This window comes from Rhamphochromis longiceps, linkage group LG12 (assembly GCF_057381845.1).
Source record: "Rhamphochromis longiceps isolate RC_006_pf linkage group LG12, R_longiceps_female_GT1.1, whole genome shotgun sequence".
NCBI lineage: Eukaryota > Metazoa > Chordata > Actinopteri > Cichliformes > Cichlidae > Rhamphochromis > Rhamphochromis longiceps.
In genome coordinates, this window is record NC_140568.1 from 45,561,638 (window position 1) to 45,632,863 (window position 71,226).

The 71,226-nt window shown below is 45.6% G+C and overlaps 3 protein-coding genes across 7 annotated transcripts in view; 1 reads left to right on the forward strand and 2 right to left on the reverse strand.

Annotated features, from left to right (window-relative positions):
• Positions 1-6,878, forward strand: part of LOC146658261 (uncharacterized) — a 50,449-nt gene extending 43,571 nt beyond the window's left edge. For both annotated transcript variants that reach the window (XR_014914151.1, XR_014914153.1), the window contains exon 17: positions 6,100-6,878. The gene's annotated coding sequence lies outside the window, so the exon portion shown is untranslated. The remainder of the gene's footprint in view (positions 1-6,099) is intronic.
• Positions 6,879-36,153: 29,275 nt separating this feature from the next.
• On the reverse strand, positions 36,154-44,819 carry tti2 (TELO2 interacting protein 2). Of its 4 annotated transcripts, none has more exons than XM_085426627.1 (10): positions 44,242-44,761; positions 42,269-42,761; positions 41,988-42,175; positions 41,561-41,618; positions 40,923-41,051; positions 40,743-40,835; positions 40,481-40,668; positions 38,052-38,195; positions 37,757-37,916; positions 36,154-37,232 (listed from the first exon to the last, which is right to left on the reverse strand). In XM_085426627.1, the coding sequence occupies exons 1-10, from the start codon at positions 44,262-44,264 to the stop codon at positions 37,146-37,148; spliced, it is 1,563 nt and encodes a 520-aa protein (XP_085282753.1). In that variant the 5' UTR covers positions 44,265-44,761; the 3' UTR covers positions 36,154-37,145. The 4 variants fall into 4 exon arrangements, with proteins under 4 accessions (XP_085282753.1, XP_085282754.1, XP_085282750.1 ...); XM_085426628.1 differs by having other exon boundaries at positions 41,988-42,157; positions 44,242-44,713; XM_085426624.1 differs by lacking the exons at positions 36,154-37,232; positions 37,757-37,916; positions 38,052-38,195 and adding an exon at positions 39,504-40,024 and having other exon boundaries at positions 44,242-44,819.
• A 1,606-nt stretch (positions 44,820-46,425) lies between these two features.
• c5 (complement component 5) overlaps positions 46,426-71,226 on the reverse strand; it is a 39,705-nt gene continuing 14,904 nt past the window's right edge. The window contains exons 14-42 of the mRNA XM_085426617.1: positions 69,979-70,128; positions 69,687-69,813; positions 69,536-69,601; positions 68,250-68,465; positions 67,914-67,998; positions 66,104-66,186; positions 65,857-65,996; positions 65,496-65,729; positions 65,262-65,322; positions 65,086-65,175; positions 64,802-65,014; positions 64,634-64,709; positions 64,140-64,299; positions 63,933-64,037; positions 63,663-63,834; positions 62,914-63,038; positions 61,136-61,216; positions 60,895-61,047; positions 60,759-60,821; positions 60,600-60,687; positions 59,633-59,672; positions 56,628-56,730; positions 56,477-56,551; positions 56,222-56,327; positions 55,556-55,639; positions 55,384-55,473; positions 47,330-47,422; positions 46,983-47,121; positions 46,426-46,904 (exon numbers count right to left, since the gene is read on the reverse strand). Coding sequence (XP_085282743.1) covers positions 46,772-46,904; positions 46,983-47,121; positions 47,330-47,422; positions 55,384-55,473; positions 55,556-55,639; positions 56,222-56,327; positions 56,477-56,551; positions 56,628-56,730; positions 59,633-59,672; positions 60,600-60,687; positions 60,759-60,821; positions 60,895-61,047; positions 61,136-61,216; positions 62,914-63,038; positions 63,663-63,834; positions 63,933-64,037; positions 64,140-64,299; positions 64,634-64,709; positions 64,802-65,014; positions 65,086-65,175; positions 65,262-65,322; positions 65,496-65,729; positions 65,857-65,996; positions 66,104-66,186; positions 67,914-67,998; positions 68,250-68,465; positions 69,536-69,601; positions 69,687-69,813; positions 69,979-70,128 — 3,351 coding nt within the window. The 3' untranslated portion in view covers positions 46,426-46,771. The remainder of the gene's footprint in view (positions 46,905-46,982; positions 47,122-47,329; positions 47,423-55,383; positions 55,474-55,555; positions 55,640-56,221; positions 56,328-56,476; positions 56,552-56,627; positions 56,731-59,632; positions 59,673-60,599; positions 60,688-60,758; positions 60,822-60,894; positions 61,048-61,135; positions 61,217-62,913; positions 63,039-63,662; positions 63,835-63,932; positions 64,038-64,139; positions 64,300-64,633; positions 64,710-64,801; positions 65,015-65,085; positions 65,176-65,261; positions 65,323-65,495; positions 65,730-65,856; positions 65,997-66,103; positions 66,187-67,913; positions 67,999-68,249; positions 68,466-69,535; positions 69,602-69,686; positions 69,814-69,978; positions 70,129-71,226) is intronic.

Sequence of the window (71,226 nt, forward strand, 5' to 3'; positions counted from 1 at the left end):
TAAAAGATTATACTGACTACTAAGTACAATTTTCCATTGACACTAATTCACTTATATCTGCAGACACTGTGAAGCCATACGGGGTCTCTGGCATTTCACCGTGACATATGCAGCTCATGTAAAGAAGATCCCCTATAAGTGAAATTTAGCAAGTCCCCGAAATAAGCATGCCCTCTAGCTAAATAAAAATGAAATTACTACACCTCATGCAGTATCATTATCAAAATTACTTCAACACAGTAAACCTTGATTTCCTTCAAACTCAATTTACTGTTACACTCAAACTCACGGCTGGCTTGAGTGTCTTAAATAATATGTCAACCCCTCGGACCTCTGCGTCTGGTATTACTCTTTTTCTCACAAATAAGTTTTTCTCAAAATGACCTTCTTCTTCCGGTCCCCCATCTTTAAGAAGGGGGACCGGAGGGTGTGTTCCAACTACAGGGGGATCACACTCCTCAGCCTCCCGGGGAAAGTCTATGCCAGGGTGCTGGAAAGGAGAGTTCGTCCGTTAGTCGAACCTCGGATACAGGAGGAACAATGCGGTTTTCGTCCTGGTCGCGGAACACTGGACCAGCTCTTTATCCTCTCCAGGATACTTGAGGGTGCATGGGAGTTTGCTCAACCAGTCTACATGTGTTTTGTGGACTTGGAGAAGGCATTCGACCGTGTCCCTCGGGGTGTCCTGTGGGAGGTGTTGCGGGAATACGGGGTGTCTGGCCCATTGCTACGGGCCATTCGATCCCTATACAACCGTTGCAAGAGCTTGGTTCGCATTGCCGGCAATAAGTCGGACTCGTTCCCGGTGGGTGATGGGCTCCGCCAGGGCTGCCCTTTGTCTCCGGTTCTGTTCATAATTTTTATGGACAGGATTTCTAGGCGCAGCCAAGTGGCGGAGGGCTTTCACTTAGGTGGCCTCAGAATCTCATCTCTGCTTTTCACGGATGATGTGGTTCTGTTGGCTTCATCGGGTGAGGGCCTCCAGCTCGCACTGGAACGGTTCACAGCCGAGTGTGAAGCAGCGGGAATGAGGATCAGCACCTCCAAATCTGAGGCCATGGTTCTCAGCCGGAAAAGGGTGGAGTGCCCACTCCGGGTCGGGATGAGTTCCTGCCCCAAGTGGAGGAGTTCAAGTATCTCGGGGTCTTGTTCGCGAGTGATGGGAGAAGGGAGCCGGAGATCGACAGACGGATTGGGGCTGCAGTAATGCGGACGCTGCACTGGTCCGTCGTGGTGAAGAGGGAGCTGAGTGTAAAAGCGAAGCTCTCAATTTACCGGTCGATCTACGTCCCTACCCTCACCTATGGCCACGAGCTGTGGGTAGTGACCGAAAGAACGAGATCGCGGATACAAGCGGCAGAAATGAGCTTCCTCCGAAGGGTGGCTGGCCTCTCCCTTAGAGATAGGGTGAGAAGTTCGGCCATCCGGGAGGGGCTCAGAGTAGAGCAGCTGCTGCTCCACATCGAAAGGAGCCAGCTGAGGTGGTTCGGGCATCTGACAAGGATGCCCCCTGGGCGCCTCCTGGGTGAGGTGTTCCAGGCATGTCCCACCGGGAGGAGGCCCCGGGGCAGACCCAGGACACGCTGGAGAGATTATATCTCTCGGCTGGCCTGGGAACGCCTTGGTATTCCCCCGGATAAGCTGGAGGAGGTGGCTGGGGAGAGGGAGGTCTGGGCCTCTTTGCTTAGGCTGCTGCCCCCGCGACCCGGCCCCGGACAAAGCGGATGAAGATGTATTAACTGTATCTCCACATCCTCCATGGTGGAGCTCAGCGTTCACTCTGATAGAGCCCACTGTGTTCTCTGTGAGTGGGAAAGTTTCCAGCTGACACACCTGCTGTGAGCACCTGTGTGTGGGCAGAAAGTCAAGTTTCTGAGAACAGATTAGTTAAAGCAGAAAGGTGAGTTAGGTTAATGAGTGACAGCCTAATATTTGTTTGATAAGCTTGTCCCAGAGAAGCTTATCAAACAAATATTAGGCTGTCACTCATTAACCTAACCTGGCCAAGGTAAAGGCATACCTTCCGGCTAACGTCTTTGAGCGTGTTATTCACCTTTTCCTTACTTGCAGATTGGACTACTGCAATTCATTGTTTTATGGTCTAGATCAGGCCAACATCCATTATCTTCAGATGGTTCAAAATGCAGCTGCTCGCCTGCTAACTGGTACCAATAAGTAAGATCAAGTAAGTCAATAAGATAGCAACGTTAAATCTCGTGAAACCACGCGGGATTTCATCTCGCGGGCTTTGGATCGTGGTTTAAAAAAGGCATCCATCTCAGTCAAGTTGAGCAGCCAACTGTATGTTTTTGGTATGTCTTGATTTTTTGAATTAATATTTACCATATTTCAGCCAAATGTAGTTAAACGTCTAGAGTGTCGCCATGTAACATGCTAAAAAAGAGCCGTTAGCTTATTTGCTGTTTTATCTGCTGACAAAGAATTGGCGCTTTTTCATTTGAATTTGTCTTTGGCACAAGAGCCGTAATATCACATTAAACCTAATTACGAGGCACTCATAACATAATTTGGTTTTCTGTGTGAATAGATTTGCCAGCTGACTCTTCAGTTACATTGTGTATTTACTGCACCGTGGTGTTAGTGAGATTTTGGACACTGAACAGCTTTAGCTAATATCATCAGCGGTATTATGCTAGCTTACATCCCTACCCCTCCTGCCCTCATCTGCTGTCCTTTTGGGTTTTTTTGCTGCACATTGAGAGACGACCTCTATTCTATGTTTTTCACTCTCTCTTAGAAACTCTGTTAGACCATGAATGGCAGCATGGCAGGCCACTCTTTAGCTATTTACTATGTTGCTTGCACAAACCTTTGATTACATCTTTAATCAACACCGTGTCTTTCGCCCCCGAGCAGAGCAAATCTGGGACCAGGGCCCTGTTTCAGGAAGCCGGTTTAGTGGAAAAACTGAGTAAGTATACCCTGAGTTAACGAAAACTCTGGTTTTTCGGTTTCACAAAGCGAGTTCAGCTGCAGCCTGAGTGAGTCACTATGACGACACACTCCGTGAAGCTAACCTGCCCCCTAGCAGGTTTACTACAACTAACCGTGACTGTCTCCGCCCCTTTGTCGGAAACCTGACAGTAGGAAGTGTCAGACATGGCGTGCTCCTTCCTTGAAGAGCCAGTAGATGTTGAAGCCCAAATTCTCTGCAGAGCTCTCCGCTGGGAGAGAGTGATCAGAGCGCGTTTGGACATTTTATCATTTCCTGATGATTTTCTGTGCGAACGTTACCGTTTCTCAGCACAATCTATAAGTTATTTGAATAACATCCTCAGGCCTAATATTACGCATGTGACACATCACGGACATGCTCTCAGTTCTGTGCATATTATTTGTATCGCACTCCGTTTCTTTGCAAACGGGAGCTTTCTGTATAATATTGGTGACGCTGAGCACGTTTCCAAGGCTACCGTCTGTCGGGCAGTCAGGAATGTTACAGTTGCACTGAAACGTCTCCTGCACTCGTCTGTGGTGTTCCCCGGTCATAGACCCACAAGATTCATCAAAGAGGGATGCCACAAAATTGCAGGTATCAGGATGACCAAAACTTAATGTATGATGTGGTGATACTTGGACTACTACTTAAATTTTACATTTATTTTCAGGGTTCCCAGGCGTGATTGGCTGTACAGATGGCACTCACATTCCAATCATTGAATCAGTAAATGAAGGAGACTATGTGAACAGGAAGTCTTTCCACAGCATTAATGTACAGGTACATAGTTCCCTGTAGCATTTCACACCAACAAATTATTTCATTATAGTAATGGATGCTAATTTGTGTTCTCTGCACTGTGAAGATCATATGTGATGCTGCCAACATTATCACAAATGTGGAAGCCAAGTGGCCAGGCTCTGTCCATGACTCACAAATATTCCGTGAATGTACACTGAGCACAAAATTTGGACATGGTGAGTTGAGAATACTTTAAAATATATAAAGACCAATTGCTACAGGGACATTTGAACTGAAGTGTATCCTTCTGTCTTAGGAGAGTTCACTGGCTACTTGCTTGGTGATAGGGGGTATCCATGTTTACCCTATTTGCTTACCCCTTACCCTGACCCTGAACCGGGCCCACAGCAGCGATATAATCTGGCTCATTGCAGGACAAGAGCCAGAATTGAAATGACTATCGGAATGCTTAAGGCCCGGTTCCAGTGCCTGCAAAGACTCAGGGTCACCCCAGAAAGGGCATGTGACATTATTGTGGCATGTGTGATTCTTCACAACATTGCCACAATTAGAGGAGAACACTGTCCTTCTGAACCAAACATCAGCAGTGATCCAAACCATGAACATCCTGACCCTCCCACGGACATACAAGATGGAAGTGCAGTCAGAGACACCATATGTCACAATCATTTCTTTTGACCCATCACCTCAACATGTTGAAAGAACAATAAACAGATGTTTTGTTCAACTGGCTTTATGGGTCACCTGTGTTTCCTGTACACAAAGTATTAAAAGATGTAAACCTCATAAAGTGTCTCTGTTGCTTCCTCCTCTGTAACAGCTGTCAATGTTTCTTCATTATTTTCCTGTAGTAAAGAAATAGACAACATTGCTGTTCTACTGTAAACTCATATAATCTGTGGAGTATTACTCACAACTGCATGTTGGTCTGGCTCAACAGGAGGCTGCACCAGATGCAGTACACCACCACCATCAACTGATAGAATATGAGGTTTATACAGGTCACTTATAAATTACAAGGGACCAAATGGCAATTAACAAACATACCAATCACCTTACACTTCATTGTCATTATGCTCTCAAAGACAACCAAGACTGAGGGAAGGCAAAATCAGTAGGAAAATAACTTCACTACAAAATAATTCATTATGGTAAAGAGTTTATCAAATGAATGTGTCGCACTGCAAAGGTGACTGTGAAGAAAGGATGTATGCACATCATGTATTATTTTGAATTTACCCCTTATGTAGGCACTTGTGTCTTGCGGGGTTATTGACTCAGAGGATGTCCCCGCAGAGATGCCTTCGGCCACAGGGCGCCCACTGTTTTGGCTGAGGGCCAACTGCTCAGCCTCTGTGAGTGGTGGTGGTGGAGGACCCCCACCTGTTTTTCGGGCCTCTGCTTTTTTTTCTGTTGGCTATAACGGGTCACATTTGAGCATACAGAGTAAGCAAACATGTACTTGTAATGTGCTCAGATAATTTCAATAAGTGCTTACAGAAAGAAAATTAATGTAGCCTCTAACTGCAATTGATTTACATGGGACAAACAGACCAAGCACTATGACTCATAATACAATTACACCTTACCTGTTTGGACTATATTTTTATATTTCATTTTTACTTGCTGCCAGGAACGTTTGGGGCCTGTTGGGTTGCACCTGCGCTCACATCACATCACAAAATAAAATGTATAAAATAACAAATAAAATAACATATGATAAAATAACGTGTTAAATGGGTGGAAATCCCTCGATCAATGTTTAAATTAACACTCACGCATTGACTCTGTCGGCTATGTTTTGCCATGCATGCTCCCTTTCTTTTGCAGCTGTGGCTGTGTTACTTTTTTTCCGCGGAATTTGCATGTTATCAGCATATGCTGCCATCAGAATTTCGGCCTCAAGCGCTGTAAAATACATTGACCGCGCCTTCTTTCCCTCCGTCTCCATGGTGACTCGCTTAATCTGTGCTCCGCTTATCAGGGCTTTATGTATCCTCGTCCGCGCGCTTCACTTGGGGTTAAAGCAACTCCGCGTTGACTGAACTAATTGTTATCAGCCTTTCTGAAACGGAATATTCCGAGTTGGACAGTTCGGGGTTACTCAACCGTGAGTGTCGTTTTTCACTCTGAGTTTTCTAAACCGGCTTCCTGAAACAGGGCCCAGGTGTTTGGGTTTAATGGTTCATTTTGCTTCTCTTGCTGTTGATCCTCCATTAATACTTACCTCAAATTGTTTAGTTATAATTGTTGTTTAACTGAATCTTGACGTCAGAGGCCTTAAATAGAATGTTTAAATTACTCTAACATTAGAACTGGTAGATTCAAAAGAGATGAGTTTAAAAAGGAATCTTAAAGAAATGTTTGTGTTTAACCAGGACTTGACTGAGGCCACTGCACAGATTGAGAAAACCACAATGAACATCTGTCTCCAGAGGATGCGCCAGGCAATGACTTTTCTGATGTTGGCATCATCATCGAGGGTATAGTAGTTCTTCAAGATCTGGATAACGTGACCTTTGCAGTAGCCATGCTGTTTGGACCTTTTTTATTCCTTCAACATGAGTTACCCATCACAGCTCTGCTACACTTTTGAGGTGATTCAAAGGGTGGTAATGGAGTTGGATGCAAGTCAGCTCTCAAGAAAAGCTCACAACTAAGACAAAACTGCTCCTGCAAGGAAAGCTCACTGTTATGCATGCAAGCTGATCAGCTCTAGGTGAGAGGACATTTAAATCTCACACTTGTTCTGCTGCATTTTTGAAGCTCAATTCCAGGAACAGATCGCAGGGTTCATTTTTATATACTCTGCAACTGCCATGAGGATGAGCCGTTTTTTGTTGTTGTTTGTTTTTCCTTTTGCTCTGTACAAGTTCTCTGTTTGTCTGTTTGGCAGCATTTTTAAATTTCTCTTTGTATTTTTTCTTTCTTTTACTAGTGAAGAGATGTAGCGTGAACAGTTATACAGTCTAAATATCCCATATGGGTCGTGTGAAATGGTATTTTCAGTTTCATTCAGTTGAAGTAAAGAACGTTGAATATTTCTAAGTGTGCTGTTTTGAACCAAGATGTCACAGTATGATCAGTGCTGTAATTTTTGACAGTCACTGTATCAATGTTATTTTTGCGTCTCTTGAATAAAGGTTTTGACCTGCAAGTGCTAATTTCTTTAGTTATTGGGGTAAAATGGGTAATGTTAATAGGAAGGTGTTTGCCAATTCAGTAACCTAATTTAATGTTAATGGAAACTAACATTTCCTCAAATTGTTTAGTTATAATTGTTGTTTAACTGAATCTTGACGTCAGAGGCCTTAAATAGAATGTTTTGATTTGTTCTTTCCCAACATTTTTCAAAAGAAACAGTCTAATTTCTTTGCTGTGATTGATTCCAGAGAACACGGAAGAACTGACATTATTTAACTGTTGATTTATGTAGATTCAGTGGAGGAGTAATGTCAGTTTAATTCTTTACCTACTGTCAATGCAGTGAAATTAGACATGTTGTTTTGAAAGGTTACTGGTGGATGCCAGCAACCATCTTGGAAGAGAACAATACAATCTGTTATAAGGCCTCCATTTGAAAATTGTGTATTTGATACTAGAATATAATAGCAAAATGTAATTTGAAGATAACATGTAGCATTTAAGTGACCAAGTAGTATTGGGTAAAAGTTATTGAATGGTGTTGGGATAAAGTGAGAAAATTGTGAAGGATTAAAATATTCCAAGAGCTCAAATTACTTCATCAAAACATGTTTAAGTCACATTTTATCAACACAAATTGCACAGGTTTATTGAACATGAATAAATTGTGTTAATTTAACTCAATTGTTTAAGTTGCTGCCAAAGCAAAACATCTGTGTGCAACAAATGTCCACCATTGAATTAAGTAAATCCAACAACATATTTTTTGCAGTGTAGAGCAGGAGATATCGGTGTGATAAAGTTCCTAACTGTGCCAAACAAACTGGTACAGATTAAACGTGACACACAGTCTTCCCTCATCTTTGACCATATTATTGAAAGGATGCAAGAGCTCTCTGAGACGACTATGTGGATTTGCACAAACGTTCCACTTTCAGACTGAATGCTGTCATTGATCCGGGGTGAGGGATTAGCAGATCGCTGCTTAAAAGGAGCCACTCAGACCACTAAATGAATGCAGTTTACATCTTTGTTCAGGAAAAAGTACCATCAGGGGTAAAGACAGCAGAAAATCTGCTCAGTGATCAAAGAGGTTGTTAAAGTGACTTGTTAAATGTTGTCATTGTTTCAAACTCTGTGTTCAAAGACATTCCTTTGTCCCCCTCCCCAGCCTCTCGGGGTTCTGGGGGGAGGCTGTAGTGTTTTATCACAAGCACATCCCTTGTGACGGTCTGTTTGATGTTGCTTCCTGCTTTTATGATCCTTTTGGTGAGCAGGAGGTCACACACACACATTCTCACATGCATACAGGTGCTTACACATACACACACATAGTGCCTTGTCTTTGTAACCAAGGGGGTTTTACGGTGGGAGGTGCTTTTGCTGTGATGTGTACTGTAATTGTCATGTCAATAAAAAGGTTACGAGGAAGCTGCTCTTTGAAGGATTTGGGCTAGAGACAGATGATGAGCATTATGCTCCACCGCCTGGTTCTGACCAAACCTCTCCCTCGTTAGCGAGTAAAAAAACAGTTGGAGATGTTCTGTTATGTCTTGTGTTCTTCATGAGGAATAAGTCTCTAAACTATCGGGGCTTGTGGAAACACAGACCCAACAGAGGTAATTCCACAGGATTCACATCAGGAGGTGAATGAATCTGCATGTGGTCAGAAATAAACCGTCCTGAGAATAAAGATAGTCGATATTCAGACCCAGAGGAAAGATGTGAAACATCCCTGTAGTGAGTGGATCCTGAAACATGCCGGCTAAAACAAACAGATCCCATCAGACGGATGACTCTGGCTGCAGGTTCATCTGTAGCATCATCTGAGAATGAAAACCAGCCACGAGAAGAGCTTTGAGCCATGCTGCAGGTCAGGTGAATCAGCACAGATGGAAACATGAAGCTGCCACTCAGTAACATGATCCATTTATCTGCCTGATTCTTCTCTTACTGACCAACTTCTGCTAATGCACCATCGACATTATTCTGTCTGACTGTATCACGACCTGGTACGGCAGCTATAACGCTCTATGGAGGGTGGTCAGATCAGCACAGCGTATCACCAGGTCAGCCATCCCGGACCTCTACAGGCAGCGCTGCAGGAGGACGGCCCAGAGGATCCTCTCTGGTCCCAGCAACACAGCCTCACACTCTTCATGTGGTACAGGAGCGTCCACACCCACAGCAGCAGATTCAGGGACAGTTTCTACTTATAATATAATATAATATAATATAATATAATATAATATAATATAATATAATTCTACTTATAATGTTCTTCCTCTACACCCCCCCAATTTTTGCACATGTCGAGGAGCGTGTCAGGCTACATTTCACTGTGTGTTATACTTGTATAACTATGCATGTGACAAATAAAGAACCTTGAACCTACTTAGAAGCCATCAGGATACTCACCTGCTGAAATATTGGACAGTTTATATTACACACTGTATATATCACTGACTCTGCACTACAGCGGCTAAAGTATTTTTAAGATAAGATAAGATTAGATAAGATAACTCTTTATTGTCATTGCACAGTCATACATAGTACAGTAGTACAATGAAATTGGAAAAACTGTCCTACGTCGGCACTACATATAACAACACGACACGACACGATATGACACATCACAACGTAACAAACAACACAACACAGTATATTAACTTAGTATAAAAAAGAAGAATAAGTGTATGTGTATTGCACACTGTTATTATTGCACATTAATTATTATTGCACCTTGTTAAGTGCGCATGCGCCAACCAGCGTGCAGCCTGTTACAGTCGCTCCTGCTTTTCTCTTAGTTTAGCTCTTTTTTCTTACGTATTCTTTTTTTTTTCTGACTTGTATTTTCCTCCGTTTTCTATCTCTTACTCAATCATGTGGATTGAGAGAGTTTTTGTTCTTCTGGTGGCCGTGGAACTGTTACTTTTATCATGGAATGGGACCGCGGCACATCTCCTACACGCACGGACTGTTTACTCCAGAGATCAGCTGATCGCCCTGATGCCGGCCGGCTCGCTGGCCAGGCCCGCAGAAGTGCCCGCAGAAGTACCAGCTGAAATTTGGAGGAAAACACATCAGGGATGCAGAGGTCAAGGACAGAAGAGAAGAAAAAAGGTGACGGTGAGACAGCGGAGGCTCGAAGCGAGGAGGAGGTTTAAACCGTGTCTGCCGTCTATCGTGATGGGAAATGTGCGATCGTTGGCAAGTAAAATCGACGAGCTCTCAGCACTGGTACGGAGTCAGAGGGAATACCGAGAGTGTAGCCTGATGTGTTTCACCGAATCATGGCTGCACCAGGTCATTCCCGATGAGAATGCTTCCGTGGAAGGCTTCCACACTGTTCGGGCGGACAGGGACAGCATCGCTAGCGGTAAGCGTAAAGGAGGTGGGCTTGCTGTTTTAGTTAACAACCGGTGGTGTAACCCTGCCAACATAACAATCAAAGAAAGGATTTGTTGCCCGGACACTGAACTGTGTGCTGTTGGACTCAGGCCGTATTATTTACCCAGGGAATTCTCTCACGTCATCTTGGTGGCTGTTTATGTTCCTCCCTCTGCTAACCCCACAGCTGCATGTGACACTATCCACTCTGCCATAGCTCGGCTACAGACTCAGCACCCGAGTGCCTTTATTGTGATCTCGGGTGACTTCAACCATGTATCACTGGACAATACACCAACATTCAAACAATATGTGGACTGTCCCACCAGGGGAGAGAAAACTTTAGACTTACTGTATGCTAACGTCAAGGATGCATACAGCTCCTCCTCCCTCCCCCCACTTGGTAGGTCAGATCATAACCTGATTCACCTCACCCCCCGCTATGTGCCAATTGTGAGGAGGGAACCTGTGACCACCAGGACTGTTAGGAGGTGGTCAGAGGAGGCAATAGCGGAACTACAGGGCTGTTTCGAGGTGACCGACTGGGAAACACTCTGTGAGCCTCACGCCGAGGACATCAATGGGCTTACTGAGTGTATCACAGACTACATAACTTTCTGCACCGACTCCATTGTTCCAGCTCAGACTGTTCATTGTTACCCAAATAACAAGCCGTGGGTGACTAAGGACATCAAAGCCCTCCTCAACAACAAGAAGAGGGCTTTCAGAGGGGGCAACAAAGAGGAGGTGAGGAAGGTCCAGGTGTTACTAAAGGACAAGATCAGAGAGGCTAAGGACAATTACAGGAGGAAGCTGGAGTGGAAACTCCAGCAGAACAGCATGAGAGAGGTGTGGAGGGGCATGAAGACCATCACTGGATTCAGGCCAACCAACAGCAGGGGAGCTGAGGGAGGTGAGAATAGAGCCGACGAGTTGAATCTGTTTTTCAATAGATTCGACACCACAGTGTCTGCTCCCACCCCCACAACCTCACCTGCAGTCAGCCTGGAATCCAGAGCCACACCACTGTGCCAGCCTCTCTCTTCACATGTTGCCTCCTGTGAGATTCCTGACACCCCTCCCCCACCCATCACCTTCACTCAATACCAGGTTGAGATGCAAATGAGGAGACTTCACTCAGGCAAGTCTGCTGGACCAGACGGAGTGAGTCCCCTTGTCCTCAAGGCCTGTGCCCCCCAGCTGTGTGGAGTCTTTCATAAACTGTTTATGCTGAGTCTGAGTCTGCAGAGGGTCCCGGTGATGTGGAAGACATCATGCCTCGTCCCTGTACCAAAGACGCCTCGTCCCAGTGGCCCCCAGGATTACAGGCCCGTGGCACTGACCTCCCACATCATGAAGACCCTGGAAAGGCTCATCCTGGACCAGCTGCGACCCATAGTAAGACCACATCTGGATCCCCTTCAGTTCGCTTATCAGCCTCGTCTCGGAACAGAGGACGCCATCATCTACCTGCTCAATCGTGTCTACACCCATCTGGACCAGCCGGCGAGCACTGTGAGGGTCATGTTTTTTGACTTTTCCAGTGCTTTCAACACCATCAGGCCGACCCTCCTGGGTGATAAGTTAGCAGCGATGCAGGTGGATGCTTCTCTGGTGTCCTGGATTGTTGATTACCTGACAGGAAGACCACAATATGTACGTCTCCCACAGTGTGTGTCTGACAAGGTGATCAGCAACACAGGGGCACCACAGGGGACTGTCCTCTCCCCCTTCCTCTTCACCCTCTACACCACAGACTTCAGCCACTGCACAGAGACCTGCCATCTTCAGAAGTTTTCTGATGACTCTGCGGTGGTTGGATGCATCAGCAGGGATGATGAGACAGAGTACCGGGCTGTGGTCGACTCCTTTGTCACGTGGTGTGAGCAGAATCATCTGCAGCTCAACGTGGCAAAGACCAAGGAACTGATCGTGGACTTCAGGAAGACCAGGAAACACTTGACCCCTGTTTCAATCCAGGGGGTCAGTGTTGACATTGTGGAGGACTATAAATACCTTGGAGTACACATTGACAATAAACTGGACTGGGCTAAAAACACCACAGCACTTTACAGGAAGGGCCAGAGTCGTCTCTATTTTTTGAGGCGACTGAGGTCCTTCAACATCTGCCAGAAAATGCTGAGGATTTTCTATGAGTCTGTGGTGGCCAGTGCGATCCTCTATGCTGTTGCATGCTGGGGGAGCAGGCTGAGGGTCGCAGATGCCAACAGACTTAATAAACTGATCCGTAAGGCCAGCAATGTTGTGGGGATGGAGCTGGACTCCCTCAAGGTGGTGTCGGAGAGGCGGATGCTGTCCAAGATAAAGACAATGTTGGATAACACCTCCCACCCACTCCATGACATGTTGGTCAGTCACAGGAGCTCGTTCAGTGAGAGACTGAGATTACCCATGATGCACCACTGAACGACACAGGAAATCATTCCTGCCTGTGGCCATCTCCCTGTACAACGCATCCACTTAACACACTGTTTGCTGCTACAGCTACACATGTTTCTTTTCCAAATATTTATTTATAAGTGACTTATGTATGTATGTATGTATATATATGTATATATTGTACTATTCTTAGTTAGCGTATTGTCTGTCTTGTCTTAATGTTGGTTTAAAATGGAGCACTGTAACAAAAAATAATTTCCCCCAGGGATCAATAAAGTATTCTGATTCTGATTCTGATTCTGATTATAAATATAAATATTATTGTTATCGTTTTAAACATTGTTACCTCCCCCTAAAAAGTCCAGGGAGGTATCCAGTCAGGTCAGCTATTTGCATTGATCAGGGCTGTTGCCCTGTTGTAAAAGCTGTCCTTGAGTCTATTTGTTCGGGACCTCAGCAGCCTGAATCTCCTGCCAGACGGCAGCAGCTTAAACACCCGGTGTCCTGGGTGTGTGCAGTCCCGTAGGATGCTGCGTGCCCTCTTGAGACAGCGAGTGCTGTACAGGTCCTTCAGGGAGGGAAGAGGATGTCCAATGATTTTTTGGGCCATGTTGATGACCCTCTGGAGTGCCTTTCTGTGTGCTGTGGTGCAGCTGGAGAACCACACACCGATGCAATATGTCAGCACACTTTCAATGGAGCAGCGGTAGAAGACGGTCAGCAGCTCCTTCTTCAGGTCCATTTTTCTGAGGATTCTCAGAAAGTGGAGACGCTGTTGGGCCTTCTTTAAGACCGCAGAGGTGTTAGAGCTCCATTGGAGGTCTGTGTCTATGTGCACACCCAGAAACTTGAAACTGGAGACCCTTTCCACGCACTCCCCGTTGATGCTGACAGGCTGCAGCTCGGACTTCCTCCTTCTGAAGTCAACTACCAGTTCTTTTGTTTTGGTGGTATTGAGGTCCAGGTTGTTGTCTGCACACCAGTCTGACAGCCTCTGAACTTCAGCTCTGTATGCAGTCTCATCTCCCCCTGAGATGAGCCCCACCACAGTGGTATCATCTGCAAACTTGATGACTGTGTTGTCTGGGTGGGAACTAACACAGTCATGTGTGTACAGAGTGTACAGTAGGGGACTCAGTACACAGCCTTGTGGAGAGCCGGTGTTGAGGCTGAGGGCTGAGGAAAGATGAGGCCCCGCTCTAACTCTCTGCACACGGTCTGAGAGTTAGAGTGGGGCCTCATCTTTCCTCAGTAAACTGTATTTATTTATTTTACTCTTTTTTTATATTTTTTTATTTATATTTGTCTGATTTTTATCTAGATGTTACTGTAGTTTTGTGCGATTTAGTTGTTTTTTCTTTAACGTTGAGGATGCTGTGAGCCTAAGAATTTAATTGCCAAATAAAAACTGAAACGTCTTTAATGACTGTGTGTAGTGATGTTTTTAAAGATGTTATATAAACGATCTTCTCTTGTATCGTGACCCAAAATGGCCTGACTCAAGAAGTCACAGTGGATTCTGTGGAACAGAGAAACTGGGTGGGTCAGTTTGTTGTGTAATTCAGTTGAGTTAATAATTTTGCACATGTAATTCCAACTAAAAACACACCAGTGATTTCATAATCCTGCTGCTCCTGTCGTGAATATAAAGGCAGGAGTTTCTGTCAGAGATCAGCAGCGTTCAGCCGTCCAGAAGACTTCATCCAGCCACACAGCATCTCTGCACACTCGTAAGTCTACAACCACTCGCTCTGCATCTGTTTTATTTCATTCTGCTGTAAAATGCCGCCCTGCAGCTGAGCCTCTTATTACCATTTTCTCATTGAAACAGTCATCCTCGTGTTTTCCAGAATAGCATTTAATTCACAATACTTTTGTTTGACAGAGGTGCTGCAGGTATTATTAATGATGCCATTACAAATGTACTGCAGAATTATTGTTATTAGTTGGTCTTTTAAGCCCATTGCTGATTTCTCTCCATTTTTGTCTCTGTGTGTTTCCTTTAACTTTGTTAATGCAGGAACTCAAAATGCCCGAGTACATCACTGAACTCCAAGTGTCTTGGAATCAAGATGATGAGGAGACTTTCAGTAAGCAAGGCTTCCGTAGAATTCCTGTTAATCTAAACCAAGGAGCTGGAGGAAACATCATCTACCTTTGGTACAAGAAAGGCATGGGCCCAGGAATCTCCACCATTCAATTTTCATTCAGCCAAGAGATGACCAATGGCCTGCTCGAAGCAGGATATACAAAGATCGATAAAAACCTCAATGAGGGAGCAGGTGGAGACGAAATCTACCTGTGGTACTCCAAGTCTGACAAGAATGTTCCCATCAAGAACATTGATGTCACTGAAGGGGTCAACGTCATCCAAGAGAGCCTCAACACCAGCAACAACGGTGTTCCCATTTATGTGTGTTTTAATCAGTGAGGGTAACCATGGTAACAGAGCTGAGCATGCTCACTGAGCAGAAAGATGTTTCTGTTAAAATGGTTTGATGATGGTTTTTCTTTCCTTTCTGTAATGATCTTCAATCACTGTGATCTCAGAGCTTTGACTCCACCAGCGATCATTGATCCAATCAATCTGTTTGATTAGCTCTGTATCACTTTATTCTGATGATTGTCTCTGTTTCAATAAAGCCTCTTTAGCATCCGAAATCTCTCTGTGTCGTGTGTCAAAGCTTCATATTACGCTTGTTAACAGAATAAAGTGAGCTGAGCAGGATCAATACATGACTTCATTTATCAGAAACCTGAGCTCACTGTGTGGACACTTTAATAACATCAGTAGGATCTGTGGTAGTAGTAGTATTAGCAGTAGTATTAATGGGTTTGTTGCAAAGCAGAAATCTCAGTAAATCCTGTTGTACGGACAAAGTGAGATCCAGATTATTCATCAGGTTTGATACGTGTTATTATTTCTGCACACTTTGTGCTGCAGTATCCAGCTGGGTGACGCTGAGCTCTTCCAGCCTGCGGGACAAACACCTCACATAATAAAAGCATTTCACGTGCTTAGAAAGACGACTGTACCTTCCTTTGAACAGTGGGGGGTGTAACTGGGCACAGATGTTTGATGAACCCTCACCTGATGTGACGGTCAGAGTTCTTCCTTTCTTCCAGAATCAGACATGAGTGGGTTTGTAACTCTAAACAGGACTGCTGGGATCTACCCACGATGTCATTCAGTCATCATAAAAATATTCAAACTTGCAGAGAATCAAATTCTGCTCAGGTTTTCATTTGTCATCTGCTGGATCTGCAGAGCCACACAACAGCTGTAAACACCTCCGATTTGAACACTTTTCCACAACAAAGATGCTGCTGAAGCCGACACACCACAGTCTTCCTGTACACAATCAAGCTAAACGTAGCATCAGAGCGCTCATTAAAATCAGCAGCTGATAAATTGTCTTCCAGTTTGATCCAAATTCAACATTTAAGATGCTCATTTGTAATGTGTAGGAAACATTCAGCTCCAGGTAGCAGCAGGTCACACATGTGCGAACCTTTTTACTTTGAATCGTGTTCAGAGTAAAATATTCCAAATAGCCTGATTAAAGGAAGAAACTGGTTTTTAAATGATAATAAGTTAAACTGGAACACTTCCCAGGAGCTTGTACATATTCATGTCGTCTGTGCTGTGGGTCAGTGTCACGTAAAGGAAATGAAACTGACCAGAATGAACAGCGATGAAGAAGAAAGCAGGAGAGACCAAAGAGAGATCGACCCATGATGGACAAAGAGTGACTCAGCGTTCAAACCCTGAAACAAATCAAGCTCCAAAGAGTTCAAGAGGAATCAGAGTTTCAGAGTCCGACTGAATCTAAAAGGATTCAGGAGGTGAGGTGGGAGAAAGGTGAGCAGAACGCAGGGATGCTGGTTAAACATGATCATTCAGGCACCGTTAGTGAGGAAGAGGAGCAGAAAGTACAATGAGACTGGACAGATTTACTACAGCTGGCAGATACAGGGGATTCATGGAGTCCAGCACACTGTGGAGGGAAAGGAAAGGAAATAAGGAAGGAAAGGAAGCCTTAAAAAGTACGCTGGCTGTCTGTCCAACCAATCACAGAGCTCCTTACATCGCTCCATGGCTAATTTGCTCATTGACCTGAGTGAAGTTTCCCCTCCCCACCTTCTTCCAATGCAACAAAATCGGTGTGTCAAATGTTTGTGCTGCTATCATTTTAAAGATATTAATAAAAGCTTTTAGAGCTCACCCAACCTGCCCCTTCTTTACTGTGTAAAGGTTGTGAAACAGAAACTGTCGAGCCTCTCAAGATTAATACAGTAACTCCAACAATAATAGCTCATTCATAACAAACCAGCACAGAACAGCTGCTGGATTTCATTAATATGTGTGTGTGTGTGTGGGGGGATTTCAGAGTGGAATCGCCATTTTACATGTCGGAAATAAATCTTTGATTTTTGAATCCATTTACTTATTTCTCTTTTTAAATCGTGTTTTAAAAAATATTTTGAAAATGTGTTTTTTAATTTGCAATTCAAAACTGGTTTTTGAATCGAGGGTTTTATTGAGAGTTTAATTCTTTTTTTTTGAAATTCATTTTTGATTTGAAGTATTTAGTGATGGACTAATATTTCATTTTGAAATACTGATTTATAAATAGTGTTTTTATTTTAAATTAAATTATTGAAGAATAAATTACTGTCCAATACTGGTATTGGACACGTGATGTTTTCTAATCGAAATAAACTGAACATTATGTTTTTAAAGAATAAATATTAAAAAAAAATGATGCAGATGCAGCAAATACACAAAACACTCAAATGCAAATTTGGACAATTTTTTCATTGTTCTGGCTGTAATGTACGGAGGGCTGGGAGTGCCAAAATTCAGTTTTTAAAAATACAGCACAAAATAATTAAATTTCATTAATTAAAATGAAAATTATTTATAAACTATGTAAATAAGTAAATATAATTCATTTCATTTTAAAAATTTAATAAATTATTTACTATTTTAATTTCAAGTAATGACACGTAATAAATTATTTAGTGATGCACTCCTGTCTGTCAGGCCTGAGGTAATGAGCAGACTCAAACAGACTTTATTTACAGTGACAGTTACTGTGGTTCCCGTGGCGATTTCTCCCAAATCCCACACAGTGCTCATGTCCATGGTGGGAACTGTACAACAGCTACTCCCAATCTGTACAGTGGTTCCGCTTCCATAACTCCGGTCCCGATTCCTGATGGAGAAAGTCAACAAGGATATCCAAACACACACAAAGTTTTCAAAAGCTATCCACGTCTGTACTGACGAGCACACTCGACGATCCAGTGTCGACTGAAGCTCAGCCACGCCGCTAAGTAGGAGAGGGCTGGTGAGCAGCAGGTGAGGCTGACTTCAGCACGGGAACACTTCCCGGTCAGATGATGCTCGAAACCGGACTTCCGGAAACAAACACACATGTCAACACACACACAGGGAAATAGGGGACCGGGAGAGGAGCAGAAACAAAAAACAACACACGGACACAATGGGCAAGTTGAGCAGCGAGGACTGCCAGATCATGACGCTGTCCTTCCATTACAGCGTGAAGGATTACCAAATCCAGATTACTGGTACTCTAACTGGGCTGCTGGGAGGGACAAAATTACACAGAATAAAAATCTTTTACTGATTAATTTAAATCTGATATTATCAGAAATATTGTGGAATATTTCATTAGTAATAAATTAATTCTTTTATTCACAAATAAGAAAGTTATTCCTGCTGCTGTCAGCTATCAAAGCAGGTCTGACCCAAACCCCAAAACACGAACATGTCTTTGTCTATCCAGATAGCAAGACGACATTGAATTGATGTTGATTTTTCATCCGATCCGTCGTTATGGTCAGGGTTGAAATGCCACTGTTGTAACAACATTGAAATACTGTGGTAAACCGACGGTCTTACTATAGGGACGTTGTAATGATGTTGATTTACTGTTGTTTTTTTGTCATTGATATTTGATCTATTTGTAGTCGACCAGGTGACAACAACAACGTCGAGAAAACGTCTATTTATAGTTGACCATAATTCGGCGCCGGCCACCATCAAAAAGCCATCGATCTATAGTTGAGCGTTAAATTGCATTGCAACTGAGCGGGTATAAAGTACCGGAGACAGTAGATTTATTGTTCTTTTGTTATCAATGATTTCTGGTCTAGTTCACCAGCTTTAAAAAATCGTGTCGACGTGCAATTTATGTATAGTTGACCGGGAAATTAAAGCAGCGATCACTTGGACTATTCCGCAGCACCCCTCTCAGTGGTACATCCCTCCAGGTAACCATTGTCTTGTACAGTAGAGCGGGACTTTAGATTTACTCTCAGCGGAATTGACCGGAGAAGGCATCAGTTCATGCACTGCACTGGCCTGCACCACGATTAGTATAAGGTAAGAATGAATGACTTTTGTTCTATTCGTTATCTAACAAAGTCTATCAACAAAGAAAACATTTTCGTTTCATACTTTTCCGTTATATTCCCTTACAAAGCTAGCTTTAACGCTTCGAGGGTTCCTTTGTTCTTGCCGTCGCCTCGGCGCTTGACCCAGACTTTCGCTCTGTGGTTGCTTTTTAGCGTAGTACTACAAAAAAATGTAAATCTGTGATATATGATTGATAAACGTAAAGTTAACTGTATAAATGTGTTCAATGACTTTGTTACTTTTAATGATTGGAGAGCACCCGCTTCGATTCGCACTCAATTCAAACTTTACGCTGCACGCTCACCTAACTTGCGTTTGCACCTTTTGTCCACACGTAAACTGCGTTTTCGTTAACAGAAAACAGATTTGATGACCCCAGTGTCTGGGGGTGGGCGTCCAGGTACACACCGGCTCACTCCTTGGCGGCCGCTTATCAGGGCCTGGAACCTGGGGCTCGCTCGGTCCACTTCGGAGGTGGGGTGCCCCCGGCCTCTCGGCCTGGGGCTCGGTCACTCAGGCACAGCTGGCTGCCGGCGGAGCTCACGGGCGCGTCACTACAACTCCCCCTGGCTTCTGCTCCGCGGCTGCTGGGCGAGCCCTCATCTGGGACTCTCCTCAGCTCTTACTGGAACAGTGGCGCGGCTGCCCCTCTGTTGGTCTTCCATGGTCTCTTGTGTTCTGGGGGCCTCTGGATGTCTGGAGTTTTGATCTCCTCCATACCTGCTTCACACCCTGGAGGACGGGGCTGTGGCCCCCCCACACTCCCTAGCAGATCGTTACATGGAGAAACCTTTGGAATACAAGCGCGCTGATCCACACAGGTATGCACACGGGTGTTCACTGCTCGTAGACTTAAATTACACCTTTCTTGGCTGCTACTTCGAAGCACATCTGTCCTGCGTGCTGCACAACAACATTTTTTTTTTCTTCTTTTTTTTTTTTTTTTCTTTTTTTTTTAAATGACATCAGAAACAGCAGTATGCGACATTACGTGATGGCAGAGCTTCAGTTCATCCTTTGTCATTTTTTTTTTTTTTTTTTTTTTTTTTTAATAAATAGGACAGGGGGAATGAATGAGAGAAAGAGGGGGAGAGAAAGAAAGAAAACCAAAGGGGAGAAGAGACGGTGAGAAGGGGGGGGAAGAGAGAGAAAAAAAAAAAAACTAACAAAAAAAACAAACAGAGGAGACAGCAAACAACAAAGAGCAACATAATAATAGAGAAAACAAAGCACCATCACAATAAACTAGCTAGTCATAGATATCAATATTTACTAAATAATAAACGATATTGTGCAGCACGCAAGATAGACAGCGCACAGTGTGCTTTGAGGTAGCAGCCAAGAAAGCTTTAGTCCACGTCTGTGAATACCCATGTGTGCATACCTGTGTGGATCAGCATGCTTGCATTCCAAAGGTTTCTCCATGTAATGATCTGCTAGGGAGTGTGGGGGGGCCACAGCCCCGTCCTCCAGGGTGTGAAGCGGGTATGGAGGAGATCAAAACTCCAGACATCCAGAGGCCCCCAGAACACATGAGACCATGGAAGACCAACAGAGGGGCAGCCGCGCCACTGTCCCAGTAAGAGCTGAGGAGAGTCCCAGATGAGGGCTCGCCCAGCAGCCGCGGAGCAGAAGTCAGGGGGAGTTGCAGTGACGCGCCCGTGAGCTCCGCCGGCCCCCAGCTGCGCCTGAGTGACCGAGCCCCAGGCCGAGAGGCCGGGGGCACCCCACCTCCAAAGGGGCCCGAGCGCAACAACATTGAATATTTAGTATTTACTGCTGTTTACACTTAGCTAGATTAATGCGATGGTGTTGTGTTTAGTATGTTGCTTTGTTTTTTTGCTTGTTTTCTATTCTTCTCTCAACAGGTGATCCAGGAGATTTTTATTTTTTTTTCTCCCCCCCTTTCTCACTGTCCCTCTCCCCTTCTGTTTTTCCTTTCCTTCCTCTTTCTTTCTCCCTTTCCTATCCCTCACTCATGTCTGTCCCGTCTGTAACATCTGAAAATAAAATATAATAAATAATAAAAACAAAGATCGACCAAATGGACCAATACGGCAATGCCACGATGATCCATTTGGCAAAGTAAATCCATTGGGTATCCTTGTTGGTCTTCAGACAACAATTCTGACGGCTAAAGAACCAAATGGGACAGGCAGAAAAGAAAAAAAAAAAAAAACAAAAAAAAAACAGAAAACTGAGATTTTTAAAGACGCCTGCCAGGGTGGATATTTTCGAAAACTCAGTTTTAGCATTTACGTGTGGACGAGGAAAACGGAGAAAACGCAGCGTCAAAGGTGTGCGCCTATTTTGACGTCACACTGTGCGCCAAGTTTTTGTCTCGGTGCCATGAATTCCTACAATGGCAGACTTAGACAAAATATTGTTAATTTTATTATCTTCAGTGTTTAAATGCTTACATACACACACGCAGTTACTGTCCCTTCACACGTAGGACTCGGTTCAGCTTCTATGAGCCGTCTTTGTATCTAGTTTTCCTTCTTTATTGACATTGTGCCCTATTTTTCCTTTTTTTCAGATCTGATTTGGTAACTACCATCCACTTAAAAAAATTAACTTTTTCTAAACAGCCCTCACCACTCCGCAGTCTTCCCCCCAGCCCACTGACAGCAGGCATCATAATGCCCCGCACAGCTTCTGGCACCTTTTCGATTTTTTTTCTGTAGATTCCAGAGACTCTGTGAGGCCACTATTACAAGGCAAGTTTGAAAATCTTTGAATTTCAGATTTTACATGGTATAAATGGTAAATGGCCTGTATTTGTACAGCGCTTTAACTAGTCCCTAAGGACCCCAAAGCGCTTTACACATTCAGTCATCCACCCATTCACACACATTCACACACTGGTGATGGCAGCTACATATACAAATATCAAATATATGTGACAGGCAAAAACTCTTAGCAGTTACAACAACTTATACTTGAATGCAGAATGTTACACCATCACTATTAGTTTTTCGCCTCTCACTGCTTAAGCCATTAATCTTTCTAGAATTGTTCTTTGAAACAGATGCGACCTCACAAAAGATGTTAACGATGCTGTCAGACCTGACGAGAGCTGTTAACGAACTCCGTGAGGAGGTCAGAGCCATCCGCCATCCCTGCTGCAATGAATTGGTAGATGCTGGGGTACTGCCTCTGGATTTGCCCTTGCACAACATTGAGGAGCTAAACAATGCAGAGGCAGCTCCTCAATCACAAGAGGCAAATAAGGCAATGGTGAGTATATAAAGGTTATGTACACTTTGTAACTATAAAGTGTAATAGCTGTCAGATGTGATTTAAATACATAACGACGGCATGTTGATTAAACACACAAGCACTTGCATACACATTTAAGACATGAGACACACTAATTCCATCTCTTAAAATGTGTCTATAGGTGAGACGCTTTGCCTTGATTGGAGGGACCACACTGCAGGTGCGAGACCGCCGTGTAATGGCTTATGCCATTACAAACGAGCTGGCCTCAGTACTAAACTGGGCAGGGAAAAAAACCAAGGACCAGACAAAGCAAAAAAAGGCATTTAAAGATACAGCGCTCTGCAAATGCATATTTGGTAAGTTTTACCGTTTATTGTAGTTTTATGAGCCTAAAGTGAAGAATAAAGGGATCAATTGATCTGCTGGGTGTTTCACATTTCCTATGTCCGGTTTTTGCTATATTACTTTGTCTTTGTTAATAACAAGACTTTCATGTCTGGTTAATCTGGAGATGGAGTCTTTGGTCTTCAGCTTGTTTAGTCCTCGGGTTGTAGTTTGTACAGCCCGAGGACCCCAATGTTTAGTTTGTTTTAAAGGATACACGGCACACCATGCTAAGACTTATCACTTTTTCCGCTCACAGCTCTTTGGGAATCAAATGCGGCAGTTTGCAGATTTACGCCTGGTGACTTTCATGTTTATCAGCCAAGGAGTTGAAGACAGTTAACAAGAGCTTATTCACGTGTAGTTTTTTTTCTCTGTTACATCACATGCAATGCTTTCTTATTTTAGGATATTAATATTGACATGATACATTGTGAGACTTTTTTTTTATAAAGGGTGTCCAATTTGAGGAATAAGTACAATTATGTGTTTAGGTGGTTTAAGTATTGATGGAAACATGCAGTAGTTTAGTATTGGTTAAAATACCTATAAAGAAAGGTAGATTTCCAGTCATGATTTAACTGTTGTTTTAATAAAAAGCAACTGTGCGAAAGAGGTGGAAAATCAACACCATAGCTCAACAGTGTTTCAATATCAGAATCTGACATTGTTTCAATGTCAACAGTATTAGAAAATATAACGTTGAATCAACGTCAGGTTTCAACATTGATTCAACATCAAAACCTGTCGTTGTTTCAACATTAAAAAAGGGTGCAAGAGTGACGTTAGGTCAACGTCACACTTCAACGTTGATTCAATGACATCGCCTGATATTGACTCAACATTGTTTCAATGTTTTCTTGCTATCTGGGTAAGGAGCTTGGAAAGAAAAGCGTCTGGACTTCTTTAAGTTGCTCGAAGATGTTTCATTCGAGAAGCTTCTTCAGTTCTCAGGTCACACAGTGGAGAGTCCCAGATTAAAGCTTTGTGGGAGTAACCCACCCAGAGAGACAAAAGGACCCCCTAATGATCCTCTACCTAATCACATCAGCCAAGGTATGAAAACAGGTGTGGGTCACAATCAGCCAGGGTTTGGGGTGAGCTCATTGTGAAACCTGGCCCCACCCTATCATGTGATTTCCTAAAAACAACTAATCTCTTTTTCCTCTGTGAACAGACTGAGTGGACCATTTTGCATTAGTGTTCTGCTAATGTGTGCCGATTGGTTGTTTGGGACAGGATGTCCCTTGATGGCGCCCGTCAGACAGACGCCAGGAGGTTGTGGTGGCTGCAAGTGATGCAATCAGGAGGCAGCTGCTCGCCCCAAATCAACATGGAGGGCACTGTAAAGCAGCTCATGGTGCTGTGATAAACTATAACACCTACAGCAACATGAATGTGTCTGTGGAGACCAAACACTTTGTGTATCAGCTCTTTATTTTGGGGGGCACTGCCTCACTGCTGCCTCTGCTGGACACCAGAGGAACTGCAGCTCTGAGCACGCCATGCAGCTGCACGCACGGGGCGATCCGTGCTAACTCGCTAACGGAGATTTGCTGTGTTAATGCGGTTATGGCGTTAATGTCATTTTAACACTGACAGCACTATTTTTAATTTGTGTATCTGAACTCTGTGTGGCATTTATCTGGGCTCTAATCTAAGCTGCTGTGAACTTGTGATTTCTGAGGCTGGTGACTCAGATGAATGTATCCTCAGCAGCAAAGGGGACTCTTGGTCTTCCTTTCCTGGGGCGTCCTCGTGCGAGACAGCTTCATCGTAGTCTTGATGTTTTGTGCGACTGCATTTGGGGACACATTCAAATTTTTAGCAGTTTTCCGACTGACTGACCTTCAGTTCTTAAAGTAATGACGAACTGTTGTTTCTCTTTACTTAGCTGATTGGTTCTCACCATAATATGAATTCTAACAGTTGTCAAATAGGGCTGTCAGCTGTGCACCAACCGGACTGCTGCACAACACACCTGATGGACCCATTAAGAAGGCAAGAAACTCCACAAATGAACCCTGACAGACACACCTGTGAGGGGAAACCATTTCAGGTGACTACATCATGAAGCTCACTGAGAGAGGCCGAGGGTTTGCAGCGCTGTCAAAGTAAAGTGATCAGGCAATTCAATTCAATTCAATTTTATTTATATAGCGCCAAATCACAACATAAGTCGCCTCAAGGCGCTTCATAGATACAGAGAAAAACCCAACAATCATATGACCCCCTATGAGCAGCACTTTGGCAACAGTGGGAAGGAAAAACTCCCTTTTAACAGGAAGAAACCTCCGGCAGAACCAGGCTCAGGGAGGGGCGGGGCCATCTGCTGCGACCAGTTGGGGTGAGAGAAGGAAGACAGGATAAAGACATGCTGTGGAAGAGAGACAGAGGTTAATAACAGATATGATTCAATGCAGAGAGGTCTGTTAACACATAGTGAGTGAGAAAGGTGACTGGAAAGGAAAAACTCAATGCATCATGGGAATCCCCCGGCAGCCTATGTCTATTGCAGCATAACTAAGGGAGGATTCAGGGTCACCTGATCCAGCCCTAACTATATGCTTTAGCAAAAGGGAAAGTTTGAAGCCTAATCTTGAAAGTAGAGATAGTGTCTGTCTCCTGAATCCAAACTGGAAGCTGGTTCCACAGAAGAGGGGCCTGAAAACTGAAGGCTCTCCCTCCCATTCTACTTTTAAATACTCTAGGAACAACAAGTAGGCCTGCAGAGCGAGAGCCAAGTGCTCTAATAGGGTGATATGGTACTACAAGGTCATTAAGATAAGATGGGGCCTGATTATTTAAGACCTTGTATGTGAGGAGCAGGATTTTGAATTCAATTCTGGATTTAACAGGAAGCCAATGAAGGGAAGCCAAAACAGGAGAAATATGCTCTCTCTTTCTAGTCCCTGTCAGGACTCTTGCTGCAGCATTTTGGATTAGCTGAAGGCTTTTCAGTGAGTTTTTTGGACATCCTGATAATAATGAATTACAGTCGTCCAGCCTGGAAGTAATAAATGCATGAACTAGTTTTTCAGCGTCACTCTGAGACAGGATATTTCTAATTTTAGAGATGTTGCGCAAATGGAAGAACGCAGTCTTACATATTTGTTTAATATGTGCATTGAAGGACATGTCCTGGTCAAAAATGACTCCAAGGTTCCTCACAGCGTTACTGGAGGCCAAGGTAATGCCATCCAGAGTAAGAATCTGCTTAGATACCATATTTCTAGGCTTTTCAGGGCCGAGTACAATAACCTCCGTTTTATCTGAATTAAGAGGCAGAAAGTTAGCGGCCATCCAGGTCTTTATGTCTTTAAGACATTCCTGCAGTTTAACTAATTGGTGTGTGTTATCTGGCTTCGTGGACAGATAGAGCTGGGTGTCATCTGCATAGCAGTGTAAATGTATGCTATGTCTTCTAATGATACTGCCTAAGGGAAGCATGTATAATGTAAACAGAATTGGTCCTAGCACTGAACCCTGTGGAACTCCATAATTAACCTCAGTGTGTGAAGAGGACTCTCCATTTACATGCACAAACTGGAGTCTATTAGATAGATATGATACAAACCACTGCAGTGCAGTACCTGTAATACCTACAGCATGTTCTAATCGCTCTAATAGGATATTATGGTCGACAGTATCGAACGCTGCACTGAGGTCTAGCAGGACAAGCACAGAGATGAGTCCACTGTCAGAGGCCATAAGAAGATCATTTGTAACCTTCACTAAAGCTGTTTCTGTGCTGTGATGAGCTCTGAAACCTGACTGAAACTCTTCAAATAAACCTCTGCAGATGATCTGTTAGCTGTTTGACAACTACTCTTTCAAGGATGTTTGATATAAAGGAAGGTTGGAGATTGGCCTATAATTAGCTAAGACTGCTGGGTCTAGAGATGCTTTTTGAGTAAAGGTTTAACTACAGCCAGCTTGAAGGCCTGTGGTACATAGCTGATCATTAGAGATAGGCTGATCATATTTAAGATCGAAGAATTAATTAATGGCAGGACTTCTTTGAGCAGTTTTGTAGGAATGGGGTCTAAAAGACACGTTGATGGTTTGGAGGAAGTAATTATTGAAGTTAACTCAGAAAGATCAATTGGAGAAAAAGAGTCTAACTTAACATCAATGGTACTAAGAGTAGCTGTAGATAATATTACATCTGTGGGATGATTATTGGTAATTTTTTCTCTAATGATAAAAATTTTATTTGTGAAGAAGTTCATGAAGTCATTACTAGTTAACGTTAAAGGGATGGTTGGCTCAAAAGAGCTCTGACTGTTTGTCAGCCTGGCTACAGAGCTGAAGAGAAACCTGGGGTTGTTCTTATTTTCTTCAATCAGTGATGAATAGTAAGATGTTCTGGCTTTGCGGAGGGCTTTCTTATAAAGCAGCAAACTATTTCTCCAGGCTAAATGATGATCCTCTAGATTTGTGACACGCCAAATCCTCTCCAGATTACGAGTCATCTGCTTTAGGCTACGTGTTTGAGAATTATACCACGGAGTCAGGTACTTCTGATTAGAGACCTTAGTTTTCACTGGAGCTACAGTATCCAGAGTCGTACGTAGTGAGGAGGTGAAATTATTAACAAGATGATCGACCTCTGTTGGAGCAGCGTTCAGATAGCTGCTCTGCTCTGTGTTGGTACAGGGCATTGAAGATGATAACAGTGGGTGGATTATATTCTTAAACTTAGTTACAGCGCTTTCAGAAAGACATCTACTTTGATAAAGTCTACTCTCCACCGCTGTGTAATCAATTATTGTAAATGTAAATGTTATCAGGAAATGATCAGACAGGAGAGGGTTTTCAGGAAACACTGTTAAATGTTCAGTTTCTATGCCATATGTTAAAACAAGATCTAGAGTGTGATTAAAGTGGTGGGTGGGTTCTTTTACATTTTGAGAGAAACCAATTGAGTCTAATAACAGATTAAATGCCATGTTGAGGCTGTCATTTTTAGCATCTACATGAATGTTAAAATCACCCACAATAATTATTTTATCTGAGCTCAGAAATAAATTAGATATGAAGTCTGAGAAATCAGACAGAAACTCTGTGTAAGGCCCAGGTGGACGATAGATGATAACAAGTAAGACTGGTTTCTGAGTTTCACAGCTGAGGTTGACGAGGCTAAGCATCAGGCTTTCAAATGAATTAAAAGTCTGTCTGGGTCTTTCATTAATTAATAGGCTGGTGTGAAAAATTGCTGCCACACCTCCCCCTCGGCCTGGGCTTCGAGGTTTCTGGTAGTTAGAATGACTCGGGGGTGTTGATTCATTTAAACTAACATAATCATCCTGCTGCAACCAGGTTTCTGTAAGGCAGAGTAAATCAATTTGTTGATCAATTATTAAGTCATGTACTAACAGAGACTTGGAGGAGAGAGACCTAATATTTAATAATCCACATTTCACTGTTTTACTCTTTGGTTCAGATGTGGATACTGTATTGTTCTTTCTTTGTAATTGTTTATGTTTAAGTTGTTTGTTGCTGGTTTTTAGTTTGTTTTTTGTCTGTTTGGGAGCTGACACAGTCTCTATGGAGATGGGTTTTTGGGGGGGTAGCAGGAGGAGAGAAGCTGCAGAGAGGCGTGTAAGACTGCAACTCTGCTTCCTGGGGCCTGTTCTTCGTACCTCGCTAAGTAAGTTAGCTGGATTAGATTGTTGACGATTTCGCGTGATCCTGGATCGTTCGGTTCCCCGAAGCTCATCCGGGACTTGCTGTCATAGCAACAGAATCAGAATCAGAATCAGAATCAGAAAGGGGTTTATTGCCAAATGTTGAGCAGGTTTACAACATTAGGAAATTGCTGCGGTGCTTCAGTGCAAGCGTAGTGTCATAAATAGCACTTAAATAGACATGAAAAAATAAAAGTAGGAATAAGAATCAAAAGTGCTACGTAGAAAGATATGTGCATGAGATATACATGAGATATATACATGAGAATAAGAATTAAGAGTGCTACGTTGAAAGATATATACATGAGTGCAGGTGGTGATCAGTGCCAAACATGGAATGATGCAGTGACACAGCGTAGGGTCATGTGTTAGGGGTGGGAACAGTCATGTGGTTATTGTTCATGTGTCCAACAGCAGAGGGGAAGAAACTGTTCTTGTGGCGAGAGGTTCTGGTGTGAATGGACCGGAGCCTCCTGCCTGAGGGGAGCAGGTCAAACAGACTGTGTCCAGGGTGAGAAGGGTCAGCTGAGATCCGAGCTGCACGCCCCAGTGTCCTGGAGGTGTACAGGTCCTGCAGAGATGGGAGTCTGCAGCCAATCACCTTCTCAGCAGAGCGCACAACACACTGCAGTCTCTGTTTGTCCCTGATAGTGGCTCCAGCGTACCACACGGTGATGGAGGAGGTGAGGATGGACTCGATGATTGCAGTGTAGAATTGCATCATCGTCCTTATTGGCAGGTTGAATTTCTTCAGCTGCCTCAGGAAGTACATCCTCTGCTGGGCTGTAAGCGTAACAGAGCCGTAACAGAGCCGTAAGCGTAAACCTGCTCGGGAGCAGGTTTACTTTATGTAAACAGGATTAGATCGCGGCCACGCAGGTATGTCCGCTTCATTTATACGAAAGCAACAGCGATATTTTACCACTGTTTCACCATAAATAAATAACATCAATGTAACTAAAGATAATGCAGCACTTGATCCTTTTATTGATGTCACACAGATACATACAGGTCATTTCCTAAAAAAGGGAAATGAACTATTAACATTCTATTACATGTATGTGATTATTACAGATGTAATTCATATTTCAGAGTAGTAATTGTAAATTACTTCGTGTAATCAAGATGAGAGACCACGGCTATAAAAGCGAAGGTGGATTTGGGAAGTCTGTCGCAGCCATGTCCTGTCCGTATACGCGACCAACCCATTGCGGAAGGTGCAAGATTGATAAGGAGAGTCCTCAGAATTCAGCGTATATTGCGGGACAGACAGGATCCTTTAGCTCAGCGCGACAGTGTGCTCATTGAGAGATATCGATATTCCCGTGAGGGTATTATTTACTTAACCAACTTGTTGACGAGGGGGTGCAGGACCACCACCTGTCTTTTTTTCCTCTGCCCTTTTCTTGGTTTCTGTTATGAACAAACTAACAGAGTATTACAGGCCAGTATTACCTTGCCAAGAGACGAAAAGCAATCTAAGAGATAAATATTACCATTCTGTAGAATACTCCTGTATTCCACTTTTACTTGTTCCCATGTTCTTGTGGGTCCTGTTGTGGCTCTAATGTGAAAGGGGATATAATATAACATATTATAATATAATATAATGCCATATGATATTGGACAATATAGTGTCATATGATAGATCTACCCTACCGCCTACTGGTGTTGGCCAGAGGGGCCGATGGCGCGATATGGCAGCCTGGCTACAACCGTAGCTGCCTCCACCAGTGTGTGAATGTGGGAGTGAATGAATAGTGGTATCGTAAAGCGCTTTGGGTGCCTTGGAAAGCGCTATATAAACCCAATCCATTATTATTATTATTATTAAATTACCTACGAGTTTGATTTGTCAGCAACTTTCTGCCAGCCCTCTCTCCTTGCTTTTGCAGCCTTTGCAGTGTTCTCTTGCGTTTTAATTAACCTCTGAAACTCCTGAAATCCCTCACTCATGAGTTCTTGCTCTGCTGCCAGAAAATACCGAGCACGCCCCTTCGACATTTTCGCCGACCAATCAGCGGGTTGCCGATCAATGTTTCTACTATCGATGCGTAGCCCCTTTTACGACACCCAGTGATGTCACATTACTGCGTCCAGCTGTACTAATCGTCAACAGCAGGTGTGTTCGGGGAACCGGATTAGCGAGCTCACGGTTAGCGCGATGATTTGGTCTTGGATGTGTCATTTGATCTTGGATGTAGTAAGCGACGTACGACGAACAGGCCCCTGGTCCCAACTCTGGATAGTCATATTTTGGGGGGTTTAATAAATTTGTCCATATTTCTAGAAATGAGAGCTGCTCCATCCAAAGTGGGGTGGATGCCGTCTCTCCTAACAAGACCAGGTTTCCTCCAGAAGGTTTGCCAATTATCTATGAAGCCCACATCGTTTCTGGGACACCACTCAGACAGCCAGCAATTTAAGGAGAACATGCGGCTAAACATGTCACTCCTGGTCTGATTGGGGAGGGGACCAGAGAAAACTACAGAGTCCCACATTGTTTTGGCAAAGTTGCACACCAATTCAATATTGATTTTAGTGACCTCCGATTGGCGTAACCGGGTGTCATTACTGCCGACGTGAATTATGATTTTACTGAATTTACGTTTACCCTTAGCCAGCAGTTTTAAATTTCCTTCAATGTCGCCTGCTCTGGCCCCTGGAAGACAATTGACTATGGTTGCCAGTGTCTCTAGCTTCACATGTCTGAGAACAGAATCACCAATTACCAGAGTTTGACCCCCGGCGGGTGTGTCGCCGAGTGGGGAAAAACGGTTAGACACATGAACGGGTTGGTGGTGTACCTGGGGCTTCTGTTTAGGACTATGCTTCCTCCTCACCGTCACCCAGCCGCCCTCTTTCCCCAGCTGCTTGGGGTCTGCCGGGGAACAGCTAGCGGGGCCTACGCTATCTTCGGCTGCACCAGCTACAGGGGCCTGGCTAGCTACGGGTGAATGAAGGGTGCGAAGCCGAGTCTCCAATTCAGTAATCCTGGCCTCCAGAGCTGCAAATATGCTACATTTGTTACAGATATCATTACTGCTAAAGGAGGCCGAGGAGTAACTAAACATCTGACACAATGAGCAGGAAAGTGCAGGAGGGACAGGTGAAGTAGCCATGGTGCTAACGAGTCGGCTACGAGCTAAGCTAAGCTAAGCTAGCGAAACAGTACAGAGACAGTGAGTGAATACTTTGGCTATAAATTAGGTAGTGAGTACACAGAAAGTGTGCTTCGGATGAAGCACGTGAAGATTATACTATGAAAAAGAATGTATTTAAAAGTTGTTAATTAAATTGCTAAGCAAATAAGCTACTCAGAAACACCACTGTGTTTGAGCAGGAACAGGAAGTGATACTCTACCGCAGAGCAAGCGAACACCAAGTGACAGCGTTGATCTGCAGAGACCGAAGAACATCTTCTTGGATTATTCAACCATGACAAACCTAAGTGGGCTGTACCAAGTATGCCACATCACGTGGGAGTTTGGCTTCTTGTTTTTTAGACGATAGATGTTTAGCAGATAATACAGATGTTAAAGTTCGTCGTCTCTGTGATGAGCTCCTACAGCAGGGGTAGGCAACTCCAGGCCTCGAGGGCCGGTGTCCTGCAGGTTTTAGATGTGTCCTTGAACCAACACAGCTGATTTAAATGGCTAAATGACCTCCTCAACATGTCTTGAAGTTCTCCAGAGGCCTGGTAACGAACTAATCATGTGATTCAGGTGTGCTGACCAAAGGTGAGATCTAAAACCTGCAGGACACCAGCCCTCGGGGCCTGGAATTGCCCACCTCTGTCCTACAGTGATGATGGTTAGGCAGACCTCACGCTCATGCACTGTTTGGTTTCTGACAGATAAAAGTCTCCTGCAGAGACAAAGAGGACGAGCACACACAGGTGTAACGCAGCTGTTGTCATATTATTCACATCCATCAATCCAACAGGTGCACATTTTCAACCGTGTGACAGACTTTCAGATTAAATGCTGATCAGATTAAATCTCAAGTTTTCTAAGTAAACCTCGCTGCTGACGAGAGCAGACGTTTTGCTAGCGTCTGGCTCCAGTACAGCTTTTTTTAAGGAAGTGATGTCGGACCTTGGGCTGGACCAATCAAACGTAGTGTACTGTTCTTCAGCGACCTGTCTCATCATCACTCACAGAACTTCAGTATGAACGTGGAGGAGTGGACAGTGTGCTGTAGCCTCCACGTGACCACGGCTGTTTGACCCGCAGAGCCACAGGATGTGCTGGACTTACCTGTGAAACACTGCACAGGTGTTACAGTGAGCCGGCTTTTTTAGGTCCCTTTCAGTTTGTGTCAGAGGGTCTCTGGTTATGAAAGTACAAGCTGAACAGTGTCTGACATGACAGTGTCCTACTTCCTGTACAGACCTGCGAATGAGCATCTGTGGATCACAGGTCATCTGACAGATGTGACGAGAGGAAAGACTCCAGAGAGCAGCACGACCTGCAGCACACAGAAATGTGGTCGTGGTAATCAGCGCTTCGCTTCAAGTCAGCAGGTTAACTTATATTTTTGACCGTATTCATGTGAAACGTCCACAGACACAGAGGCTACAGGTGCAGAGACTTTGTCTGCTGAGCAGTGTTGGTCAAGTTACTTGAAAAAAGTAATCAGTAACTAATTACCAATTACTTCCCCCAAAAAGTAATCCCATTGCTTTACTGATTACTTATTTTCAAAAGTAATTAATTACTTAGTTACTTAGTTGCACATCCCAGCATATAACATATTTTTTGTGTTTACACTCAGTCTTTCAAATAGATGCAAGTAAAACACAGCAGAAAATAAATAAAGTCAAAGACTCAGCGGTCCTGTTGCTCTATTTTCACCTGTAAAGCAGGAGTGAGGTAGGCGGAGGTTTACCCTGGTGCAGGTGTGCAGCGGTCAGTGGAAGAATCCGCGAGTTTCTCTGTGAGTTTCCCATTACGTCGTAGCTACTCGGTGCTTGTTGGAAGTTTAGGGTTTTTTCGCTGTAAAAAGAAGTTTTCTTCCCACGCACAGCGGACACTAATGTTTTTGTCACTTTTTATGGAATCAAACTCAAAGTAAGGTCAGTACTTCCACGCTTTAAACGCTGCACGCTCATACTCTCTCTGCACTCGATATATGATCCATTGTTGATCTGCACACAGCTGTTGTCATGAACGTCGCACTCGCTTACGTCACTGTCATGAGACATTCTCGCAAAAAATCACGGTTTTAGTAACGCAGTAACGCAGCGTTCCTACGGGAAAGTAACGGTAATCTAATTACCGTTTTTGCAATAGTAATCCCTTACTTTACTCGTTACTTGAAAAAAGTAATCGGATTACAGTAATGCATTACAAGTAACACGTTACTGCCCATTTCTGCTGCTGAGGTCTGAGTGCAGACCAGTGCTGCGAGCCCTTTAAACCAGAACCTGCCCCCAGTCTGAAGTCTCCTCCAATCACAACACGAGACACGCTGATGAAAACGTTTATTCGGAGACAGAAACGGCAGTGCTAGCTCACTGCTAATGTGTTCATGTGAATTCACCTGATATAAACTTTATATAAACTGTAGACACAAGTCATTGCAGAACAGAAGCTGTTATCACTGCGGCCGCCTGCAGTGCTGCGTCATCACTTCCTGTCCAGCACAGAGCCACATGCTGTTCTCGAGGCTCAGACAGGAAGTGGAAGATGTCTACGGCCGCAGCAGGAGACCTTTGAGGTTCTTCTTTTCTGTGTTTATTCACCTGTCTGCATGTAATCATTAGTTATTATTCATCTGTGGCTCTGTCCCACAGCGGGTCTTTGTCCTGTCACCCCGCCCCTCCCTGAGCCTGGTTCTGCTGCAGGTTTCTTCCTGTTTCCTTCCCACGGTCACCAAGTGCTTGTTCGTTGGGGGTCGTCTGATTTTGGGGTTCTCTCTGTATTATTCTAACCCGTCTGACTGACGCCTACTGTCATCGTCCTGCTGGTGACTTTGAAACACTGAGGCCATGGATGACCTCTGTGACCCCGAGGTGCTTACATCAGGGCTGAAGGATGAAGAGATCCTTAGCCCGAGTCATCAGAGTAAAACCAGCTGCAGTGCACCATGGGTAGTTTGCTGGTTCCGGGTTTATGAGGAGCGATCACACTACACCCGTCCGTATGTGATGACTCCTAATCTATGAGCTTTTCCCTTCAGTGTCACAGGCACTGATTAGCCCGGGTCAAAGGTCAGCTGTTTTAATGAAAGCCTGCAGTAGGGGTGGGTCTAGAGATTTTGACTATGCCGCTCTACCGCGATAGCGCATGTTGATGGTGTCATCAAGCTGCGCTTCTTTTGGTCAAAAGTAGGGCAGGGCGATATGGCCAAAAATATTTATCTCGATATAGATTTGAAAATTGGCGATAACGATATAACTGCCGATATAATTGATGCGAGACAAAATGCAACTCCACAACTTTGCTAGCGCAAAAAACCCATCCATTTATTTTCACTTAAACAAGCAGCTGTTTTTATGTGCATTAAACCTATATAAACATTTAACAGTGCAAATGCAAATTCCTTACTGACAGCTTAACCAAAGGCATTTCCAGTAGAAATGGGCTGACATATCCTGAGCATAACCATGTATAATATCCACTGAAGTTAAAAAGAGGAGCTTTGCTACATTAAACTGCAGTGTGCCAAATAAAAAAGTCAAATACGTATTTTTCAGACCATAAGCTGCTCGGGATTAAAAGACACAAGAAACAAAGCAGTCAGATAAATCAAACTTTATTCAACTCGTTCTTCTTGCTTCCTCCACTTCTGTACCATTGATTCATTAATGCTGTAATCTGTCACAGCTGCTCTATTCCCATGTTGCTGCAGTATATTAATGACTAACCTCGTATTGTGGATGGATTATCTCAGTTGTTCTCCTGACTGAAGTTTGGTCCGTTTACAGCATCCTGCTATGCGACTGTATTTGTCTCTAACCATGAGGAACCTTCACGTTAACTTTTATCGAGTGGAAAAGTGTTAGTGTTCGTCCTCCAGCTTCACTGTGTTTATGCTAACATAGCTGTGTAGCTAGCGATCACGTAGCACATCATTATATACCAGCTAGCCCAACTTCAGTAACCCTACAAACGTCACTGCTGTTTAGTTTCCTGTCTTCATTTATGTTGGAAGTGATAACAGAGCTGTACGTTTGATTTTTTTCAGAAATCTCTCAGTCAGAACATGCTATATCATGCTGAGGTGGAAGCCAGCGAGCCAACTTCCTGCTAACTTCTAACTCTGTTAAATGTAATAAATTCTGTTTTCATGGATTTTTAACTCTCAGTGTTCGTTTGACTTTGGGACCTGAAGCCGACGGAGTTTAGGACCCAGATTACTCCACCAGGCTCCTGACTACGGCAGCCGTAATGCTCCAACAATCCATCCAGCGGTGCGGCTTCGTAGCTTTGCAAAGTCGCACTAAAACATTTGTCAGATGTTTTAGCGCCGTGCACATAAAATCAGTTCAAGGTCAGTAAGCACAACCAGATTTCATACATAAGGCGCTCTGTCGATTTTTGAGTCAATTAAAGGATTTTAAGTGCGCGTAAAATACGTTATACAGAAGAAAAGAATATATCGCGATATATATCGTTACCGCACATGTTTCAGATTACACCATGATATGGATTTTAGGCCATATCACCCAGCCCTTGTCAGGTTATGGCTGTGTGCAGGCAGGAGTGGAAGTAGAAGGACCCAATGTGCAGACACTCGGAGGCGGAAAGTAACTCAAAACTCAGCTTTTATTGCTGGATGGCAAAAGGTGGCAAACGTAACAAAAACCCAAATAAACTTACATGAACAGGCAGATGGAACACACAGCATAAATGAGAGTAGATCACGACACAGAGAAACACAGGGCTTAAATACACAGAGGGAGCAATCAGGGAATGGGTAACAGGAGGGAGACACAGCTGGGGCAAATCAGGCCTAACGAGACAAAGGAAGCAAAACCAGACACATTAACATCAGACATGGACTTTCAAAGTAAAACAGGAAACATAACACAGACTCACAGGCAGGCACTATAACAAAGGGAACAGAGACGTGGGACCAGAGCAGACACAGACACTGACTGGATGTGGGGAGACAGCAACTATGGAACACAGACAGAAAACCAGAACACTAAAACTCTAACCAAACCCCACCCAGAGAACCTAAACTAAGAATGATCCTAAAACCCATAAAGCAAAGCTAGAATATAATGAAATAACAAAATCAAAGAACCAAAAACACAAAACACTGAGTCAACGACCCAGGGACCCTAACAGCCCTAGCCTGCAGCAGGTTGTGTGCCGTCGCGCCGTGATCAGAGTGATGCGATATCGGTGCTCCGATCGCGTTTCTCTAACATCATCACAGATCTGTGTCCATCTACAGAGACGAGGATGAAAACAGTCGGCCATGTTTGGTTTTCTCCGCAGAGCCGTTCACGCCCCACGATGACGTTTATTAATCACATGGTTATGAAACAATAACCTGAAGCTACAGAGCGCCGCGTCACAGTCGCACACACGTGAGAGTTCTCAGCGTTCAGTTCTGCGCCGTCAAACCTGTCAGCACACGGCTCTTCAAACTTCCTGTATCCAGATTACTTCCTGTGACGTGCCGTAAGCTTCGCCAACGTGCTGCCGTTTGTCTTTAAACGTCTGCTGAGTGTCAGGAGGCCGCAGCTGCTCGCCGTGGCTCTGAAAGCTCCGCCTCCAGGCTCGCAGCTTCACCTGTCAGTCGCAGTGGCTGCTGTAGCTAGGCAACCAAGCACCTCCAGGCTGCAGCAGCTGCTGTCAACCTCCTGGAGGAGGCGCTGAGAGAGAAACGGATCAGATCAGATTTCTGAGTTTGTGGCGTCGGTACAATCAATAATTTACACTGATCGATTATCTATCGCTACAACCAGCATGCAAACTCCACCCCCTCCACATTAAACAGCAGCTTTTCAAGTTCATCTGAGAGACTCAGAGAGGAAACTCAAAACAGGAAGGGGTTGGCCAGCTGTTAAGCAGGGATAACACTTTCAAATTAAGAGCATGAAGGTTCAGTGTAAACACACTTGAGTGTGCAACACGTTTCTGTCCTCATAATTTTATCAAATCAGCTTCACACGACAGCAAAAAGAGCACAGAACACGCTGACACACGCCAGTACTCTGATTACTCTGAGGCCTTTAATGTAATCTGATAATAAATATGAATATTAATAAGAAAACATATATTACAATATTCATTCATCAAATAAACAGGAGGCTACGACTCAGATTACAATCCTGAACTCACGAGGAAACACTGCAGGATGATGACATCATGAAGCGTCACGCAACAGGTGACTCACCTGCACGTGTCCGTGTGAGGCGGCGTCCAGCAGCCGGAGGCAGGCGGCGCTTTCATCCATCAGCTGCCGTCTGAGCGAATCACAGAGCTCCGAGTCCGAGGAGACGTCAACCATCAGCCGCAGCAAGCAACGCAGCAACACGTCGACACGACACGCCATCCTGACGAGGGGAAACACGCGAGCACATCATACGGGACGGTCCAACGCCATCAGGACAGGAAGTAAGTAAAAGCTTCAAACTCGCAGCTGTGTGTGAGCGTGCGCGTGTGTCTATGTGTGTGATCGTGTCCGTTACCGTGGCCACGCCGCTCTGGTCGTCTTCTGCAGCGCCTCCAGCATCCTCAGCCGGTTCGCCTCCTCAGGTGGGTCCCTGACCTCCAGGTACCCGAGCACCACCCGCTCTAGCCGCCACAGGTGTCTGCACACAGCCACGCCCACCCTGCACACACACACACACACAGGTGTGTATTCATATCCTTGTGGGGACATCTCATTGACATGTGTTTTTCTTAGCTGCTTCCAGTAACCATCACACATGAATGCCCAACCATAACCCAACTGTAACACTAAAACCACAGTTTGGCTTCAGACTCGCGGCGATTCATGCAGCTGGAAAACATTCAAACTGTTCTGAGATCAGACTGAAGCAGCGGCGCCCCCTGCAGGCAGAACAACAACGAGCTCTGAAGTCTGATTATCTACAAATTCATAAAAGACTTTTCTGTTTTAATCACAGCTGAGTCATCAAAGCACGACTGAAAACATTTAATTAAAACTGAAAAAAAAGAATCATTACAGACGCTAAAAAATACACGCATTTATCATTTCTACATTATTTTATAAATAATTAAATGTATTATAAGTGGGTTTAATATTTACATACAAATGTTTTTCAGACCGGGGTGGTGGTCCCCATCTTTAAGAAGGGGGACCGGAGGGTGTGTTCCAACTACAGGGGGATCACACTCCTCAGCCTCCCGGGGAAAGTCTATGCCAGGGTGCTGGAAAGGAGAGTTTGTCCGTTAGTCGAACCTCGGATACAGGAGGAACAATGCGGTTTTCGTCCTGGTCGCGGAACACTGGACCAGCTCTTTATCCTCTCCAGGATACTTGAGGGTGCATGGGAGTTTGCCCAACCAGTCTACATGTGTTTTGTGGACTTGGAGAAGGCATTCGACCGTGTCCCTCGGGGTGTCCTGTGGGAGGTGTTGCGGGAATACGGGGTGTCTGGCCCATTGCTACGGGCCATTCGATCCCTATATAACCGTTGCAAGAGCTTGGTTCGTATTGCCGGCAATAAGTCGGACTCGTTCCCGGTGGGTGATGGGCTCTGCCAGGGCTGCCCTTTGTCTCCGGTTCTGTTCATAATTTTTATGGACAGGATTTCTAGGCGCAGCCAAGTGGCGGAGGGCTTTCGCTTTGGTGGCCTCAGAATCTCATCTCTGCTTTTCACGGATGATGTGGTTCTGTTGGCTTCATCGGGTGAGGGCCTCCAGCTCGCACTGGAACGGTTCGCAGCCGAGTGTGAAGCAGCGGGAATGAGGATCAGCACCTCCAAATCTGAGGCCATGGTTCTCAGCCGGAAAAGGGTGGAGTGCCCACTCCGGGTCGGGGATGAGTTCCTGCCCCAAGTGGAGGAGTTCAAGTATCTCGGGGTCTTGTTCGCGAGTGATGGGAGAAGGGAGCCGGAGATCGACAGACGGATTGGGGCTGCAGCTGCAGTAATGCGGACGCTGCACCGGTCCGTCGTGGTGAAGAGGGAGCTGAGTGTAAAAGCGAAGCTCTCAATTTACCGGTCGATCTACGTCCCTACCCTCACCTATGGCCACGAGCTGTGGGTAGTGACCGAAAGAACGAGATCGCGGATACAAGCGACAGAAATGAGCTTCCTCCGAAGGGTGGCTGGCCTCTCCCTTAGAGATAGGGTGAGAAGTTCGGCCATCCGGGAGGGGCTCAGAGTAGAGCAGCTGCTGCTCCACATCGAAAGGAGCCAGCTGAGGTGGTTCGGGCATCTGACAAGGATGCCCCCTGGGCGCCTCCTGGGTGAGGTGTTCCAGGCATGTCCCACCGGGAGGAGGCCCCGGGGCAGACCCAGGACACGCTGGAGAGATTATATCTCTCGGCTGGCCTGGGAACGCCTTGGTATTCCCCCGGATAAGCTGGAGGAGGTGGCTGGGGAGAGGGAGGTCTGGGCCTCTTTGCTTAGGCTGCTGCCCCCGCGACCCGGCCTCGGATAAAGCGGATGAAGATGGATGGATGGATGTTTTTCTATAGTAACAGGTAAAAATACATTATCAATAAAATATATCACTTCACAGTAATTAATGTAACCTGTAGCATCGTATATTAAATATGAAATCATGAAATTATGATTAAATATATTTAAAGTAAAATGAAACAAATTACTCATAATTTAATGTGATGAGCCATATATAGTATAGATATAAAAATATACAAATAATTAAAAATTAAAACGTTTATATTTGTCATTCATAATTAATTATACAAAAATACAAATATAATTTATTAAAAACATTTTAGATACAATCAACATAAACTTTAACACTTTAGTACAATATCGTGAACTGATAATAACAATAAATGTGATCATTACAATGAACAGATAATATTAATAAAGAGTTTGTTTAATGTGTCACATTTTCATCCAGATAAATTAAATCACTGATGCTTCCATAGTAACCAAAGGTCAAAGGTCAAACCCACCTGTCGATGTACGCCGGCAGAGCAGCAGCATAGACGCGCCGTAGCACCACCTTGTTCTCCGCCTCCATGTGGGTCAGCATGAGACGCAGCACGTCGTCATGGTGACACGGCTTCCTGCGGGAGGAGGTGGAAGAGGAGGGGGGCTTCTCCAGAACCACCAGCAGGTCCAAGAGGCAGGACAGGACCAGCTGGGTGGGAGGGGGCGGGGTCAGTGACGTGTCATCAGACAGAGACAGAGTCTGTGTGTGTGTGTGTGCGCTACCTGGATGACGGCGGCCTCAGTCCTGTACAGGTGTTTGAATAACGCCTCATAAAGAACCTCGGCTCTGTTGAACTGATGCAGCTCTGCAGGCGGCTAAAGACACAAACACAGACACACACACATACCATCATCATCCAATGCCAGACACGACGCTGAGTGTGTGTGTGTGCATGTTTTTACCGTGTTGAGCACGATATGGTGCAGACAGCGAACTCCCAGCATGCAGTTCTCCAGTCTGTGGTGGTCACTGAAGAGGAGGGAGGGGGGAAGGAGGCGGGACAGGTGAGGTGAGAGTCCTGGGCGGGTCACCTGCACCAAACACCAACACACAGGTGAAGACAGAGCACCTGATGGGTCAATCAGCTCCAACCTGTTTCACAGAGGAACTACTTTCTGTCCACTGTCTCCATCCGCCAGCCAAAACATACGCAGCGAGATGGGAGGGCCGTTTGCCTCCCGTCAGGCTTTATCCTGCTCAGCGATGCAGCTGGCGGATGGAGACAGTAGAAAGGAAATAGTTCCTACATGGAGGCTGGAGAAGAAGGTGTGTATGAGAATGAACCGCACTTCATAAAAGACACCTGCCTCACCGCAGTCCTACACTTCTGCCTTCACAGTCTCACCTGTTCGGACCATACCACCCTCACAGGTAAGCGGGGGACGATCAAAGCATAAGCAACCAAAAATATCTTTAAACACGGGTTGAAGGGGGAGCCTGGCTCCTGCTGACCTCATGCAAACTTCTCTCATTAAACATCTTCAAGTGGCATCGAGAACGCTCCAGAGAAGAGCAGAAAGGGGTCAAAGGTCAAACTGACCTGCAGAAGACTCCAGGCAAACACCAGCTTCACGGCTTCACAGCGCTGCCACGAGTCCCTGCTCACACACACACACACACACACACACACACACACACACACACACACACACACAGACACTTAAATATTCAACAAACTTGTTTTTGTCTTTTAATCACAGAAAAAATAACGAGCTAGCCAATCACACAAACACAGTTTGAACCAAGTGGAGCTCAGAGCACTGAACACGCATGTTTTAGAATTTCATGTGAGGACGTTTGTACAGAGCAGACATCCCTGCACTCTCTGTGGGGAGAAGGCCAAGGTCCCCACAATGTGGCTGTTCCATCAGGGACTGGTCCTCCTAAGTGATGGAAGGCAAGTGTACACACACACACACACACACACACACACACACACACACACACACACACACACACACTCTCACTTGGTGAGCTGTGGCTGCAGGATGTCCAGGACTCCTCCCAGAATCCCTCTGCTCCCCTCCGTGTCCCCAGCCAGCAGGTGGGCGGAGTCTCTCCACCCTCCTGCACTCAGCAGCGTCTCCAGCAGGCCGCATGCTGCTGCTCTGGAGGCGGAGCTAGTCCACACCTGATCCTGATGAACAAAAGCACACTGGAAATCAAACAGCTGTCAGTGAATGCATCACGGGGTCAGACAGGAAGTACCTGTGCTGCAAAGGTGCATGTTTGATGTTTGCAGACTCACCTGGAAATGTGTGACAGCAAACACGCAGGTGGGTGGAGCAACAGCAAGTAGCAGACTGGTTGTCCGTTCTCTGGCCTCGCCCCCTTTCCGCCTGTCACCCAGAGTTGTTAGCAGAGCCGTGAGAGCGGCACACACCGCCGCTGCCTGTGTGGGGATGCTCTGATAGGCCGCAGCGCTCAGAGGGCTGCAGTCATCCTCACAGAGCGGCAGAGCAGCACAGCCAATCAGAGCACTGATCAGAGAGACATATGCTGCTTCAAGCTCCGCCCACCTACTGTCCTGGCTGGCTGGAGAGAACAGCCAGTCAGATCCAGCGTACTGGAAAAGCTGCTTTATTTCAGCAATCAGAGAGTGGGATTTAGGACAGGAACCAATCAGCTTCACCCTCAGCTGAGAAAGGAGCTCTGTGATTGGAGGAGGAGAGGAAGGGGACTGCTCCTCTGAGGAGGAGGAGGAGAGATGAAGGTCATGAAGTAAAGCGGAGAGCTCCATCCTGCACGAGAGAGAAAAGGAAAACGTCACAATCTGTGACTCACCTCCAACATTCTCCACAAGCTTTTATTTGAAAGGGCTTCCCACATATTCAGTACCGCGTGCTTCCACCAGGGGCACTGTGACCTCTAAGCTGGGGTCAGGTGATCTGCAGCTGCTGTGAGGCCATAGGTGACCAGATGGGATGAAGGTGGAGCTGGGGTGAACCCAAGCAGACACCTGTCAGTCAAAGAGGCCACTCCCCTAATTATGCTACCTTTAACCTAATCGATGCCTCAGTCTTTAACCCTGTCTAATACCTGGGTTTGGTATGTCCAAAAGCAGGATCATGATCTAACAGTAAACAACAACCTCACCTTACTACACCTGAGACAGGTGACCTGTAGGACCGAGGCGTTGTCTTTTACAGGTGTAGCATACCTACATGCTACACCGCAGCTCCATCGCAGCTTTCAGACTGTTATGGGTTTTTTGTTTTGTTTTGAAATCAGCCACGCTTTACGAGGAGGATGAAGCTCGTCTTTGAGCTCCTTGTTGGAGTCTTTCTGGCTCCTCCGTGGTTGCATTTCTTCTTCTGCTGTTTTATTGCAGGTGGATGCTTCTCTGGTGTCCTGGATTGTTGATTACCTGACAGGAAGACCACAATATGTACGTCTCCCACAGTGTGTGTCTGACAAGGTGATCAGCAACACAGGGGCACCACAGGGGACTGTCCTCTCCCCCTTCCTCTTCACCCTCTACACCACAGACTTCAGCCACTGCACAGAGACCTCTGTGGCTCCCTGTACAACGCATCCACTTAACACACTGTTTACTGCAACAGCTACATGTTTCTTTTTCAGCTATTTATTTATGAGTGACTTATGTATGTATGTATATATGTATGTATATATTGTACTATTCTTAGTTAGTGTATTGTCTGTCTTGTGTTTATAATGGAGCACTGTAACAAAAAATAATTTCCCCCAGGGATCAATAAAGTATTCTGATTCTGATTATTGTGGCTGTGTGGCTCAGCAGCAGCCATGTTTCTGTCTGTGATCAGCTGATGGACACTAAAACTCTTCCTCAGATTTAATCAAAAACATTAAAGACTGCTCCACTTGGCTCTATTTTTCTATTTTATTATCATATGCAGCGTTCAGCTGGAGTGCCTGTAGCTATGGTTACTGTACAGGTGAGGACACACCTGTCTCTGCTGGCTGTAACATCAGTCACGGGCAGAGTTTACACCTGCACACGTCAGTAAAGCGGGAAACCCTGACCTGTGCGCGCGCTCACTGTAATCTGTACTCGTGCAGTAGAAGCACACCTGCTGCACCTCAGAAACCTGAGCGCGAGGCTCACCTGCACCAACACTCCCACTAAAAATCAATCCCCGCGCGGACAGCCGTGACGTCTGTTAGCTGTGTAGTCTGAGCCGGCCTGATTAACAGATAACCGATTAATCGATGGTTTTTCGTTAAATGAGTGAAACTGACCTGAGAGCGGCTTCAGTCCTCATTCAAATTTACGTTAATTTTACAGGAAAGCAGCAGCGCGTGCACCCATACCCGCGGACTGTTTACGGGTACGAGCGGTGTGCCTGCAATAGGCTTCCGGCTGGGAACAAGCTGCACGTGAAAGGTTCCTGGCCCTGTTTTGAGCTTTAGTGCTGCCTGGGAGTTCGGTCCAACGGTGGAGCTGCGTTCTCCGTGACCTTACAAACACGTCCATGTGTGTCACGTTAAATCTGACACCGACTACATGAACTCCGTGGGCTCTGCCTCCGTTTTCCCACAGGGGAAATCCCTGCATCAGCTGATCGCCTGAAACGCTCTTCTTCAGAACAGGCTTCACTCCTGCGGCCGTCCGAGTGGATCTGAGATTAAAGGTGAGGCGGGCGGAGGCGGGGTTTCCTGTGATGGCCAAATGAAGCTTTCTGAAGCTTGTGTTGAAAAACGGCTCATTACTCGAAGCTTTTCAACAGAGTCCACTCTGGTGACATCTGCTGGCCAAAAATACGAAGAGCAGCTTGAATCTACAAAATCAAATGTACTGCTTCATTATGACGGAACACTCCGCAGTGAGGTTCTGTCTGATATTGTGCTGCCGTTGTGTTGCTTTGAACATGTATTTTTTGGGGTGAAAAAACACGTCTATTTGTTTAATACATAAATTTGATCAATAAAATTTCCTTCTTTAAACATGTGCCATGGTGTGGTCTTTCTTTGCTTGTGACTTATTGCTTGTGAAATATATATAATATACAAATAATAATGTAAAACACATAATGGAGGATGCTTCTGCTGTGAGGTCCTGCATCCATGTAGTTATGCAATTAATCCCTGGACAGCTGGAAAGGTATGTTTATAAATAATATTATATTTGACCATTTTTTAAATTCATATTTGTGATCTGGGGGTAGAACTGATTGTGAACTGGAAAGGGAAAATGCTTATGAACTTGTAAAGTAAAAACATGATGCATCACGATGTGTGAGCAGCTTCAAACAAGGTCACCCTGTTCTTATTTAAGAAGAGGATTTGTTCCTCTGTGCGATGGCCGAGTCTGTTTGTCTCTCCTGCCTCAGAGAAAATGCTCTCACATGGAACAGAAGACGCTGGAGTGCACAGGAACTGTAGAGATGCAGGAGTACGGTCTCCCTCGGTCCCACAGACTATCAGCTAAAAAGAATGAACAAATTAATTTGCTGCACATTTTGTAGAATAACATTTTAAATATTTTTTTGTTATATTACATTTAAAGAGTCAAATGAAAGTCTTTCTAACATTATTTTATGATATTAATATTATGAAAAACAGATTTTTGTTTTGACATTGTAAGTTTTTTATGTTTTAAGATAAAATAAACGAGCACAAAACAAAATCAAACAACAAGAACACAAAGCTGGCAAACCCACCCGGCTGACCAAAATCAACTCAAAATTCTCCCACAGACAGAACCTCGTCTCTTCCTCGCTGCCTCCGTATCTCCCAGTCGAATGATCAGTGGTTTGCTGTCTCTTACCATCAAAACACTCCACAAATCTCGTGAATGATTCACTTTCTTACAAACCACTGAATCAGTTAGGTTGTAAATGAAGCTTCGGGCGTCACTGATCACGTGACTCAGGCCAAGCGAATCAAGCCTCGACACAGAGATTCTGAAGCAGTGTGTTCGTTTTTGTTACACATGCACCGGAGCTTCAAGCAAGCCATCACTACCTGTTATTGTCCTGGGATCAGCAGCTTTCTGTTAAATGTGGTTTGCTGTGTGCTTTATTACACTTTAGTGTTTGGTCTGCTGACGGAGCTGCACCTCAACCCCACCTGTGAGGAAGCCTGAGGATGAAGAGCTCAGAAGCACGAAGCAGCCAATCTGCACCTTTCTCTGATTTTTTAAATATATTTTTTTCTGATTACTGTTTATTGCGGCACAGTTGGTGTGAAGCACCCACGATGTCGTTGTACATGTACAATGACAGTAAAGGGCTATTCTATTCTATTCTATTCTATTCTATTCTATTCTATTCTATTCTAATGCTCAACTGGAGAGATGACAGCACCTACATCCACCACCACTGAGTAAATACTTGTTACTGTACTTAAGGAGCATCTTCACCTGAACATCAACAAGGACGGGATGAGTGTGTGTGTGTGTGTGTGTGTGTATCATGTTTACATATCTTTGTGGGGACCATCAGCCCTTATGGGGACAAAGTGCCGTCCCTGCAAGTTTGAAAGCATCTTTGAAACTCAAAGTGTGGTTTTAGTGTCAGAGTTACAGTCAGGTTATGGTCAGGCATTCAGTTTTGATGGTTAGGGTACACGACTAGGGAAAGCATTATGTCAATTAGATGTCCTCACTGAGACATGAAAACAAGTATAAGTGTTTGTTTGTTTATCAGACCTCAGAGGGCTTCTTTGACCTTTATTGAACTTTATTATTTATTCCAATCTGAAGTGACAGAAACATTCAAACTCTGAATGAAGAAAGACTCCACCCCTCAGTGTGACATCACAGTGACATTCAGCTGCAGGCCGATAACTGCACACTCACGGCAAAGTCCTCCAGCTGGAAAATGTAGTCCCTACACTCTGGAGAACTACATTCTGTCGGCCACAGCTCCAACACGGCCTCCGAGTCCAGAGGGAGGCGATACCTGCAACACGAGCACACAAGCTCAGCCTCGGCCAATCGCGAAGAGCGACAGGTGACACAGAGAGAAAGGGATACTGACTTGTAGTTGTTGTCGAGCGTGACCTCTGACCCACTGGCTCCCATCAGCAGGTACTGTCTGTTGTTCTGGATGTCCATGTCGCTGCAGGTCGCCTTCTTCACCAGATCCACCACGGTCCCAAACCTCACGCCCTCAAAATCTGCAGCAGGCGAGGAAAAACCACAGAAGAAGAAGATTTCACTTCACAGTGCAAAAGTGTTAAGATGTGCTTAAAGGATCCAACGGCTGCTCCATCACTCCCACCACGGTCGGCACAGTTTCATCAAAACCAGCCGGACGCAGAGCCGATCGTGACGTTCGGGCTCTAACGCAGCTGTCTGACAGCTTTCAGAGTCCTGTCAGCTCACCTTTATCTGTGTTCTTGATGACTTCATCTACGGTGGCTGTGTAGGTCATAAAGTCGCCTTCTGCTGCTGACTTCGTCACCGTCACCTTGTACGCTGCGGCAGAAACACAGACACAGTGTGAGCAGCTTCAAACAGTCAGGCAGTGAGCTCAGATCACCGAGCTCCTGCTCTCAGAACATCGAATGTGAGTGAAGTTGGCCCCCCACCTTCTTCAAATCCAACAAAAGTGGTATCAAACGTTTGTGCTCGTTTGTGCTGAAAATTTTTCGTGTGTGCTGCTATCATTTCAAAAATATTAATAAAGTCTTGATGCGTGCTTCCATGATTGTTAGTATGGAAATTCTTATGACCATTGATCAACGACAACTAAGAAAATACACAGATTCTCGAATGGCCATGAGTCCCATTGACAGAAAGTGGGGAATGGCTGCAATCACAGCATTGAAAGATGGTGACAGATGTACCCTTGGGCCCCCCTTCTCGATTCAGAGATGGTCAGCATCCTGACAGCCCGATGGACGAAGCTGTCTCTCAGTCTGAGGGTTCTGGCCCGGAGGCTCTTCAGTGTCCTTCCTGATGGCAGCAAACTGAAGACGCTGTTGAAGGGATGAGTGGAGTCACCTGTAATGGAGAGGACCTTCCAGATGAGGCAGGTGCAGTAGATCTCCTGGGGAGGGAGGCAAGAGAGGTCCCCACAATCCTCTCGGCTGCTGTCACTACCCGTTGTCATTTTTTTCCTGCAGGACCCAGTGCAGGAGTCATACCACACAGTGATGCAGCTGGTGAGGATACTCTCAACTGTGCCTCTGTAGAAGGTGCTCATAATGGGGGTTGGATCTCTTGTTATGGGTCAGCAGAGTGAAGAGAATTATTATGTGCGTAATTATTCAGCCCCCTTTGGTCTGAGTGCAGTCAGTTGCACATAGACGTTGCCTGATGAGTGCTAATGACTAAATAGATGCACCTGTGTGTAATCTAATGTCAGTACAAATACAACTGCTCTGTGACGGCCTCAGAGGTTGTCTAAGAGAATATTGGGAGCAACAACACCATGAAGTCCAAAGAACACACCAGACAGGTCAGGGATAAAGTTATTGAGACATTTAAAGCAGGCTTAGGCTACACAAAGATTTCCCAAGCCTCGAACATCCCACGGAGGACTGTTCAAGCCATCATTCAGAAATGGAAGGAGTATGGCACAACTGTAAACCTACCAAGACAAGGCCGTCCACCTAAACTCACAGGCCGAACAAGGAGAGCGCTGATCAGAAATGCAGCCAAGAGGCCCATGGTGACTCTGGACGAGCTGCAGAGATCTACAGCTCAGGTGGGGGAATCTGTCCACAGGACAACTATTAGTCGTGCACTGCACAAAGTTGGCCTTTATGGAAGAGTGGCAAGAAGAAAGCCATTGTTAACAGAAAACCATAAGAAGTCCCGTTTGCAGTTTGCCACAAGCCATGTGGGGGACACAGCAAACATGTGGAAGAAGGTGCTCTGGTCAGATGAGACCAACATGCAAAACGCTATGTGTGGAAACTAACCCTGCACATGACTCTGAACACACCATCCCTACTGTCAGATATGGTGGTGGCCAGAGATGGGCAGTAACGCGTTACTTGTAACGCGTTACTGTAATCTGATTACTTTTTTCAAGTAACGAGTAAAGTAAGGGATTACTATTGCAAAAACGGTAATTAGATTACCGTTACTTTCCCATAGGAACGCTGCGTTACTGCGTTACTAAAACCGTGATTTTTTGCGAGAATGTCTCACGACAGTGACGTAAGCGAGTGCAACGTTCGTGACAACAGCTGTGTGCAGATCAACAATGGATCATATATCGAGTGCAGAGAGAGTATGAGCGTGCAGAGTTTAAAGCGTGGAAGTACTGACCTTACTTTGAGTTTGATTCCATAAAAAGTGACAAAAACATTAGTGTCCGCTGTGCGTGGGAAGAAAACTTCTTTTTACAGCGAAAAACCCCTAAACTTCCAACAAGCACCGAGTAGCTACGACGTAATGCGCAACTGACCGCGGCACACCTGCACCAGGGTAAACCTCCGCCTACCGCAATGCTGCTTAATAGGTGAAAATAGAGCAACAGGACCGCTGAGTCTGTGACTTTATTTATTTTCTGCTGTGTTTTACTTGCATCTATTTGAAAGACTGAGTGTAAACACACAAAATATTTTATTTTATGTGCAGAAAATAGGTTTAAATGTTAAACTAATTTCTTCCAGTCAGAGAATGTTGCAGATAATTAAATTTTTGCTTGATGCATAAAGTTAAAAGATTAAAACTAATAAAACAAGTTTTAAAAAGAGACTTTTCCATTTGATTACATTTTGTATGATGGATTATGCAGAAAAAGTAGAATTAGGCTGAGAGATCTATCGCTTTATCACCTCTTCAGGTTGTAAATTGTGTTTTTAAAAAGTAACTAAGTAATTAATTACTTTTGAATAAGTAATCAGTAAAGTAACAGGATTACTTTTTGGGGAAGTAATCAGTAATTAGTTACTGATTACTTTTTTCAAGTAACTTGACCAACACTGGTGGTGGCAGCATCATGCTCTGGGGGGGCTTCTCTTCAGCAGGGACAGGGAAGCTGGTCAGAGTTGATGGGACGATGGATGGAGCCAAATACAGGGCAATCTTGGAAGAAAACCTCTTGGAGTCTCCAGAAGACTTGAGGCTGGGACAGTGACCCTAAACATAAAGCCAGGGCAACGATGGGATGGTTTAAAACAAAACTTTGCAGTTATTTATTTGTAAAAAATGTTTGGAATCATACAGTGGCCCCTAGAGACAAAGCAAGTACAAACTCCAAAACACTTGCAAACTCCAAAACACATGCAAATTCCAAAACACTTGCAAAATCCAAAACACTTGCAAACTAAAAAACACATGCAATTTCCAAAACACGTACAAATTCCAAAACACAACGGAAGTGCTCCAAGACGCTAGGGGCAGTGTTGAGCTCGATTTGCAAAATAAACGGCAAGTTTGTCTGTATGGGACGGTCTAGTCTCCGTCGCGCTTCCCAGGTTGCCTAGCAACCATGATACTAACCGCTGGAAACGTGTCATACAACTTGGTTTGACAGAAATGACGGAGAACATATTTTGTTCATTTGTTTGTTTGTTTCTACAAGAGCTTTGTGTGATTTGATAAGTATCTGAGGCTGAGACCACAGGACAGTAAAACATGATTTTTGGGCTTCATTTCTGTACTGAACAATTATTTCAAGATTAGTTAGTAAATAAGAATTAGCTGATGTTGTTCATGAGACTAAAGTCATATCACTTTGGTAATGTAAATATAATATGGCCAATATTATAGTTATTATATTAATCATTATTAGCTATTACAGCAGTGAACATGAACTCTGTGTCAAATACTGAGCTTCAGTACAGATTCAAGTTGCAGTTATTTATATGTCTTATCACCTTAAATCTTCACTCAAAGACAAGTATCTTTGACAGTGCATATATAGGTGTATCATATATAAGAGACAAATATTGTTCTTTTAATATGTTGGCATTACTAAATTTGGCTCATTGCTTACATATATTTATAAAAAGCAAATGTAGGAGCTGTGATAACTGTGTCTGATAGAATGAAGAGTAGACTGATATATGAAATATTCCTTTATTGGGTAAGAAAATCAGACCATGTCATAACTGCTGTAAGTCACACAGAATAGATATCAGAGCCTTAAACAGGCTGACTTCTGCTAAATGGATCAAACTGGGCAGAAAGTCTACAAACACATAACATCCTTATAGAATATGATGTAACACTATAGATCAACTTAGCTCAGAATATATAAAGCATATAAACAATTACAGCAATATGATGCAACACACACAGCAGCTACTGATCCAAAATACTCAAAGCTTCATAGAACTGGAACAAACATTTATTTTAGCTCCATTCTGCTGCTGATACAGACTTTAGGTTTCTGAACATTAAACTTGTTGCTGCCTTTCATAGTGTGTAACTTGAAGGCCCTGAGTACTCTGAGTACTTTCTCCCACACTGGAAACACTGGGATGATCACATTATTTGAACATTACCTAATAAGACTGATTCAGGACAGACAGTTCTGTTAAACTTTCCTAGCAGTCCTTCACAAACAGGGAACAGTCTGTCTATTCTCTCCATCTGTCAGCTGCTGCTGGCTCTTCCTCCTCCTCTTCCTCACACACTGCTGAGTTTGTCCTGGTGGATCATCAGGGATGCAAAGCCTCACAGATGATGTGCAGCAGTGTGTCCCTCAGTCTGTCCTCACTCTGGACACTTGCAGTCGTCACACATGGAAATCAAATGTGTGATAAGCTGCAGGATTCAAACACAAGTGTAACTTATAAACACATGTTCATACTTTTATTCCACAATCAGAGAGAAAGAAACAGAGAGAGAGTGCAGGACAGACAGACAGGTGACAGTCTCAGGTGTACACACTGCTACACAACAGCACAAAAGAAGGAGGATTTAGTGTTTGTGTTATTACGAAAGAAGAAGAGTTCCCAGATGGTGCAGTGGACACGTGTGACTCCTGCGATTAAAGCATCTTTCTTTCAGCTTAACGAGTGAACCGTCAGCTGTTCAAACACACGTTAAAGTCCGTTTGGCTCGACACCACCGAACAGAGGCAGCAATATAACACAGCTCACATTAACAGTGCAGTGAATCCTCCTTGTGCTGTGATATTCAGGACTGCAAACCGAGCAGCATCACTGACTTTCAGCTTGTTGTGTTTGTGGATATATGACTGACTTTAATTATCCACAAAATCATCACAATCTCTGTAAGATTAAGGTCGACTATATATATATTTTTTAAAGTAAAGGCTTTAAAACCAAGTTAATTCTGAAAGTACAGACATCACTAATGTCACATAACTTTCCCGACATGTGGCCAACAATAATGGTTTAATGTTCTTCATTAAAAAAATATTTGCGCATAAATAAGTGACATAATATTCAGTACTTACTTCTGAAAGTTTACTCTTCCTCCGCTCCGCTTCCACCGTTTTCTTGGGCCATGAAGGCTACACCGACCCATCCTTAAAATTCAGGGAAATTATGGACGCATTTGAGGGCCGCATTTCGAGCAGCCTTTGAATTGGGAAAGCCTTCTCTTGTCGCTGTGACGTAATCAGCCTTAAAATGCGGCCTTTAAGGCTGCAAACCCCAAATCCGGTCATTGGTACTTCCTGGCTTGTGTAGTTACTAGGTAACAAAAGCTCAACACTGCCCCTAGCGTCCTGGAGCACTTCCGTTGTGTTTTGGAATTTGCACGTGTTTTGGAGTTTGCAAGTGTTTTGGAGTTTGTACGTGCTTTGTCTCTAGGGGCCACCGTAGAATCATGTCTGATTTTCGTTCCACTTCTCACGTGTGCACCACTTTGTGTTGGTCTTTCACGTGGAATTCCAATAAAACTGATTCATGTTTGTGGCTGTAATGTGACAAAATGTGGGAAAGTTCAAGGGGGCCGAATACTTTTGGAAGCCACTGTGACTGGCTGCTAGATTTCTTGACATGAAGACAGCAGACAGTACGGGTCGGCAGCGACACCTCCAGCCCAAGAACACTGAATACTGGGGCTCCTCAAGGATGTGTGGTGAACCGCCTTCTCTTCACTCTGCTGACCCACGACTGCACACCATCACACAGCTCCAACCTTTTCATCAAGTTGCAGACGAAACAACTGTGGTAGGTCACATCAGCAACAATGATGAGATCTACTACAGGGGTGAAGTTAACCATCTGGCAGAGTGGTGCAGCTACAACAACCTGTCCCTGAATGTGGAGAAGACCAACAGCGACTCTACTTCCTCTGCAAACTGAGAAGCGCAAGAGATCCAACCCCCATTATGAGCACCTTCTACAGAGGCACAGTTGAGTGCATCCTCACCAGCTGCATCACTGTGTGGTATGACTCCTGCACTGGGTCCTGCAGGAAAAAAATGACAACGGGTAGTGACAGCAGCCGAGAGGATTGTGGGGACCTCTCTTGCCTCCCTCCCCAGGAGATCTACTGCGCCTGCCTCATCCGGAAGGTCCTCTCCATTACAGGTGACTCCACTCATCCCTTCAACAGCGTCTTCAGTTTGCTGCCATCAGGAAGGACACTGAGGAGCCTCCGGGCCAGAACCCTCAGACTGAGAGACAGCTTCGTCCATCGGGCTGTCAGGATGCTGACCATCTCTGAATCAAGAAGGGGGGCCCAAGGGTACATCTGTCACCATCTGTCAATGCTGTGATTGCAGCCATTCCCCACTTTCTGTGAATGGTACTCATGGCCATTTGAGAATCTGTGTATTTGATTAGTTGTCATTGATCAATGGTCATAAGAATTTCCATACTAACAATCATGGAACTAACCCCCCAGCACATTGTTCATTCAGTGGTGCTAGTTTCCTTCACTATGCAAATGTCCTGTTTATAAGGTTGGAGAAACCTGCAGTCAGCTGAGACTGAAGAAGTCACCTGGATGATGACGAAACGTTTCACCCACTGAAAATATCCAGATGAACAGAATCAACCTTTTGGAATTTACTTACCTGGATGATTGAGCACGCATCAAGACTTTATTAATATTTTTGAAATGATAGCAGCACACACGAAAAAGTTTCAGTACAAACGAGCACAAACGTTTGATACCACTTTTGTTGGATTTGAAGAAGGTGGGGGGCCAACTTCACTCACATCTCTACTTTCAAGATTAGGCTTCAAACTTTCCTTTTTGCTAAAGCATATAGTTAGGGCTGGACCAGGTGACCCTGAATCCTCCCTTAGTTATGCTGCGATAGACGTAGGCTGCCGGGGGATTCCCATGATGCACTGGGTGATTCTTCTTCACTCACTATGTGTTAATAGACCTCTCTGCATTGAATCATATCTGTTATTAACCTCTGTCTCTCTTCCACAGCATGTCTTTATCCTGTCTTCCTTCTCTCACCCCAACCAATCACAGCAGATGGCCCCGCCCCTCCCTGAGCCTGGTTCTGTCGGAGGTTTCTTCCTGTTAAAAGGGAGTTTTTCCTTCCCACTGTCGCCAAAGTGCTTTCTCATACCCACATAGCAGACAGGTCTGGCCCGAATCTGGTGTCAAGCTGGCACTGCTGACTGACTGGTGTCATGGCAGAGTGTATGTAAACCAGATGTGGGCCAGGTCTGGCAATGATGCACTATTTATGTTCCTATTTTCCTATTTTAGTTAGAATACCCAAATGTCATGTTGCAATACTGTACTGCTATGGTAGCCAACGTTTCAAATGCAGGTTTGACAGGTTTGTGAGTGTACACTTTATCCAAAACCTAGTGAGGGTTTATTCAGGTTTACCACTCAGTGGCTGTAGGTGAGGAGGTAGAGCAGGTCCCCTACTGATCAGAAGGTTAGTGGTTCAATCCCTGGTTTCTCCAGTCTGCATGTCAAGTGTATGAATGTAATTAGGAAGCATTCAGTTTAGAGAAAGTGTGTGAATGTGGCATGTTGTATAGAGCACTTTGAGTAATCTGGGAGAGTAGAAAAGTGCATATAAGAATCAGTCCATTCACTGTGTGAACAGAGATTCGTCATGTTACTATTGTGTTCCAGCACATGTTGTTATTACATGGCTTGATTGAGGTACACATTAGGCTGACATCTGGGGCCAGAGCTAAAACTGTTCTGGGCCAGCACAGGGCCAGCAGTGTGTCTGCAACTGGCCCATGTGTGGGCCACTTCTGGCAAACCAGATCTGGGCCACCAAAGTGCGTCATTCTTCGCGGTATGTGGGCCATGTGTAAGCACATTGTGTGGGCCAGATCCAGGCCAAACCAGTTTTGCTGTGTGGGCAGGGGGTCACATGATTGTTGGGTTTTTCTCTGTATGTATTATTGTAGGGTCTACCTTACAATATAAAGCGCCTTGAGACGACTGTTGCTGTGATTTGGGGCTGTATAAATAAAGTTGAATTGAACTCTGAAGCTCCACCTGCACGGGGCTCTGGGGCGGAGCTGGGGTGTAAACGTGGCGTTTTGTTGCGTCGCTCGGCTCACCGTATTTGATGTGAGGCTGACACGTCTCGTTGGTTCGTTTGTCTAGTGTTAGCGTCACGTCCACGTCTCCTCTGTAGGTGGCGCACGCCGCTGCACAATGACATGTGAACAAACACGTTACAAAAACCTTTCACAGGTGACAGAAACCTCAGCCAATCAGACGGCCGACTACCTGTCATGCACTGACACTGTTCGCCCAGACAGAGGCGCTGCAGCTCCTGCTGCTCGTAGGAGAACTGCTTTGTGCACAAACTGCCTGAAAGAGATTAAAAATAAGACTTTATTGTTATTATTCTTCATAGCAGGAAACAAACAGGGACACGATGAATCCAATAGTTCAGGAAAAACGAGGAGCTTTTCCTCACAATGTCCACGTGTTTCCTTCTCAGCTGTAAATAAGCGATGGGAACTTGAATGAACGTGTTTCGAGCTTAAATGGATGGAGCGCTGAAATAACGACACGACGCTCTGCTGCCTCAAAGTTTAACTGAACACAAGACTCGAGCAGCTTTGCATGATTCTCAGTTCAAAATAATCCCTGTTTGTGTCATACTGGGACCTCAGTTCATCCTGTCTGAAACAAGCACTTTTAACACCTCTCTTTAAGCCCCTCCCTCACTAAAACCCCACTTCCTTCTGATTGGCCAGCTCTGGATGCCAACTGAATGGCAGCACTCAGTGTCTAAATTTGACGTTTGTAGCAGACGAGTTATTTTTAGAGGTGTTTCTTATGAAGGACTGTAACTGGCAGGAGGCAATAAAAACAGAACAGATACTTTTAATTTGAAAGGATTGAACTTCCATGTTTCCAAACGAGCGACGGGTTTCGGCCTCTCACCTCTGTCCTGGGGCTCGCTGACACTGAACAAGGACTTGGTGGCTCCGGTCACCTTAAACGTGGTCCTAATCCGAAAGCCCACGCACAGAAATATGTCTGAGGGAACCTGGGAGCCAGACAGGAAGTGACAACAACACGTGGAAGATTCAGTTCAATTTTATTTATATAGCACAAAATCACTGTGTGTGTGTGTGTGTGTGTGTGTGTGTGTGTGTGTGTGTGTGTGTGTGTGTGTGTGTGTGTGTGGTTCCTCACAGAGTCCATCTGGATGATGATGGTGTGCCCCTGGAGCTCGTAGTGGGAGATGATTGGCTGACTGGTGTCCATCAGCTGTGGAACAGCAGTCACTGTGAACACGTTCAGACTCTCTGAGCATCATCAGGCTGATCATCAGAGCTCAGCTCACCTGCTTCAGGTCCTCCAGGTACGCGTCCACACTTGTGGGCAGCTGGATCTTCATCACGGTCAGACTGGACTCGGTGAACACCTCGTTAGGAGGAGGTTTATACCTGAAACACAGGTACATGTCCTCTATGCAACATTCAGTTACTAAACACTTTCCTGCTATCGTACTTTGATGATGACGACGTGGAAAATTTGAGCGTCCGATTCGTCAGCCTGTCCTCGTTCATGCAGCGTCTACATCACAGCTAACATTGTCCTGTTTCAGAGCAGCTTCCTGTGACTGCGTCAGACACACAGAGTGGACACTTTGGCTTTAACATAAACTTACTGTTGCAGCACCAAAGTGACCTCCTGGGTCTCCTGACCCAGCGTTTTGTACTCGTGTGATTTATTCTATGGTTTCTAGTTTTGATCCCTTGCACCTCATGTTTCTCTGTGCCCCCTCTGTTCTGTGTAAAGTCTGTGTTTCTTGGTCTGTCTTCGCATGTTTTGAGTTTCTTGTGTTTTCTGTCACTCTGTATGGTGACTTATGTTCTTATGGTTGGTCTTTTGTTTCTCCCTCGAGTCTAGTTTCTTGTGTTCCAGGATTTCGCTCTGTGTATTATTTATCATCTCTGGTCTTTTGGTTCTTTGCCTTATGGTTATGTCTCTGTGTTTCTTAGTTGCTCTGTCTCCACCCTGTCAAGCTCGCAGCTCAGTGTTATACTTCCTGTTTTACTTTGAAGGTAAATGGTAAATGGTAAATGGCCTGTATTTATATAGCGCTTTACTAGTCCCTAAGGACCCCAAAGCGCTTTACATATCCAGTCATCCACACATCCACACACTGGTGATGGCAGCTACATTGTAGCCACAGCCACCCTGGGGCGCACTGACAGAGGCGAGGCTGCCGGACACTGGCGCCACCGGGCCCTCTGACCACCACCAGTGTCTGTGTCTGATGTGAGTGTATCCTACTTTGCTTCCTTGTCTCGTCAGTTCTGATTTCTCCCAGCTGTGCCCTCCTTCTGTGTCTCATTCCCTCGTTATTCCCCAGTGTATTTAAGCCCTGTGTTTCTCTGTGCAGTGTTGGGAAGGTTACTTTTAAAATGTATTCCATTACAGAATACATGCCCCAAAATGTATTCTGTAACGTATTCCGTTACGTTACTCAATGACAGTAACGTATTCTGAATACTTTGGATTACTTAATATATTATCATGCGTTTTACAACTACGTGAATGTACTATTGCTGTGTGATTTATTACTATTACTGAAGGTCCGCGACTCCGAACTGTAGTAAAGGGACCTCTGACTAATACGGCGGGGTCCCTGTCGGCTCGTAGCCGAAAAATAGCTTTACTTTGTTGTGTGGGTCAACTTTGCTAGCAGAGACAGAGAGAGGCGTTGAAAGGCTGCTCCAACGGAACTTATTGTTTTCGGAGGAAAACACGAACATGGTGTACAGTCGAGTCTTAATAGCTTACTTACAACTGGGCTCGTCAGGCTCTCTTCTTGGCTGCAGTGGTTATTATTATATTTACATGCTTCCAGCCAGTGTTGCCAACTCCTCAGTAAGGAAAATCGCTATTGGCTGTCCTAAAAGTCGCTAAATGATGTCATCGTCTAATTTGCATAATTGGTCATGCTAATCTAATTGTAACCTTCACTGTTGGAGAGAGAAATAACATCGTGGAAGAGACATAAAGTGAGTAAAAAACGTCCTAAATGCATTTAGAGTTTATTTAGAACTGCAAATTAAATTTTTTTTTAGCAATTATTGTTTTTTTAATGTCACAATTCCAACCCTGCTCCTTTACCCGGGCTTGGACCGGCAAGTGACCCGAAATAGGCGCTCTGGTGGAGTTACTTTGTGCGTGTGTTTATAAGTAGTTTTAAACCTTGTGATCCACAAAACAGCATAAGAGTAAAAGAGTAAAAGAAGAACTGACTGCGTTACAGCACCCGCTGCTTGTTGAGAGTAAAAGAGATACGCGCTTTCACGTCTTTTTTTAGCGACTTTTTTTAGACAAAAAGTCGCTAAGGGGTCTGAAAACTCGCTAAATATAGCGACAAAGTCGCTAAGTTGGCAACACTGCTTCCAGCTCCCGTTTTTCCTCGATGACAACTCGTACCTTTCCACTCCCCTTTTTCTCCCTCCTCGCGCTCACAGACCCATAACGTGTATGGCAGTCCATTCTCCCTGCAGCACGGACTACACTGCCCATGATGCTACATTCTTTAGAGCTATGCTTGTAGCATTCTGCCTGTTAGCTTAGCACAACAACAACAACAACGAAAAGGCGCTCTCTCACCCAGGAAACACACAGTCGCAGAGAGAGAGAGCGTCGCCCTGTAACCATGGCAACCGTAACGCTGCCGCCTGGAACAACAGAACGTAGCTGTCAAACAAAACCCAAACAGTCCTGACCCGCGACAAAATGAAACAGGAAAGTACCGCAGTGTAATCCATTTATTTCAACAAAGTAACTGTATTCTGAATACCACCTTTTTAAACGGTAACTGTAACGGAATACAGTTACTCATATTTTGTATTTTAAATACGTAACGGCGGCACATGTATTCCGTTACTCCCCAACACTGCTCTGTGTCAGTGTCGCGTCGGCCCTCGTGCTGTGTGGCTCGCTCTGTGTTTCCCTGTGAGTTTAGTTTAGTTTAGTTTAGTTTAGTTTAGTTTAGTTTGCTTTGTATGCTCGTTTTCCCGTGCCAGCAAATAAAGCTGTGATTTTGAGTTCATCCCTCGAGACGGAGTACCTGCCACGCAGCGCTTCTTGACAGATTTTTAGTTTGAGTGTCCTTATTTTCCTCTCAGCTATGGATTCTGTCACTAGTTAGGTTAGGTAACATAAACTACTGAAAGTCTGTTAACCACAACCAACCCAGTGACGTCACCCTCTGTAGTTACATGTGTGACCGCTTTTGCAGCAGGGATCCATGCTGTGAGTTAGCCGTCATGCATGCAAGCGTTTCAGTGAGCGAGCGAGACAATCATGCAGTGCTCTTACTTTACACAGGCCACCAGGGTAGGAGTTCGTAATCTTGGATCTGAGGAGGAGAAAGAAGACATTTAATCTGGTGACAGGCAGCTGCTGCTGCAGGTAAACAGCTGGAGCACTGTCTCTGTTTTGAACAGAAGTACAGAATAGAAAATAAATGAATAAACCTCACTGTAGTGAGACAGGAAGTGTAAAATCAATGAACAGAATCAACCTTTTGGGATTTACTTACCTGGATGATTGAGCATGAAGACAAAGAAGGAGGACGCGCGAAAGAGTTTAATGTTCAAAGTTTGGTTTAAAAGAGGAAAAACTCTTGGCTCTTGAGGGAGGCGGTCGCACTTTCTCCTTCTCCCTCATCTTTCCTGCTTGGCTTCTCATGTCTTTTGTATAGTCTCGCTTATTCTCTAACCCTCAGACAGTCTCCCAGACTTGTTCTCTAAAAACATAAAGAAGAATTATGGATTTGATCAACTCGTCCCTTGACGAAACTGACACCCTCCTGGGCTTGGGAGAGCCCGACTGTCCTGCGGAGACGTTTGCTGCCGGATACTCGATGGTCAGTTGCGTCGTGTGTCTGGTGACGCTCTCAATGGAGGACATTGAACGACATCGACCAATTCGGAACCACGATAACAGAGTTCTGGCTGATTGGAGCCGGCTTATCGAAGTACAAGAAGCAGCTACAGCTGTTGAAAATCCCACAAGGCTGTCCGACATGATAGACGATGGGCAGGGCTGTGAGTAAGACTGTGGTTATGGATACCATCTTGGAGAAGAACAACAGGAATTGAGAGACCTGGTGACCTGTGATGGACCAACTGTAAAATTGGAAGCAGTTTGTTCGCACTAACCAAAACAGCTACCATCTTCATCTCATGTTTTGAGTGTGGTGTGAAATCTGTTTGTGGAGTTTGAAAGTCTGCTGTGGCTGTGATCTTTCACATACACCTGTACATCCAGGTGAGATACTCACTGGTTTCAGGCATGACCACCTCAATCGTGAGGTCAAAGTTACACGTGGCCTGTGCGGACGCCACGGTCTGATAGTACACCGTCTTCATCTGCAGACAGATCGGGGAACGTTAGAGCCGATTTTGCCCACATGGCTTCAGGTGAATTAACCCACACCCACCTTCACATTGGACACGCCGCGACCATAACCTGTGGACACGGTGATGTCATCATTCTTTGTTACCTGGGAAGGAAAACAAAAAGGTTACTGTTGACCTGGAGCTGCACCTGACCTCGCTGCACTGAGCCGTTCTCACCTGGAAGGGTGAGGCCACGGGTCGACTCTGGCTCAGCTGGATTTGTCCCAGAATTCCTTTTGTTCTGTAGCGGATGCTGATGTCCTGACTGAGGGCGGCTCGAGAGACAACTCTGCTGTACTCCGTTAATGTCTCCAGAGTCAAGAAGGTGTCCTGAGGGAGGTCAAAGGTCAACAAGAAGCGCAAAAGAGGTTAACAGAGAGGGGTTTTAGGTGGCAGGCCGAGTTTGGGGTGTATTTACCTGCACAGAGTAGAAACCTTCACCGTAGTGCTGATCCTGGGTCAGCCAGGACAGGATGGGTTTCGCATATGAGATCCTCCCCTTAAAAAACAACATTATTTTAAAATGTGAGGGGAACTACAGAAACACGCCCCCTACAGGCAGAGAGGAGAACTACAGAAACACGCCCCCTACAGGCAGAGAAGGGAACTACAGAAACACGCCCCCTACAGGCAGAGAGGAAAACTACAGAAACACGCCCCCTACAGGCAGAGAGGAGAACTACAGAAACACGCCCCCTACAGGCAGAGAAGGGAACTACAGAAACACGCCCCCTACAGGCAGAGAGGAGAACTACAGAAACACGCCCCCTACAGGCAGAGAGGAGAACTACAGAAACACGCCCCCTACAGGCAGAGAAGGGAACTACAGAAACACGCCCCCTACAGGCAGAGAGGAGAACTACAGAAACACGCCCCCTACAGGCAGAGAGGAGAACTACAGAAACACGCCCCCTACAGGCAGAGAAGGGAACTACAGAAACACGCCCCCTACAGGCAGAGAGGAAAACTACAGAAACACGCCCCCTACAGGCAGAGAGGAAAACTACAGAAACACGCCCCCTACAGGCAGAGAGGAGAACTACAGAAACACGCCCCCTACAGGCAGAGAAGGGAACTACAGAAACACGCCCCCTACAGGCAGAGAGGAAAACTACAGAAACACGCCCCCTACAGGCAGAGAGGAGAACTACAGAAACACGCCCCCTACAGGCAGAGAAGGGAACTACAGAAACACGCCCCCTACAGGCAGAGAGGAAAACTACAGAAACACGCCCCCTACAGGCAGAGAGGAGAACTACAGAAACACGCCCCCTACAGGCAGAGAAGGGAACTACAGAAACACGCCCCCTACAGGCAGAGAGGAAAACTACAGAAACACGCCCCCTACAGGCAGAGATGGGAACTACAGAAACACGCCCCCTACAGGGAGAGAGGGGAACTACAGAAAGACGCCCCCTACAGGCAGAGAGGAAAACTACAGAAACACGCCCCCTACAGGCAGAGATGGGAACTACAGAAACACGCCCCCTACAGGCAGAGAGGAAAACTACAGAAACACGCCCCCTACAGGCAGAGAGGAAAACTACAGAAACACGCCCCCTACAGGCAGAGAGGAGAACTACAGAAACACGCCCCCTACAGGCAGAGAGGAAAACTACAGAAACACGCCCCCTACAGGCAGAGATGGGAACTACAGAAACACGCCCCCTACAGGGAGAGAGGGGAACTACAGAAAGATGCCCCCTACAGGCAGAGAAGGGAACTACAGAAACACGCCCCCTACAGGCAGAGATGGGAACTACAGAAACACGCCCCCTACAGGCAGAGAAGGGAACTACAGAAACACGCCCCCTACAGGCAGAGATGGGAACTACAGAAACACGCCCCCTACAGGCAGAGAGGAGAACTACAGAAACACGCCCCCTACAGGGAGAGAGGGGAACTACAGAAACACGCCCCCTACAGGGAGAGAGGGGAACTACAGAAACACGCCCCCTACAGGCAGAGAGGGGAACTACAGAAACACGCCCCCTACAGGCAGAGAGGGGAACTACAGAAACACGCCCCCTACAGGCAGAGAGGAGAACTACAGAAACACGCCCCCTACAGGCAGAGAGGGGAACTACAGAAACACGCCCCCTACAGGCAGAGAGGAGAACTACAGAAACACGCCCCCTACAGGCAGAGAGGAGAACTACAGAAACACACCCCCATATCAGCAGGAAGTCACAGCACCTTAACCAGCATAGTCAGTAGGACGTACGCCGTCATCTCCACCGTCACACCGCTAGATTGGTCGGGCTTCAGCCAGTCAGATGTCACACTGGCCTCCTGCCAGTACCTGAGTACAGCAGGATTACCTGAACAAAAACACAAAAACAAGTTTAATTTCCTGAATCTTAAGCCTGTATTCTACTGACACCTACTCAGCGCGACATTTTTAGGGGTTTTCATAAACTAGTAGTACCTGTTACTTTTTAGTACCAGGTACTACTCGATCTGAAAATGTCATGTCAGCAGGCTGCATGCCACTGATTGGCCAGGCAGTGATGTCACTTGATGAGTCATGAGACTGAGAATACAACCTTAACTGTTTGAAACCCAGCAGAGTGAGAAACCTACTTACTGGACTCCACCCAGACTGACGTGGTACTCAACTTTAATGCAAAACAACCAAAAGCCAGTAGAGTTGAGCTGGTGTTGGAAACGAGGCATTAGTGATGGATGGAGCATGAGCAGTGGAAGGATGTGATACACGTCAGTGACTGTTTTCTGCCTTTCTTCTTACTGATGTATTAATGCCATAAACTTTAAAATCCCGAAATCAATGTAAAGGAAAAGAAGCACACTGACTTTTGAATATTATCAGGGATTCTTTGAGTGGTTTATAAGAAATCCATCACACAATCAAACAGTAACTCAAAAAACTGCCATTCAGCAAACAGAGAGCCAATCAGAAAGAAGGAAACAAAAAAAACACACACCTTTTTGCCGTGCCAGCTTCTCCAGGCTGCTGATGAGCTGGAAGGATATCATGCTGTTGGGGTCATGAAGGGTCAGCGCATAGGTCGCCACTGCACGTACGTAAACACTCTTCACACTGAGGGCATGCTGGGAAATGTAGGCTACGGCAGAACTAATACTGTCCTCGTGCCTCTGAAAGCAGGACGGTTTATGAGCAGCTTCTTCAGTATTTGTTTAGCGCTCAGGTAGGCTGATGTGTTGAGTGATGAGACGAGGAGGTGTGGTCTCACCTTAAGCTGCAGGATCCGGTCTCTAATCTTTGTTGCTTTGTGTAGAGCAATCAGTGTAAAGGCTGTCAGATACACTGATTGGTCCACTGCATCTGTCCCCTCAGCCTGCAGCCAATCACAATACACAAAATTAACAAAGCTCTGTCTCACCACAAGAAACATTCAAGTGAGAACAGAAGAAGAAATGGAATAAGCGGAGGCAGAGACCAAGATTCTGTTGGATTTGTAGGGGGACTCCTCAGTGAAGGACCCGTCCGGCTGCTGAGCCTTGAGCACCAGCCAGGTCAGAGACTCTGAGAGAGTCTGATGGTTCACGGAGACCACAGGTTCCGCCGCAGCCAGAGCCCTCACCACCAGGGCCGTGATCCTGACAGACAGCACAGAGGGACAGAAGTACCATGGTGTCATTCTCAGGACCAACCAGCAGATGGCACCAAAAGCACAAGGAGGAACCCGTGCAGATCCACGCGCTCACGTTTGATAAAAGCCAGTCTGGGCTGTACTACAGCAAAACATCTCACCTGAATGTGTTCATGTGTTTCTTTTATTTTAGGAAGCTATGCTGTTAAACTCAAATACTCCATTACAAGTGTGATCCTGTGAGATGGCTGACCACCCTGTCATAAAACCACAGGTCCATTCTGTCTCACCTGCAGACAGGTGAGGAGGACACTGCTCCCGAGGCTTTGATGTTTACCTACCAGGTGCTGGGCTCTCTATTCCTCCACATGCTGTAGCTCGAGTCTCCAAGTCTGAATGAACTGATGCTGACGAGGCCTACGCGCACACACACACACACGCACACACACACAGTAAATGAACTGTTAACCCTCTGTGCTACCATCGGGGCCTCTTCAGTGCCTCCTCACCCTCCCTGATCTTCCTCTTCATGTTAGCTGCGCTCTTCTGGATGTCTTCTCCCAGCACGTTCCAGCTGCCTGATGCTTCCAGGTACTGAAACAGCTGGATGAGGGGGAGGAGGCCGCCGAGCTCCACCTCCGCTGATCCAACCGGCAGGCTGATGAGCTGCCGGAAGCCTTCGGGGTTGTGCCCCACTGACAGGACTTCCCCCAGCACCTCGCCTGGTACACAGAACAAACATGATTTTGTTTGACATGCAACTGTGCAGCGAGAAATGCGTTCCACTTGTTACCATTGATTGTCAGCATCCTCTCCACATCCGTGTTGGGAACCATGTTGCTCGGCACTTGGTTCTTCAGCTCCACTGTCCTCTTCTCTGAGCCTGCAGGGCCACAAACAGCCCGAGACAGACTGACATCAGCAAGCACTTTAGGTGGAGCAGAGCTTCACAGAGCAGAGCCTACGCACCATACACTCCCTGTGGGTCGAGTCTTCCTCCAGAGCTCACCTCCCGCCTCACTCCTTCAGGCTGGAAACACAACCGAGATTAGCATCATTTTACAGACAGAAGTCTGGTTTCAGTCTTTAGACTGGAAACGCTGTTAGCAGCAGGTTGGCGAGAGCGTGGCTCTGCTAATGTGATTATTAGCATTTGTGTTTCTGTTCATTTTCATACTCCTGAGACAGTCCGTCTGTACGTACCACCACTCGCAGCTTCTTCTCCACGATGTCTGCCCGACTGTAGGGTGTTTTCAGGGTGAAGGTCAGGGTGTGCTCTCCAGGTTCCAGTCCCAGCAGGGTGAAGGTCACTGGTCCCACCCCTTTTCTTGGTATCTCGTTCCATTCGCATGCTGTAGAGCGAAGCCCTGCCTGCCCAATCACAGGCTGAGACTTGAGCAGGCAGATCGCCGGGCCGACTGTCAGCGTCACGCAGTACTGAGGGTGAAGACGGACAGAACAGAAGATTCTTCATCACTGAAGCCACAGCTACCCCATCCAAACCCTACAGGGATGCATGGCAAAGGATCATGGGATATGTAGTTGGGTGGTGTGTGTTGTGTACCCTAACGTGGTCGAGCAGCTGGTTGTACACGGACCCCTTCAGCTCCAGCTGCTCTCCTCTGACCACCTGATAGGGCAGCGGGATGTCCACGCTGAGCGGCAGACGGACCGACACCTGGACGGGATCTGCCACGCACATACCTGTCGGACAAACGGGAACCATCCGACTTTACTTATCCCTGCATACTGAGGGGCAGAAAACTGAAGAGCAAGGCACGCTTAAAAAGGAATAAATGAAAGAAACTCGCCGTTCTTGAACATGCCGACGGCCTTTATCTGCCACGTGGTGAGAGAGTCCGGCAGAGTCCTGCTGACCGCCAGCCGCCCTGAACTAATGACAGGAAACACAAGGACAGTCACAACAGTCCCTAAAGACAGGGAGGCGGATCTGTAACCAGCTGTGCTGCCTGGAGCATTAAAGCTGCCATCATTGTTGGGACCATGTGTAAACCTTAGTTAAAGGAAATGAATGTCTGACTTGCCAGGCATGGATTAGCTCTCAAAGAATATTTTCAACAGAACTTCTGGGACATGTTCTGTTTGGACACAGCTTCACATTTAATGGTTTTTCTTTCATCACTGTTTACAGTGTAAATTCTCACTGAAGGCATCAAACTGAATGAAAACGTGGAATTATGAAGTAAACCCAAACATGTTTTATATCCACCCTCTGCTTCGATTCCTGCTTCGCTCACTCTTGGCCTTCTCTCCACGAGCTTCATGAGGTCGTCTCCTGAAATGGTTTCCAACAGTCTTGAAGGAGTTCAGAGATGCTGAGCGTTTGTCGGGCCTTTGCCTTCACTCTGCGCTCCATCTCATCCCAAACCAGCTCCACTGGGTTCAGGTCAGGTGACTGTGGAGGCCAGGCCTCCATCGCTCTCCTTCTTGGTCCTCACACAGCCTGGAGGTGTGTTTGGGGTCCTGTTGGAGAATAAATGATGGGACGGCATGTCGCTGCAGGATGCTGTGGTGGCCATGCTGGGTCAGTGTGCCTTCAGTTTGGAAGAAATCCCCAACAGTGTCACCATCACACCCCCTCCTCCATGCTTCACAGTGGGAACATGCACGTGGAGACCATCGTTCACCTTTTCTCCCCAAAGACACGGCAGGTGGAACCAAAGATCTCAGGTTTGGACTCATCAGACCAAAGCACAGATGGTCTGATGTCCATTTGTTGTGTTTCTTGGTCCAAACAAATCTCTTCTTGTTGCTTTATCTTAGTCGTGGTTTCTCAGCAGCTGTTTGACCATAAAGGTCTGATTCACACAGTCTCCTCTGAACATGTACAGATGTGTCTGCTACTGGAGCTCTGTGTGGCATCTGTCTGGGCCCTGATCTGAGCTGCTGCTACATGATCCCAGATGTCTTCAGTTTGTATCTACAATGTGGAAAGTAGCACCAATGAAGAAAGCCCACTAAATGAGAAGGTGTGTCCAGAGTTCTGACTGGTAGTGCAGATTCAATGCATTCAGTGCTATCACCTGTAAGACGTCCTGGTTTGAATCCACTCTCTGTGTGGAGTCGGCATGTTCTCCTCATGCCTGCTTCCTCCCACTCACATTACATTTACCGGTGATTTAAAACTGACTGTGAGTGGTTGTTTTCCTCTCTATGTTAGCCATGAAACAGACTGCTGACCTGTCTAGGGTTTACCCTGCTTCTTGCTCTATAACAGCTGGGATAGGCTCCACCCCTCTGTGACCCTGAGTTGGATAAGTGGAAAAAAGGAATGGAGCTGTCTTAGAAGAATGTTTCCTGCTGAGCTGCATCACTTTGAAAGCTCAGATTGTCATCTCAGAAGCCCCATCTTTTAGTAGTACAGACGTGTTTATGGGGGACAGCCAATCAGAAGAGCATTAGTTTGAAGGGGGTGGAGCTAAAACAGCTTGTTTCAGACAGGATGGTCTGAGGGTTGCACTGAGGCCCAGTATCAGATAAATACGCATTATTTCTAACTGTGAATCCTGCAAAGCTGCTCTGGTAGAGAACAGAACTACGGAGCTGGGACTGAGCAGAGTACTTTAATCGATTTTGTTCCTGAGGTGTGTTTGATGTCACCTGATGCGCTGCACCTCCCACATCCAGCTCTCTGGAAAGTAGCTCCGCACCAGAGAAGGAGCGAGGTCAAAGTCTGCACCCATTTCTGTACACAAACAAGAGTGCAACACACATTGACTTACACCTGCTCTGACATCATAATAAACTCTATAAACCAGTCAGAGAACAGCTGTCTGTATCAGCATACAGGAGCTGCTAACAGGTAATTCAGCTATGAAGTGAATATGTGCTGAACAGGTAGAGCAGCAGTGGATTGTAATAGCACAGAAATGAGCTCCTGCTGTTACATTGGTATCATCAGAGTGTGATGCTGTAAACAGAAAAGTCCACACTGACCATTACGTGCAATGACGCTGCCTTGGTCGATGCTCCTCAGGAGATGCTCACAGCATTCTTGGTAGACCGTTACGCAGCGTTGACTTGCTGTCTCAGGTTGGAAGAACTTCCTGTTCTTGTGGACAAATACCTTAGCTTCATCAAGGCAGCTTCTATACGTTGGAGCACGCTTCATCCCATTTTCACAGCACACTTTGAATTTACCATATCTTGCCGCTAGACAGACAGAAGGACACACTTTACTTTACATCCACCACTGATTTATCCCCCATCATTACAAACATGTCAGCAAAACACACAGGTGAAGGTGTGTGTGTTAAACACATATCTATCTAATAGACTCCAGTTTGTGCATGTAAATGGAGAGTCCTCTTCACACACTGAGGTTAATTATGGAGTTCCACAGGGTTCAGTGCTAGGACCAATTCTGTTTACATTATACATGCTTCCCTTAGGCAGCATCATTAGAAGACATAGCATACATTTTCACTGCTATGCAGATGACACCCAGCTCTATCTGTCCACGAAGCCAGATAACACACACCAATGAGTTAAACTGCAGGAATGTCTTAAAGACATAAAGACCTGGATGGCCGCTAACTTTCTGCTTCTTAATTCAGATTAAACTGAGGTTATTGTACTCGGCCCTGAAAATCTTAGACTCTTAAATTCAATTCAGCTAAATTACATACTTATATATAAATGGTGGTCACTGGGTGCTGGACAGTGGCTTTGTCTACTGATCAGGATAAGATGGGTTAAATGGCAGTGACTGAAAGAACGAGATCATGGCCTCTCCCTTAGAGACAGGGTGAGAAGTTCAGCCATCCGGGAGTGACTCAAACTAGAGCCAGCTGAGGTGGTTCGGGCATCTGACAAGGATGCCTCCTGGGTGAGGCCCCGGGGCAGACCCCGGACACGCTGGAGTCAGTAGGTGGCTGGGGAGAGGGAGGTCTGGGCTTCTCTGCTTGGGCTGCTGCCCCTGCGACCCTGGTCGCTGGTCACTTGTTGGATGTGAAGAAGTGAAATGTCAGAGATTTCTGCTTATCCTTGTCAGTGGGTGGAGCCTATTACAGCTACCGTACTGTGAGAGACGGGGTCCACCCTGGACAGGTCGCCAGGCTGATGCAGGGCAGTCAAACTTTAATCAGACACAATTTTTGCCATGTATTCTCTGCGGAGTGTGATTATGCTGTGTTTGAGTCACACCAACCAACGTGATGCTCAAATGAGCAGATTGACGGGACAACATGGAACAGAAAGGAAACATGCTGCTGCAGTCTCACCTTTTGCCTTTTTCTCCGGTTCGGTCAGAGCTCGCTTTGCACGCACGACAGCTGTGCACGCCTCATCTGAAACACCATAACCAAAGCACGAGTGAGCCATGCAGCACTTTAACCGCAGCGTCTCCCTTCACTCATTTACTGACTGACGTACTGCTGGTCGAGGGGGCCGTGTTGGCGTTGGTGATGAAGGTGAGGCCGGCCAGACGGAAAACATCTGCGCTGTCTTTACCGCCGCCTCCACCGCAGCCCAGGTCGCTCTGCTCGATGTGACGAAGAACCTGCGGGTCAAAGTTCATTCTGTCAGTTGTCAACACGTGGAAATTGAAATATCGTCCCTTAAAGTCAGAGTCGACATAAAGGGCCATCAGTTTGTTGTTGTGTCTGTTTTTAATGACAAACCGAAGCAAACTGCCTCGGATAAAACGGTATGATTTTGGTGTTACCATGGAAACAGGGTCTCGGTAGTTGGGCCGTAGGGTAAAGATGGCGGCGTCGACAGCAGACAGCGCCACCAGGCCATCCTGATTGGCCCTCACATCCAGCTGGAGTTGTTCCTTGGGCTTGTAGTACTGCTCACCCAGAGACATGTCAGTCTACCACACACACACACACACACACACACACACACACACACACACACACACACACACACACACACACACACACACACAGAGACACACACACACACACACACACACACACACACACACACACACACACACACACACAAAGGATCAGCGATGTTCAATGTGCTGACCAGAAGCTTGCAGGAAGTGCACAAACATACGCGACAACACTGACACAGAACCTTTTCTGGTTTTTATGAAGTCCTAACTATCCATCAGGTTTCTCCCGCTTATCCAAAGACAGCCATGGTGACTTTGGATAAGCGGGTACTCCAGGCATCCTCCGCTCTACAGACACTTTCCAGCTTCTCCTCTGGGATCACGATGTGCTCCAAGGCCAGATAAGATATACAAATAACCTCTCCAGAGGGATCTGGGCCTGTGCAGAGGCATCAGAGCCCAGAACACCTCCTTCCTGACCAGTGAGGTCACAGTCCACATCCCAGAAACCACATCTGTAATGTTAAGGGTCAACACATCTTCCACCCAGCCTGTCCCTGTGGGTGGCGACTCCACAGAGACGGGATCATGGCAGGTATTCAGCCCTCTGAATTCAGCCCTGCCCACCAACCTCTACTCTGGGGTCCAGATTCAGGAGGGGGCCCTGGTTTTTCACTTCCAGTGAGGTTATCCAGCACAGAGATTTCTGTTTCTCTCTGGTATTTTGAAGCGTTAACTGCTCTAGTGCTGAGAGGCTGTTCTGTCCTGGGCTCAGACACACAGAAGTTGAAGGTGCAGGCAGGGTTTGAGCCACCAGGCATCAACCATCAGCTAACAGCTAACACCACACTGATGCCCATGCTGTGCGGTCTCACAGCAAGCAAACTGGTCTCAGGATTGCACTCAGGATTAGGCTTGCACTGGTCTATTAGCTTTAAGTCATCCCGAGGTTCGACTCTTGGATTACAGGTCCGGAGCTTCAGGTTTTCTTGGGTTTTTGGTTCCTGTTGGATATGAAGAAGCATGACCCCCATTTCACACCTGCAGCACCTCCCTGCCCCCCTGAAACCTCGTGTCGGTCTTATTCCAGGCGTGTTTACCTTCCTTGACGTCCGTTTGAACACA

Bases quoted from the DNA above. Each gene is read 5' to 3' on its own strand.
- tti2 (XM_085426624.1), bottom strand. From the start codon at position 44,264: ATGAGGACTGAAGCCGCTCTCAG. The intron at 42,176-42,268 runs GTGAGTCTGCAA...TTTGATTTCCAG, and splicing joins TTGCTGTCACACATTTCCAG to TGTGCTTTTGTTCATCAGGA. The intron at 40,669-40,742 runs GTAGCGCACACA...CCTCCCACCCAG, and splicing joins CTGAGGCCGCCGTCATCCAG to CTGGTCCTGTCCTGCCTCTT.